Here is a 60,948-nt window from a genome sequence, read left to right as displayed (position 1 = left end):
TCCCCCTACCATCCAGCCGCCCAATTCTGATCAAGAGAGCCACTCGCCGTTTGGGGCGTACCTATAAAAAATATTAAAAATAATTTTTCGATAAAATATAATGATCAAATACCCCTTAAATCTTTTAGGGGTATTTTGGTCATTTTATTTTATTGAAAATATTTTTTTTATATTTTTCGCTAGTGTGGGTTTAATAGAGGAATGGGGATCCAAAATTTGGTGTCAAAACCGTTTATAGGGAAAAAATTTAAAAGTCCTATATGATGCAATTAGTATTGGACGCAGTAGGCTTGCAGTGCCTGAGGATAACTCCATTACATTATTTTTCGTTGCTTTGGTTTGTACAATATTGGGTAGCGTAATATCTGGCTTTATAGTATACTCATTGTACAAACATAGAACATGAAAATACTACCTTGTAGATGGTGGCTATCCTACTATGCATGGTTTGATAGGACCATATCTAAGAGTCTGTTACCAGCTGAACGAATTTACTTCAGGCCCATGAGCTCCTTAAAATCAGAAAGAGTTATTCAGCAAGCGGCTTTCGACGCTTAAAAATGTGGTGGAAAGGACATTTGGGCTTTGAAAGGCCAGATTTCTTGTACTTAAGAATCAAATGCGGTATCCTTTACGAACACATGTTGATGTAGTTATTGTATATGCAATATTGCACAACTACATCATGATGATACAAAGAGCCGATAGCAAAAAAGAGCTGTGTTTTTGAAGGAGGGTTGAGAGTGAACTGGTAATTAACAGAGATGATGGTTTCTCGCGATTGGCTCAGGGGCAAGCTGATCATGATGATGATGTTAGTTTGCGAGATGCCATGGTGATGCAGTTGTGGGAGTCCTACTTAAGTTGCTAGACGTTATTTGACTTATTTATTATCTTGCAAAGTATATTTATGTTAAACTGGGCTTTTATTGATTTTCAATTATATATGTTTAAACTATTACAGGTTATTGTCGAACTGTTGTGTTCATTCACTTGCATTTTCAAATATGTATATTTCAACTATTACAGGTTATTGTTGAACATCAATGGTGATATAAGTAGTGCTCAGGTTATTACAGGTGATTGTTGAATGGACCGATTTCTTACTACTTGCATTGTGCATGTGTGTTTAGATGGGCTGATTTCTTGTTGCTTGCATTTTCAATTACGTATGTTTAAACTATTAGAGGTTATTGTTGAAGGGGGTGGTTTTGTATATGGTTATCTATGGATGCATGGATTGTGAATGTTACTCGATTATGTATGTGTAAACTATTACATATTATCCCCATTAAGGATTTTTTTTACCAGTGCTCTAGGGTTTTGTATCAGTTACCAGGTTCTCTCAAAAACCCCCAAAATGGCAGGAAATTTGTTGATGAATGGAATATATAAGCAGTTTTTTTTTCCAAGTACTGCACATATTGGAAATGAGAGTAAGTGTTGTTTTTGGTTCATTGGTGCACTCATCCTTGGAAGAAATGGATTGCATTCAAGGCAACGTAGAGTTGCTGAATTGGTTGAAGAACTTGAAAAGAAAAAGTGCGAGTTTTTAAGTGTTACTAATTTCTAATCCAAATAATGCTTTCTAATTTGGTTTGGAATTCCTGTTAATTTATACTTGTTGAAATTCTCCACCTAATATTAGGTGGTGAATTTTGACAAATTTGGGACCAAGCATTGGAAAATGCTGTTGGATTTTCACCGAAATTAGGCGTAGAACTCAATAATGCCTGAAAATGCGATTGATGAGTGTGTATTGATGTGTAGTGATCTTGTTCTCTGTTTGGAAATCTGTTTGAACTTGAAGTTCTTTGCTATTTGCAGATACTTCGTTTCAGATTGGGATATTCTGTGTTATGCATATTGTCTGTTTGATAGTTTGACTTAGTAGAGGGACACATCTGTAAATGCATTGAAACTTAGATATTGTCTTGAAGTTGGCTGGATTTGCTCAACCAAGTTTTCTTCTTCTTCCTTCTTTTTGTCATCTCCATTAGCAATTGGTTTGAAATTAGTGGGATTCGAGTGACTTGTCTTGGTTATCTTGCTTTGGTACTTTTTTGAAGTTGGTTGTCTTGTCACCTAAGTTTATGATTTTTCATTTGTCATCACCAATGGATTTTTTTCCGCATTGTGCAATCAGATTTTGATTTCGAGTTCAAGCGGAACGACAAAGTGAGGTAGGGATTTCAAGACATTGGGATCATTATGGCCAACTTCTGATTTGGATGAGGCCTTCCCAATCGTGTGCAATGTCCATGTTTTTATCTCTTATCTCCCTCTCTGTCATCACTTTGGAATGATTGAAGAGTAAGGTCCAGCAGTTTATAGCAATGTATAGGGAAGTAAAAAACATTTTGAGACAACCAGGTTTTGGCTGGGATAAGGTTAATCGAATGGTAACTGCTGGATCGGTATATAGCTGTGAGTTGAATGAATTTGTTGTCTATTTCTTTGTGGTTTTGCAAGTTTAGGTGCAATGTTCACACAAATTCAATACATATGTGTATTCTTCTTACAGGAGTTTACTTATGTGACAAAGTACTTTGCCTATATACTTCAACGAATTGGAGAAGATATTTAACACAGATGCTTTAGATTGAAGCCATGTGGAAGGGGGAAGAAATAGGTGCTGATGTCTTCTTCAAGGGATCTCGGCATCTCAAGACTGTCTTTTTGAGAATCTAGACTTTCCTTTCATTAAAGTTCTAATTTTTGTCTAAATCTGTTTTTTTTTTTTTTTAAATGTTGGAAACATTGTGGGACAAACAACAATGTTATTTTATTGTTGAATGACAAACATCAGTGGTGAATGTATGTCTAAGTAGTGTTCAAGCTATTAAAGGTTATTATTGAATGGGCTGCTTTCTTATTGCTTGCATATGGATGCATTAATTGTGCATGTGTATTTGTATGTTGTGCTGAAGCTATTATGGCACAATCCAATAGAATACATGAAACCAAATCCATAATTGTCATGACCGCTGTATGTGTGTGTGTGCAAGTGTGTGTGAGGAGTAGCGAGAGAGCAAGAGAGTTTGTAATTGATTTAAAAATAAAATCATCGACAACCTACTTATGAAATTTAAACACCTATTCCACTTCATATTTGTAAAAAGACTCAATAAATTATATGACCACAATAGTTAATAAAATATATTGATTTCTATTTTGAGACAGTCGATTAAAAAACTAGTGATATGGTACATAATATTGAATTGAGGTTGTGCTTGACATTGTCTACAGACTTTGGAGGTTTAGAATACTTCTCTCACTCATCAATAAAACTCTCTTATAGCAACACACACTCTCTATCTCTCTCTTTCAATCCAAAGTATTTTACTTTCAATTGATATTGTATCTCAAAAAATAATATTCTACAAATTAATAAAAAATAAATAATATCTAGGTCTCAATTTTAACATTTTACATCTTGCCTATTTCAAGCTAGTCCAATACATATGCCCAGCACTTCTTTAACTTCTCAAGAGGTTATCAAACATAGAAACCACGAAGTTCTTAACTTCCCAGCAAACACATAAACCAAGAACTTCTTAACTTTATAGAAATGTTATCAAACACCTAAACCATAAACTTCTTCAAGAACTACTAATTTATAATTTTTTAGAAACTTCCAATTTCCAGTTCATCTTCTTGATTCCAGTTATCAAACGGACCCTAAAAGTAAATAGTTTCATTATATATAATACCTATTTTTCAACATATTTTATTAGGAAGTATGAATGAAATAAAACTTCACCGGGAAACATGGATTTTAAGGGGTATTTGATTAAAAAAATAAATTTGTTTACGAGAGGTATGGTTGCAAAGAAAAACAGTAGTAGGGTTATTGTATTAAAAAATATAAATTGGGGCATCAACATTTTTCACCATTAAACAAACTAAACAAAAATATTGTTCTCGACTTTAAATGTTGGAAAAATTACAAAATACATTTTAAAATGAACTATTTACGCAACTTACCTCCACCCCAATTTTTTCTCACACTTTTCTCCCTCAAAGAATCTTTCCTCGCAAAAAACCGTCCAACCCAAAAGTAACATAAAATAAAACTAAAATACCATCCTTTCTTTTCACACGGCCTTCTCTCTCCTGTTTCTTTTCACACAGCCTTCGGCTTCGGCAATAGAGGTCTGCGCTCCGACAGTCCTAATGCACACTCCGGCATCCGGCAGTGCTTTGTCTAAGCCACATCGCTTCGGCATACTGAGAACTGCACTCCGACAGTGATACTACACACTCCGACAGTCCGTTCCGACAATTTGAGAATGCACTCCAGTACTGAAAATACACGCTCCGACAGTTCGCTCCGACAATGTAGCACCGCGCTCCAGCAGTGCTTCGTGACATTCCACTCCGGTAGTAGTATACTGTGCTCCGGCACTACTTTATTTGGGATTGCGAATTGATTTGGTTTTATAAGAAGGGCATTTTTGTCTAAAAATTTTAAAAAATTTACCCTTGGGGGTTTTGAAAGGTTGTTTGGAAGAAAAAAGTGTGAGAAAAAAAAATTAAAGTGGAGGTAAGTTGCATAGATAATTTCTTTTAAAGTGTATTTTGTAATTTTCCCTTATATGTTTCCAGCCACGTCGAAAGGGGGACCACCCATTATTGATATTTAATGAATATGCACGAAATTCAGTAACAACGATGCTTGATGGCTCTCCCTCTTTGCAGGCACCCGTGAGTAAATATTAAAAAAAAAAAAAAAAAACTTCACAAATCCCATCATCTCTTTGTCCCTTCTGCAATTTACTCAAATTTTTTCACCGCCATCTCCCATTTTTAAGAGAACCCCACACTCCCCTCCAATTCAATGGCTCTATCCCTCACTCTCTCTCTCTCTCACTCTCTCTCTCTCTCTAAAGAGCCCACCCCACTCCACTCTGCAACACCTGCAGCATTTAACTCTCCTCAAACTCATTTTCCGAAGAACCATTCTCAGCAACTCTAAACTCCATTTCCAAGAAGCCCCAAATCTCTGAAACTCCAAACCATCTCAGGTTTCAGTCCCCTCTAACTCCAACTCCCAACCACATTGGCAATAAACCCCATCTCTGCCACTTTGCAACAAAGTCTATAAAGCTTCAAACTTTGCAGCTTCAAGCTCCATTTCTGAGAACCTCATCTGTGAAACTCAATCAAAGCCTCCAAAGTTTCTCTAGAGCTTCAAATCCCTTTCTGAGAACCCGAGTCTCTGTAACTCCATTGAAGTCTCCAAATCTTGCCTTACGTGCAGCTCCAAACTTCATTTTTAAGACACCCTATATCTGAGAGTCAAGGAAAGCTCCCCTCTCTAAATCATCAATACCATTTCTTACCCAGAGCTTCCTTCTCTGCAACTTCAAATACGTTTCCAACCCCTCTGTCCCTCTCTAAAGCTTCGGTTTCACAAATCCAAGCACATTTCTAAGAATCTGCATTCTTGGCAACTCGAAAGCTTCTCTCTACAAACCCATTTCCATTCTGAAAAGCCCATCTCACTAACGACACGAAAGCATCCGAAACTTGTCTCAGCAGCTCCAGATCCATTTCCAAAGAAAACCCCCCATCTCTGAAATCCCCATTCCTTACTCAATCAGTGCCTCAACAATGTCATCTCTTCACGGAAACGGCCATGGCCCTTCTCTTTTCAGCAGAGAGCAATGGAGCTCGTCATCAAAGAGGTGGAGCAGGAAAGCAGCCTCAACAGAGCAAAAAACACTGGACCACATGCACGGGCTTTTGCAACAACTGAACCAGAGGGAGCCATTGATGAGAAGAAGAGTGATGGTGGTTGTGGATTCATCAAGCTCTTCAAGGCATGCAGTTATGTGGGCTCTTACTCATATTGCTAATAAAGGTGATCTTGTCACTCTATTCCAGGTCATAGAGCCAGGACATAGAGCTGCTTCCACCGAGGTTCCTTCTGATCTTGCTCGCTCACTTGGTGCTCTATGCAAGGCCTGCAAATCTGAGGTAATAATCAAGTTTCTATTTTTATTTTCCTTTTCTTGTAGAACTTAGTAATGGAGTTCGACAGTAGATATTGAAGGAAGTGACATTGTTTCTTTGGGCAGAGATGCCTTCCTAAAAATGGTCTAGTGGGCGAGTCGTTACAGAATAACGGATCTCTCTCTCTCTCTCTCTCTCTCTCTCTTTGTGATACCATCCTAAAGTAGCATTAGTACGTGGTTTCATTACATGGTTTTGTTTTCTCTCTCATCCTAAAACAGCCTTAGTATGTGAGTTTACTTACTCCATGATTTTGTGCATTTGGAGATCGCAGTCCTGTCTCTTATGTGAGAGTTTACTTCACTTCTTGATTTTGTGTATTTGGAGATGACATACTCTCTCTCTCTCTCTACACCATCCTAAAACGGCCTTGGCGTGTGAGATTACTTCACTCCATGGTTGTGTATTTGGAGATCACAGTTCTCTCTCTCTCTCTCTCTCTCTCTCTCTCTCTCTGATCTAGTATTGGTTGCCAAGGTTGGAGAACTTGTCAATTGTTTTGCATTGTATAATCTTTTGTTGATCTTGGGTAATCAAATCCTAATCATCAAAAAGAAAAAATCTTTCACCTTCCCGGATCAAGTATCCAGTTTCAGTTTTGCTTGATTGTGTGTTGGTTTTACTTTTCACTATTGGGATACCATAAGTGGTCACTTACTTTCTTTGCATTTATTCGTTGGAGGCCAGGTTGATGTGGAGGCTCTAGTAATCCAAGGACCCAGATCCTCCACTGTGATCAGTCAGGTCAAGAAGCTTGAAGCCTCTGTTCTGGTCTTAGGCCAGAAGAAGCCCTCCCCACTAGGCTGGTAATCTCTCTCTCCCTCTCTCTCTCTCTGCCCCAAGCCCTCTGAACTTATCTCAATCAAGTCTTATTACATGTTGCAGCATGTTCAGGAACAGCCATGAAGAGTTTGTGGACCAGTGCATCAACAACACTGATTGCCTTACACTTGCTGTTAGGAAACAGAGCAAAGGCATTGGGGGTTACCTAATCACAAGCAGATGGCAAAAGAATTTCTGGCTTCTTGCTTAATCATGGACAACTCAGGCTAAGTGGTAGTTTGGCTAACTAATCATGAGTCTCTTGAATCTGGAGAATTCAGAAAGAGTTGTAACCTCAAATGGGGCCATCAATTCAGTCCAAATTAATTCAGATGAAAGAACTTCTGATATTGACCAATGTAAAAATTTCCATTCGGAATTAGAATAAGATGGGTTCCTCTCTGATCTTTATTGTGCCAGTGATATGAATATTTTTGGGTAAATTTGAAATATCGAGATATAAAATATCAGCTGATGACATGGGTGGAACATAATCACCTTCTATGCATTGTAGATGTGTCGCAAATATCAGAAATAGAAGCCTCTCTAAGCTCAAAGCACAAGATAAACTTTAAGAAGAAAGAACAAGAAAAAGAGAGCACGCCTCAAGCCAGCAGATGAGTTACGAAAATAAATAAAAAAACATAAACATATAGCACTGTGAGGTACTCCATGATAACGATAATGAAATGATTCTATAAATTATTGAAAAGCATATTTACATTGGTGTTACAGGATAACCATGACTAGACCTTTTCGTCAAGCTTATCACTTACAAGAGGCAGCATCTCTACCCTGTTTCCACCCATTCGTGGCGTCCCTAAGCGTGGGGTTCCTGGCTGTTGAGAGAGTTTGTGCCTAACATACCCATAGAATGTGCACCCTGAGAGAGTCACTGCACATCCAAAAGCATTCAAAGCTGGAATGGGATTTCTAAATACCAGCCAAGAAACCATTACAGCCACTGCAACCTGCAGATTATGGAAGGTTTTGAATTGTCTTAGCTTCTGATCACATTGAGAGAGGGAGGGAGAGGGAGGGAGAAGAATAATCACCTTGAGATTGCCTGCTACATTGAAAGTTACTGCTGTTGTGGAATGGATGACATAGAAGATTGAGAAGTTGAGACAAAAGGCGAAGACACCTGACCCAAAAATTATGAGAAGCGACGAGTCGAGTTGTTGGTGGTGGGTTTGTACCCATTGCACAACCCCAGAGCCTTCTAGTAAGAGAGCTGGCACCGCCAAGATCATGGTGGCAAATGGGGCCATGTAGTATACAGTGTTTATGCTACAGATGCGGAAAGATAGAAGTTAGTAGCAATCTAAACTTCCAAAATGGTATGATTCACTGCATTGAAAATTGCAGAGCAGATAACTGCAACTAAAAAGGCAGATGATGGCAAACTTGACCATGGACTGAACAGCAAATTCCTTGAAGTTTGATCTAAATCATATATTTCTCTAATAAATCTGTTAGAGAAATAGAATGAGAGAGAAAACAAAACAAAACCGGTAAGATCACTGCTTTGAAATCACCAGGCAGATAATTGCAACTTAGGAAGCGGATGATGGCAAATTGAACATGGACGTAACAGCAGATTCCTTCAAGTTTAATCTCAAACCATCTATTTCCCCAAAACATTTGTGTGTGTGAGAGAGAGATCCTTTGACCAAATAATTTGAAAGCTCTCTAATATCTAGTATCCAGTGAAATCGCACTGAAGTACAATTGAAATAAATGATAATCATGTTGAGTAGACAACACAGAAAACCTCAAAGGAACACTAAACAAATCATGAATAAGCATGTCATGCAGCAGGGAAGGGAAAGAGAAACTATGAGATATGCTTTCCTCCATTTTCAGGGTTATAAAAGAAACTAAATTCTTAAACATGTATGCTAGAGGATTAACCCAACACTCCTCCATTTCAGGGTTATAAAAGAAACTAAATTCTTAAACATGTATGCTAGAGGATTAACCCAACACCACATTTCACAATCCCCCTCAAGAAAAGAAATAGCATACCCAAATGAAACCCAACAGGTGGTATGTAACCAATGGTTACATGTAACCAATGGTTACATAAGCACAAACAAGGGCAATTCAAAGGAATGAAATTTACCATCTCAACCTTATACCTAGTCAAGAAAATTGTGATCAAAATTAATTGACCCAACTCGTTTCGTATATTATCCAATGGAAAACATAACTTGATCCACAAGGTAACGATAACAAAATGACCAATGTCAATTATCACTGTAAAATCAAATGAGCATGATGGGGCCTTAGTAACCCACGAATGTATCCACTTGCTCCCGGTGTAATTCCAAAATCCCTGGCTTGGTCATCAAATTAGATTGAGAAAAATCCTACGACCATGTGGACTGGGAAATCCTAGATGAAACCTTATCTAGAATGGGATTCGGGCCCCTTTGGTGGAAATGGATCCAAGGTTGTATCTCCAAACCCCAGTTCTCGGTCCTCATAAACAGCACCCCCCTGGGTTACTTTCAAGCTTTGCGAGGACTCCGACAAGGGAACCCCCTCTCACCGTTTCGATTTGCTATAGTGGTTGAGGTTTTTAGTGCCTCAATCTCTTGACCGTAGAGCGCGGGTTGCCTTTCAGGCTTCCAAGTGGCAAGGTCGAGTCCCTCGATTTCTAGCCATCAATACACCGACGATACCATCCTATTTTGCAATGCCTCCCACCAAGAAGTTAATTACTTAATGCTTTTTCTTCAATGTTTCAAGCTGGCTACAGGCTTTAGGCTGAACCTAGAGAAAACTAAGATGACTGGGATTTGCCTTGACCAGGCTTTGGTCCAAAGCTTTGCCAGCAACTGGGGGTGTGCTGTAGAGGCCTTGCCCTCCTCCTAACATGGCCTCCCATTATGCACTAGCCTTCCTCGAAGCCAACTCTGGAGCCCTGTCATAGACAAAGTCGAGAGACGGTTGGCTTCGAGGAAAGGGAGATTCCTTTCCCCTGCTGGTACTCTAGCATCCCCCTTCTCTGCATGTCCCTCTTGTTTATGCCAGCGGCAGTTGTTGCTAGATTGGAAAAGCTTCTATGGTCCAATGAAGGAGCCCACAAATTCCACCTAATCAATTGGGTCAAGGTTTGCCAACCCAAAGCTCTAGGGGGTCTTGGCATCCGGGACCTTAGGACCATCAATCTAGCCTTAATGGGGAAGTGGTGGTGGTGATTTCCTACCGAACCCAACCACCTCTGGAGAGAAGTGGTTACACGCAAGTACTGCCGAGACAGCCACAGTTGGCTCCCATCTTGTAGAATGAGAGGCAATATTTCAGTTTTCTGGAGGTCCGTGCTGCACAGTTGCCAGTTTTTCCTCAACCATATTCAATCCATACCCTGAAGAGGCCCCAGGGTCAGATTTTGGCACGATATTGGGGTAGGATCTTTGGCCCTCAAGGATATGTTTCCTTCCCTTTGCCTTCTTGCCCGCAATCCCTCCTCATCGGTGATTGAAAGTGTTGCTGGCCCACTTACTGCGAGATCATGGAACCCAAACTTCAGGAGACCATTAGCTGATCACGACCAATTTTTGGATCTCTCGGCCTTGCTTCATTCAGTATTTCTTTCACCTACAGGAGAGGACAAGATTGTTTGGTCCCCTTCTCCCTCAGGTTCATTCACAGTTGCTTCCTTTTACTGAAGCCTCTCCTCCCTGCCTTCAACTCCCGCTGCTCTCCCTCCATAGTATAGCCAAGGCTTGGTGCTCCTTCTTGCCCCCAAAATCCAGTTCTTTACTTGGATAGCTCTCCATGAAAGGGCCCTTACACTCGATCAATTACAGCGCAGGGGATTACCCTTGCCCAACAGATGCATTATGTGCTTCCAAGCCAAAGAAACAAATCAACACCTTTTCTTACACTACAAAGTGGCCTTGGCCCTTTGGACTGACCTACTCCTTCTCTTCAGTTAGCTGTGCGTCATTCCGCAGTCTGTCCATCACCATTTCTCCACGTGCTTCGAACCCCTAGGAAAAATTCAGGGAAACTCCTGTGGAGAGCCTCCATCTCAGCCACTTTATGAATCATTTGGATAGAAAAGAATAATAGAACTCTTTAAGAGGGGAGAGAGCCTCTACCCTAACCCTTATCGAAAAGAGGAGGTCACTTGTCACCTTTTGGTTTCCTTCACGGATCTTCACCACCATTGGCTGGCATTGCTTCATCTTAGGACCCAGAGGATCCCCCGTGCTTCCTTATGAGGCTGCCGGAACCAGGGTTATCAGGTTAAATTTGATGGTTGCTCTCTAGGCAACCCAGGTCCCTCCGGCATTGGAGGCAACCTGGGTCCCTCTGGCATTGGAGGCCTGTATAAGAATTATAAAGGCCTAATACTATTCTCTTTTGCTTTGCCAATTGGAGTTGCGGACTCAACTATTGGAGAGGCCAAGGCATTGCTCGAAGGCCTTAGAAGGCTAGATTACAATTGGAACACACAGGTGTTAGTAGAGGGTGACTCCAGAAACACTGTTGCTTGGGCCTCTGGTATTGCCCCTTGTCCGTGGAGACTTAAGACAACATCTTAGTTGAAATTGTTCACCTCTTGAGCAGTATTCAAGTCCCTTGGAGACACATTCATAGGCAAGCTAACACTGAGGGATATGCTCTAGCACGGGAGGGAGCTAGCCTCAAATCTCCCAAAGGGATCATAGACTATTCTTAAGCCCGCACCACATTCATTTTCTCTAATTTGTAGAGCATTTTTTGACTCCCAGGGGCTTTGTATAGGGCACCCAGTTAAGGGGAATGCCTAAATTTTGCATTTACTCTTACCATGTACCTCTTATTACTATCAATACAAATAGTCTACTTTCTAGTCTACTTTCTTTAAAAAAAATCAAATGAGTAGATCGTCATGGATGAATAGTGGGCCATATAGATGAACTATAGACAAGTTTGATGCGACCCACTCCTCCCAATACTGTTCAAACCAGTGATTTAAAACACAAAGAGTCGAAACGGACTCGCCCGGTTCGACACGGGAATCGGTCACCCTGTGTCGATTCCTTTAAAAAGCGTAGACTCGCCCCGTTCTAGAGGAGAATCGTCGATTCTGAACAGTAAATCGTTCGAATGGCGTCACAAATCGGAGTCTGACATCACAAATTGGCTATAAATCGCCGAATCACTGGATGAAAGCATTTTTGTAATTTAGTTAAAAATCGGGACAACAAAGGTCGTTTTACAAGGAAGGCCACATGTACCTCATGCTACATCACGCTACCCACTATTCTGAACACGCTAACGAGTAAGGTATTGAGGAGGTATTTATGCAACTCAAACTTCTTTTACTGCTTCGATGTGGGATTCGAACACGGTAATTCAATATATTCCATTATTATGGAAAGCAAAACACTCGGTGACATGGTGCAATTGCTTATCACTTACGATTTCGTCTTGAACGTCCCAAGTTCAAACCTAGGCACTATCCAACGTCTTGTTTGTTTTCAAAAAAAAAAAAAAGAAGAAGAAAATAATGTTGTCAAAAAAATAAAAGGAAAAAAATAAAAATTAAAAGGTAATACTTTGTTTTCAAAAAAAATAAAAAGAAGAAAATAATGTTGTCAAAAAAAATAAAAGGAAAATAATAAAAAATAAAAGGTAATACAACATTTCTTGTCAAAAAAAACAAAAAAGGTAATACATCTTCTTATTTTTCTTGTTAGAAAAAAAAAAAGGTAATATAACAAGTATTTTTTGTCAAAAAAATAAAATAAAAGGTATAAAAAAATAAAAGGTACCTTGGCAACGTCATTTTCTTATTTTTCTTGTAAAAAAAAAACAAACGGTAATACAAAAAAAAAAAAAAAAGGTAATACAACATCTTCTTATTTTCCTTGTCAAAAATAAAATAAAAAGATATACAACAAGTATCATATTTTTCTTGGATACAACAAGTATTTCTTGTCAAAAAAAATAAAAGGTATTTCTTAATCCAACAATTATTTCTTAATACAACCTAGAAAGTCTAATTATGGTTTTTTATTTTTATAACATGGTGATCTTTAACATAAATTTAGGAATATTAATTTAAAGATAGGGTTCATACAATGAGGCCATTTGAAATCTCTCTCTTTCTCTACTAACAATCTCTTCCACTAAATTTATTCAAGAAACTTAAAAAATTAAATTTTTGAAAAATAAGTGTTATTTCGAAAATTGGTACGCATTCTAATAATTACTACATTGATAACCAAATCTTTTATTTTATTTATTAATTTATTTGCATTATAAATCATGTAATGTAGTATTTTTCTTACAGTTGTCAATAATACATTTTAAATTAGATGATATTATACGATATTTTAGATTTGTTATTATTTGTATAATAAATAATTATAAAATGTAAACCAACAATTTCAATTTCAATATACAATATTATAGTTAGTTAGGTTGTAATAATTTTGGATTATAGTTAGTTAGTTAGGTTGTAATAATTTGGGTTTTTTTTAGTGGATTAGGGTTTCCACCAATTCGAGATTTTAATGGCCATTTTTTCATCGATTTAATCCATTAATTATTGTAGTCCATGTATAATTATATATTTAATTCATGATAATTCTATGATTTTTCTTTTGTGTGATGCAAATTTATTGGTTAAAATAAGTTCATACACGGAAAAAACATCTCAATATTCACAAATTGATGAAAAAAATAAAAGTTAATAATGTAGTACCCCCATTTCTTATTGGATTCCTAAAAAATAGCATTTATAATGAAATTTAATAACTTTTTTGGATTTTTTTTAAGGTTTAATCTGACCGATTCGGCCGATTCCCGATCCGAATCGCCGATTACCGATCCGAATCGCCGATTCACCGATCCGGATGGGTTTTTAGGATGCCCGATCCGGGGCACCAATCCGTTTTTTAAACCACTGGTTCAAACCATTGATAGGAAGGAGGCCTCAACCCATGAGCTAAGAGACTGTAAGAACTACAGTTATTTTTTGGGTGAAAAACACCAAAGCTTTCAAGGCCCAAGCCACCATCAACTACATGAGCAACTGGAAAGCTTTGCTTGCTGTCAGATCACACATGATCTCACGTTCTTCCCTTTGGAGGCCACCAGACCAGGGGCACATTATAACGACGCAAATTTTTTGAGCATGGTGAGCACGTGCGGCGACGAGAAGAAGAGACAAACGCCATGCATAGAAGAAATCGTTGTAGCGCATGAAGGGAGAGGGCACCGTGCATGAATTGGGCTATCGCCGGCTGAGAAGTGAGCTATCCCTGTTGAGAAATGGACTAATGCCGGTTGTGTTGTGTGTGTAGGGCCGGCTGTGTTGTGTGTGTAGCGTCGGCTGTGTTGATTGATGAGCACGTGGCCACGCACGGGTGGTGTAATGTAGTCTAGGGAGTTTCTTTTCTCTCATGTGTGTCAAGTGGTAAAGGCTTTTGTACCCACAATAATGCTTGTCTCCCATGCTTGCTGAGCCCATAATAATGATGTCCCCCATGCTTGCCCTTCTCTCTCCCCTCTTGCATACCACTTGTTATTTGTGTGATGCCACTTGTCCATTATACGCTTCCACCATATGTGATTATTTATACCCCATCACCTTTTCTCCCTTTGTCATTTGACCTTTCCAAGCCTTGTCCCTTAAGCTTGGACCTTAGCCATTGGAGCTGGGCAGTCAAGGTGAAGTTGGAGAAAGACTTTGGAGTTTCATTTACAGTAGGTAAATGGATCTAGCTTCCATGTTTTCCTACTTTTGTTCGATGCAAGCTATTTAGATCATCAAAGTGTGAAGCCCAAACATGAATATGGATGTGATCGTAAATATGTGTGTGAATGTATGACATTGAGATCTGGCCGGAATGTGCTCTGTATTATCCAAAACTGTGACTCTTATTCGTGTGATAGGTAGAGTAATGAAAATATCTATGATAGTTATGAAATTTAGTGAGAAAGAACCCCTGTGAATCTATTTTAAGATGGAAAAGACCTTGTTTTAATATTTATTTTAGTTTGGATGTTATTAGTCATTTTCTGAAATATGCCAAAACTGTGAAATGGAATACCAAGGAATTTACATACTTTTGTGATGAACTTTTGACTAAGCAAATGATATCCAATTGGCCTCAAATCACCACCATTTGAAAGGTCTATGAGTCTATTTTGAGTTTGGTGTTTATGACTAGCTGAAATTCTTGATAGTTTTGAAGATATGGCTCATTCTATGAACGTATGTCACTGTTAGCAAACTGTGATAATTTCCAGGAATGTTACTTTTGTTGTACTGAGAGTTTGACTAAGCAATTGGAGTCCAAATGACACAAAATCACTGCCATTGGAAAGATTTATGAGTCTATTTTAATGTTCATGTTCACATCTTGCTCTAGTTCTTTATTTATGTAAAGTTATACTTCGAAACATGCCAGTAGATCACTGTAGACAGTTTTGGTACAAAAAAAAAACACAAAACTGATGCCTCTGATGTCAAAGGTTTTGACTGACCAAATAAGGTCCGCTTTCTTCCAAACCACTACCGTTTGAAAGATTTTGGAGTAAGCTTGAGATCACATGTATAGCACTTTTCGAAATTCTCCCTAATTTGAGAGTTATATGATTAATTATAACAATATGTCACTGTGGACAACTTTTATAAAACTCAGAATTTATGCCTCTGTCGCCATGGATTTTGACTGACCAAAAGGGGTCCATTTTCTTCCAAACCGCTGCCTTTTTAACGGTCCATGAGTAAGCTTAAATTCACATGTTAAGCACTTTTTGGAATTTCTTCTGGCTTGTAAGTTATGGAGTAAATTTTAACGACACGTCACTGCCTTCACTACACAACAGATTTCAGATGAAATATCTCCATTCTTTTGAACTTTTGAAGGGCCAAACAAGGTCCAATTGTTTTCAAACCACCCCGATTTGAAGGATAGGTGCGTTTAGTACAAAAAACATGGTTTGGAACCATCTTCAAACTCTAAATGGTCCAAGGGTTACGACCCTAATGGTAAGCGCACATCATTGCCCTTGATGGCAGGAACTGAGCGGTAAGGCTTACCTAAAATGATGTTAATGTTATTATGGTATTGTCATTGTGATACTGTTCAAATGTGATGTGCCTACCAAAATGTGATATTGCTGCAACCATGATGAGATACTGATATCATCCTAATGTGCTGCTTATGTGTTATGTGAATGGGTACCTACTGTGTGAATGATGGTACCGTGCTGCTTATGTGTTATGAGAATGGGTACCTATTGTGTGAATGATCGTACCGTACCGCTTATGTGTTATGTGAATGGGTACATACTGTGTGAATGATGCTACCGTGCTGCTTATGTGTTATGTGAATGGGTACCTACTGTGTGAATGATGGTACCACGTTGCTTATGTGTTATGTGAATGGGTACCTACTGTGTGAATGATGATACGGTGTTGTTTATGTGTTATGTGAATGGGTACCTACTGTGTGAATGATGGTACCATGCTGCTTATGTGATATGTGAATGGGCACCTACTGTGTGAATGATGGTGTTAGCAACTAAGATCTTTCCCTAACTCCCCATGATAGGACGGGAGTCAGGATGTGAATGTGAATATTTGGGAACGTCACCCCCCCCTAGATCTATATGAGCACTACGCAATGGGTCACCCTTTGGTAGTCCGATATTGTGATACTGTGACTGTTATGTGATTTACTTGACATGCTTTGAGCGTATCGCATGGCCATGACTGACACCAGTGAGGTGCGCACTAGGTGATACGTGACTTTCCCGGCAATGCCTTGTGCAAATTGCATCGTCCGAGATGGGTAATCGCCTGAGTTATGTAATTGACTCGAGCTGTGTGATTGACCTGAGTTATGAAATTGACCTGAGATATATGATTTACCTAAATTATATGATCGATTTGCGAGATATGGGATTGGCCTGATGAATAGGGCTAAAAAGTGGGTTGTGTCTGTTGATTTTGTTATGCTCTCTTGTTTGTGTGGATCTGTTGAAATCTGATACATTGCTAGTGTATATGATATCTGACATCTTATATTGTGCCTGCTCTACCATGAAAAGCATCATGCTATAATTGTGATGCATGACTCATGTTCTATGAGCATGGCTTAGAACCTTGATTCGTGTTGTGTGATAATAATCATAAGAAGGGGAAGCATGATACTGTGATCTACTTACTGGGCTTTTTAGCTCATTCCTTTGCTTCCATTCTTGCAGTTTGTCTGCTGCAGGTCAAAGAAGGCGGGAGGTGATCGTGTTTGGTGGACTGAAAGCCCGCGCTCGACGAGTGGATCTCTGTCCTGGTGTAAGTGTTTGTTAGTCGTCGGCCACGCAATGGTTGTTTTATGAAGTTATGTATTTTGTGGTCAGGTATGTAGTGCCTTGGATGAATTGTAATATTTTGGTTATCGTAATTATGATTTTTGGATAATGCATATTGATATGAATGGTTTTAATTTATCCAGCTTTTGTTGTTGTTTCTTGTGGGAGTTTGTGCTTTTTCTCGTGGTTTGTTTTGATTCCGAATTTATAACACGTGTTGATGCCACTCCCACCGGAGTGACGTACGTGACCTCCGGTCGTGATCCCGCACTCTATCGCCCTCCGGTTGGGTATGGTAGGGGGGGGGGCAGGGTCGTGACATGCATCAATCTCAAAAACTTTAACTGGACCTCCCAAGGCAACCCTGGCCCAACAAGTTCAGGGACGTGTTCCACGACCACCAAGGGAACGCCCTCCTCTTTTTCTCAGTTTCTCAGCGTTACTGATTGCACTAAACCATTGCCCCCCTCCTTGAGGGCAGCAAAAGATTTAACCCAACCTTGGGTCCCTCTCTAATGGTAGAGGGTGACTCTGGAAACGTTATTTCCTGGGCCCTAAGGTCCTCCCCTTGCCCATGGCTGCTCAGGCATTTATTTGATCATATATTTAAATTGTGCAGGCCTAGCCATATCTCCTATCAGCATACTTGGTGGAAGCCAATGCCGTAGTTGATGCACTCGGTATACATGGTGTGAATGCAAATACCTGTTTAGAAACTGTTTGCGCAATGGTCCCACTCTTTTTTGGTTTTCTTATTTTGTATTACTATTTTTTGGTTCATTTGCGGTTCCTCACCACTACTCTTGGATGTATAGAGGACCCGAGTGCCATTTTTGTTTTACCGTTCACGTTTGCTCACAAATCTATGAAATTTAACCTACACTAAAAAAGATAACATCTAAAGTCACGTAGTTATTAGGGGCATATGGATCATGTCATATGGGTCCTTCTTCAGAAGCTATACTTACACCCACTGTAAGTGGCCCAAACAGGAAGGGATCAACATTTATATGTAGAACTTTCTCGTGGAGCCAGAAAGCAAATACTGAAAAACCAAGTTCCATAATAATGGTGTACTCACAGATTTTGATTTCAATTTCAAAATCTAGTACTCTTTGTACCAGTGTACAAAAACTGGAACTCAGTGGCCAACTGGGTCACAATCAAAACCAAGTCAATTTGTTATGTCTTCCAAAAACAAATTTTTCACACTTCTGTTTCAAGAATTTCAAACGAGCAAAAATACATATAAAGGGAACTGAACCCTAGGTCATTATCTAAGCATTCCACAATGTCACAGCATGAGAAAAAGATAATTGAATCTGAAAAAGAGCTTACATAAAAAGGAAAAAATGAATCACAACAAGTTTTTCATTTAAAAAATTCACCCCCAAGTCTGAAATGGGCAAAGGGTAGGCTCAAAAGGATGTGGTTGGAATTAGTCTGAAAAGATATGGGGACTTATGGCTTCATCGAGGATATGCCTTTAATAGAGCAGAATGGAGAACTAGAATTCATGTAGCCAACCCCAATTAATTGGGAAAAAGCTAAAATGATGATGATGATGATGACCCCCAAGTCTAGTAGAGTTGATTTAAATAGGTTTTAAAATTGCTTCATACAGTGACTATCTTTACCAGATTGACTATTGATGCGTTCAGCTTTCCAACAACACAATTCACCAGGATGTCCATTTAGAGTGGTCCGAAGCTCAAATTAGAAATAACTTTAAGTGAGATCTATGAACTTTTAAATCTACATATTTCCAAATTCTGGCATGTTGAGGTCCAAATTATCGAACCTGCTCGTAAAATCAATTATTAACTCTAGCATTAGTTATATTTAGATTTAAATTAATTAGGAAAGTTGAGTCCTCTTCAATTTTTAGCAACATGTCAGTCTTTCCAACTTGCAATCAGAAGATAGTTTCCTTCTATGCAAGTCTAGAAACATTCTTGCCTTGTTTGTAAGGGTCAAGTTTCCAAAAACTAGGAAGGAACTAGTTACCTCATAATTGTTGGAAATGACTCTGAATCCAAATTGTTTTAGGAATCAGAATCCCGGAATCACGGGGGGCTAGAAGATTCATGTTTTTGGAAACGACCGTATGAGAGGAATCGTTGGAAAAAGAGATTCCTATTTTATAAGAATTGAGACTCGACCAAATTGGAATCGACCATACCAAATTTGGAATCGACCAATATGGAATCAAGATTCCTAGGCATTTCGAATCGAGATTCAACACAGATTGGAATTGAGATTCATAGCAAACAAGAATGAAGCAAAACACATGGATAGATAGTGATAGATTTAAAAATTAGTAGGAGATTATATATTGCATGAATTAAAAAAATAACACATGTATACAGATTATAGAGATTTTGACATTAAATGCTAGCTGAAGATTGCATATTGTGTGTAATTATAGAATAAAAGATACAATACCTTTGATACACTACTTTCATTAGACACTTCTGGAAATATTGCACAGAGAGAGAAGGGGTGCCCCGGGAGGGGGGGTGGTTGTTGCTACAGTTTCTTACTTTTTCCACCCCTCGGGCTGCCATGAAGAGTTTCTATGTGACAACAGAAGATGATGAAGACACTCTAGGGGTGGGTCCAGGTGAAGGCTAGCTTGGTTCGCGTGTAAAAAGTGGAGACACTCTAGACTTTTACATTTAAATGTTGTGGAACCAAAATTTCAGCACTGCATTCATCGGATTATTGTTCGGAGCACATATAAACTATGGAAGATGATCATCTCCAGTTCCGGTTTCCAAATAACTGAAATCAAAATCCATAAACATTTAAAACAATTTATAAGTCACATATTCATGCACTTACAATATTAATATTTGATTTTGTGGTATTACAATTTAAAAAAAAAAAAAAAAAGATCAAGGTCTTATGAGGGTGGAAACAAAATTTGATGTTCGTTGTATCATGCATCTACGAAACACGGTAGGAATCTAGATTTGCAAGCAATCGAATCAAGTATCGTTATATGTGGAAACCAGTTTCAACAAGTGTAGGATCGAGATTCACCAATTGCGAAATCGAGAACTAGTAAATATAGGAAACGAAATTCTATAAGCTTTGGAATTCATCATCATCATCCAAGCCTTAAACCAATTATTTGGGGTTGGCTACATGAAACCTATTCCTCCATTCTTCTCTATCAAGGGCCATACCCTCAGTAAGACTATCTATATAAGTGTTAGAATTGAGATTCTTAAAATAAGGAATCGAGACTCCAAACTTCACAGAAACGTGTTCCGTGAAGATTCCTTGTCAAACTCTTCGAATAGGGGCTCCAAATTGGAATCGTGACCTTTGGTAAGAGATTTGGGTAACCATGAGTTACCTATCAAAAAGAATGCAGAAGATTAGAAAGTATACGAAAATAGAGAAAGCATGCGTCCCAAGCTAAGTCAAATAAGGATCCAAGCCTCTATAAATACCCATGTAGGCCTAAGGCAAAAATAATTCAAGTTTGAGTAATAAAAATTGGGTTTCAATTGCATTAGAAGCCACCTTTAGAGGAGAGATTCCTCAACTCTTCCAGGTCGTGGAGTTTTCTACAACTAGCATAGGATTGGGAGAGTACCCGCTCAAAGGTTAGAGCTCCTTTTCTGTTTTTGATGGAGTCTAGAGATATTCACAAAACAACCTAGATTGTGCTTTAGAGATTCTTCCCACATAAGTAAGGCTCCTTCTCCTTTCCCTCTAGTGTGATGCTTCCCCATACCAAATTCGTCACCTTAAATTCCCAGGTCCTATTTGAACTAGGAGACCTTTAAACTCCAAAAACCCTGCTGCCCCACACACGTGTACACTTCTGCAGAAGCCAAGCCCAACTTGGTCCAACATTTTGGTATCAGAGCTTCAGGTATATCAATCTGAATAGGTCATACATATGGCTCTCATCTCTCTTAAAACCAAAGGAATGAGCTGCTAATGCAACTAGTGGATCCAATGAACACCATGTGAGAAAGTCTCAACGTATTGGTTGGAGAAAGAGCCACTAAAAAGCAACCGACAACGAATCCCAGTACACAAGGAAGCAATAGAATGAGCTTCAAAACAACCAGATTGATGATTATCCTCCCCCCCAAAGGTACGAGTAGCCTTTCCTAAGGAGTTGACTCAAGTGCTCGAACATCTTCAAGGTGGCAATGAAAGTGCTCCAAAGTCAGAACAATAAGTGAATTTTGATGCCCAACCTCAAAAGATGTAAAAGATACTTTCTGGCTTCTCAGATTTTGCTTCCTAATGAACATCATGATGCATTGCCAAGTATTGACAAGGATGAAAATCTGAGAGTGTCCTATGAAATAATTAGTAAACTTCATTGAGGACAAAGGTTTTCCAGAACTCAGCAATCCAATTCATCATAAATATCATGACTAGGATATAGACCACACAATAATAGGACCTAGAAGTGGGTGAATTCCTAATCCATCAAAAGGCGCTAACACCGCACCACCATGACAAGCTGAGCAGAATTGGTACAGCGAAGTGTTCATACTCATTCCTCATGTGTACAAAGAATATCCTTTACTGAAGGGGCATTCAAATGAGTTACAACTCTTTCGCTTGAAGAGGTGGTTCAACAACATGAAAGTGACAATGTTATTGAGGTTTATCGATCTAAAAGAGAACTAAGCCGAGTATTGGACAACAAAACTAATTGCCAACAATGTCCTTGAAGAAGCTGATCGATACTTTGAGTTCCAACAATCCTCTAATGAAGACCAAATGCTACTTAAGCTACTTACAATGCTTCAATCAATTTAACAAGCCAACAATGCCCACAGAAATCAATGCAATTTCATTGTTAAGTAGAAAGGGCAACAAAAAGCAAGCATGGACAAGAAACTCATAACCACCAAACTCAAATCGGTCGAGTTCTTTTAACAGTGGGATAATGATACAACACTTTTGAAGTATGTAATTCATCTCAATGTCCATTTATGGTGATCAAAAACTGAAATCGAAAATCCATTCAAGATCTATGAAATTCATCTCTACATATTTTTTCTAATTCCAGCATTTTGGGTCTAAATCATGGCTGATAGCATATTGAGAAATTTAGTTACTAATTGTAGCATCAATTAGGTTGAGGCCTAATTAGGAAAAGTTATGTCTGCAATTAGAAAATAGTTTGTTGTTTTTTTTAAGAGTCTAGAAAGATTATTTCCTTATTAAATCATATTAGTAAACAAAGATTTAAAAGATAAAGTAGTTGAAGTCAAGACTCAAGAGAGTAGGTGATAGGCTGCTATTAATTAAATATATATTAGGGGAAGAGATAATTTACGTAATTAGTGCTTATGCGAAACAAGTAGGACTAGAGGATAGAATTAAGAGACAATTTTTTGAGAGGACATAGATGGACTTGTCCAAGACATACCACATGGAGAGAGGACCTTTTTAGGAGGTGACTTAATGGATATGTAGGAGAGGATAGTAGACGATATGAAGGGGTATATGGGGGATATGAGTTTGGTGAAAGAAATGAGATGGGTGAAGCAATACAAGATTTTGCTATGGCCTACGAACTAACAATAGCAAACACTTACTTTACAAAGTGAAATGAACATTTAATAACCTAAAAATGTGGATCACATAAAAACCAAATGGATTTCTTCGTAGTTAAGAAGGTAAATCGACCATCATGTAAAAACTGTAAAGTTATCCCAGAAGAGAGTTTGACTGCCCAACATAGGCTCGTGCTTATGGATGTTTGCATAAAGACATGAATCAGAATGGGTGAAATAAAGAGGTGTCTAAGAACTAGGTGGTGGAATTTAAAAAATGAGAAAATAGACTTATTTTAAGGATAAATTAGTTAAAGAAGGAAAATGGAATTCTAAAAATGAGGTCAATATTATGTGGAATGAGATGGTTGACTGCGTTAAGAAAGTGGCAAAAGACGTTTTAGGAGATTATAGAGGGAAAAGAAATTCTGATAAGGAAATTTGGTGGAGTGATGAGGTTCAAAAAGCCATTAGCGAAAACGATCATGTTATAAAACTTGGCAATGTAATAGAAACGATCGAAACTTAGAAAAACATAAAAATGCTAAGAAAAACGTTAAATAAATAGTAAGTAAGGCTAAACTTAAAGCATATCACATCTATGCAATAAACTAAGAACAATAAAAGGTGAAAAAGATGTCCTCAAATTAGCGAAAACGAGAAAGAAAAAGTATAGGGATCTAGACCATATTAAATACATCAAGAGTAAGAATCAAAGGGTCTTGGTGACGGATGAAGAGGTCAACGAGAGGTGGAGAGTTTATTTTTAAAATTATTAAATGACGAATACAATGGGAACATAGTGGTAGAAGGAACTGCTGGCATAAATGAGGGCACAGGTCATAGATAAATTCGTAGGATTAGGCTATTGGAAGTGAAAAAGCTTTGAGGAGGATGAACATAGAGAAGGCTTTAGAACTATATGGTATCCCAATAGAGGTTTGGAAGTGCATGGGGGAGATTGGCATGACTGGCTAACCAAGTTGTTCAACAAGGTGTAGAGAACAAAAAAAATGCCAGATGAATCGAGGAAAAGAACTGTTGTGCTTATTTACAAGAACTAAGGAGAAATAATTGTGCGAACTACCAAGGGATCAAACTTATGAGCCACTATGAAGTGGTGGGAGAGAGTGATTGAGCAACGACTAAGGCATAAAACGAGTGTATCAAAAAACCAATTCAGTTTCATGCCAGGGAGGTCAACAACTAAAGTATTTTCTTACTTAGGCAACTGATTGAGAAATTTAGGGCGAAGGGAAAAGACCTCCACATAGTTTTCATTGATCTAGAGAAAGCTAATGAAAGAGTACCTCAAGATTTGATTCGATGGGTGTTGAAAAAAGGAGCCTCCAGACACAACATCGACTTGGTGAGAGATACATATGAGAGAGTGCTAACTAGTGTACAAACAACTGGTAAAAAGATGAATGAGTTCCCAGTGGCAACAGGTCTGCATCAAGGGTCAACATTAGGCCCATACCTCTTTGCCTTAGTAATGGACGACTTCACTAGGGACCTACAAGATGAGATACCGTGATGCTATTCGTGGACGACATAATTTTGATTGATAAGATCCAAAATGGCATCAACACAAAGTTAAAACTTTGAAGGGATGCTCTAGAATCTAAATGTTTTAAAATTAGCCGAACTAAGATAAAGTATATGAAATGCAAGTTTAGTAATAATAGGAATAGAGTCGAGAAAGCAGTTAAGATTGACCTACAAGAAATATAAAAAAGAGCGCACTTTCGATATCTTGATTCGCTAATCTAGGAAAATGGAGAGATTGAGGAAGACGTCTTACATAGAATTAAAGCTGGATGGGCAGTGGAGATGTGCAACTGAAGTTTTATGAGATCACCAAATACCAATGAAGCTCAACGGCAAGTTCTATAGAATGGTTGTGAGACCAGCTTTGCTTTATGGGGCGAAATGTTGAGCGGTCAAGAAACAACATACCCATAGAATGAGTATAGCTAAGATGGGGATGTTGAGATGGATGAATGGCAAGACAAGAAGGAGAAAAATCGGAATGAACACATTCGGGAGAATTTAGGTGTGGTACCAATAAACGATAAGATGAGAGAAAGTGGACTTAGGTAGGCTGGCCATGTGTTGCGCAGACCCAATATAACACCTACTAGAGGTGCGAATTAATTAAGTGGAAGGCTTAAAAAGGACATAGTTGGAAGTAGTGAGAAAAGATAAGGCAAATTATAGCCTCACTGAAGGTATGGCCTTTATTAGAGTAGAATGGCGGACCATGATTCGTGTAGCTGACTCCCATTAATTGGGAAAAGGCTCTAACGATGATGATGATGATGAAAGGAAGCATTGGAATGAGCTTCAAAAAAAAAGCAACAGATGATTCTCCTCCTTTTCCCAAAGATATGAGTAGCCTTTTTGTATAGAGTTGATTCAACTGCTAAGCATCTTCAAGGTAGCAATAGAAGTGTTCCAAGCTTTGAGCACTAAGTGAATTTTGTTTCCCAACATCAAGAGATGCAAATATACTTTTCAGCTTCTCAGATTTGCTTCCTAATGACCATGATGAATTGCTTAGTACTGACAAGGATGAAAATCCTAGAGTGTTCTCCGAAATGATTGGTAAAGTTGATCAAGGACTAAGGTTTTCCAGAACTCAGCAATCCAATTCATCATAAATATCATGATGAGGATGAATACCAGACAATAATAGACCTAGAAGTGGGTGAATTCCTAATCCATCAAAAGGTGTTGACAACACACCACCATGACAAGTAGAGTAGAATTCACACGACAAAGTGTTTATACTCAATTCTCATATGTTCAAAGAAGATCCTTTTCCTAAGGGTCTTTCAAATGCGTTACAACTCTTGCTCTTGAAGGAGGTGGTTCAACAACATGAGAGTTGAATGATATTGAGGTTCATAGATCTAAGAGAGAGCAATAACATTCTCAAAAACAAAAAGAAGAAATAGAGAACTAAGCCAAGTACTGAACAACAAAACTACTTGCCAAAGAAGTCCTTGAAGAAGCCAACCAATAATTTGAGTCCCAACAATCCTCTAATAAAGACCAAGTGCTACTTAAACTCCTTACAATGATTCAATCAATCTCACAAGCTAATGATGCCCAAGGAAATCAATCCAAATTCCTTATCAAGTAGAACGAGCAACCAGAAGCAAGCATGGACAAGAAGTTGTTCTGTTAAAGGTGGGAGAATGATAAAATTGAAGGACGTAATTCACATCGATGTTTGTTTATGGTAATCTAAAGCTCAAATCGAAAGTAACCTCAAGATCTATGATAATCTAAAGCTCAGATCGAACGTAACCTCAAATCCAGCATTTTGGGGTCTAAATCATGGTTCAAAGCCTAATGAGAAATTTAGCTACAAATTTTACTATTAATTAGATTTAGGATTAATTAAGAAAGTTAGGTCCTTTTTAATTTTTAAGTAACCAAATTTGCAACTGAAAAATAGTTTTTTAAGAGTCTAGAAAGGTTAGTTCCTGGCTTTGTAAGGGTCAGGTTTCTAAAGCTAGAAAGGAACTAGTTGCCTAATTTTGAAACCCTCTAACAGATTAAGAAGTTAAGGAAAGCAGATACAGCTGGAGTTCCAAGCTAACTCAAAAAAACATGGATTCAAACCTCTACAAGTACCCATATAGGCCTGCCTAAGACAAAAACCAATTCAATTTGACTAATAAATTTTGGATTTCAATGTGGTTGGAGACCACCTTTAGAGAGGATATTCCACAAGTCTTTATGCAGACAGTGTGATTGTACAACTCCAGCCTAGGATTGGGAGAGTCTCCCTGAAAAGGTTAGAGCCCATTTTCTATGTTTGGGTGGGTAGTTTCCCCAAGACCTTAGCTTGTGCTTTGAAGGTTCTACCCATGTAAGCTTCAGCACCTTCTTCTATACCTCTCACATGACACTTCCCCATCCAAGAATCCCTTAACTGAATTTATTACCCTTTTATACCAAATCAAATCACCCCTTTCCCAAGCCCTAATAACATACTCCTTCGTAAATGCATCACCCAAATTCCTAAGCCCTTCAAATCTAATTAAGCCCCAATCTCACCTCTTCCTTCAAATGCAGCCATAACCTTTACTGGACCTGCAATTTTCCAGTAACTTCAACCCCCTCAACTCCATCTAAACCTAACCTTAATTGTTGCCCTAATTATACCTAACCCTCCCTATCACCTCACCTTTAATCCTACCTTAACCTTAGATTCCCAATCCTATGCAAAGTTGGAGACAACGACAATTTCCAAAACCCTGCTGTCCCATTTTCTTAAGCCACCTCGCATGTTTCACTCATATAGGAGCCAAGTCCCCTTCGTTAATTATCAAGTAAAGCTTGAAGATGCCAAGTACTTCAATGACTCTTCTTAAGAAGATCCATAGCTTTATAAAGTTAGAACAGTTTCTTCATTAGAGAACAGAGAAGGGAAGGAGTACCATAAGATTTCTCAAATAATGGTTTGAAGTCACTGGCCTCATATTGCAGCCCTACACACATGAAGAGCTAAGTCAGCATGTCACTAGCTACTGCTCCATAGTAGTGTACCGTAGGCTTCTCTACCTAGAGGATGCAAATCAACAGCACTCATGTCTTTAATCCAACATAAGAACGAATATGGCAAGCTAGCATCATCACATCATCATCACCACCATCATGATGATGATGATCATCATCATCATCATTATCATTATCATTATTGTTGGTGTTGTCATTATTATTATTAATTTATTTTTATAATTAGTTCCAATGACCGACAAGTTGTGAATGTTCCTCAACTCTCAAAGAGCATCCCACCTTTGATATGGTTTATAAGGGAGTTGCAAGATAAGGAAGATACTGAGGACAAAGGGTGCGTGAGAGGGTGTTTCCTAAAAATTCATGTTGTAGCCACGACACGCAAGGAAAGTTGCTTGTTTCAATGTGCTAACATTTCTAAAACAAGCATTGTGCCCAATACTGCATATTTCTCCCGATGAAAGGGTCAATCTCCACTAGGTAAAAGTAGTAGTTCTACTCAATGTGCTAACATGCAATTGAAAGTTGGCAGCCCCTGAATCAATGTGCTTACATTTCTAAAACAAGAACTATGCCCAATACTGCATATTTTCCCAATTAAACGGCAAACAAGCTCCACCATATAAGATGGAGCAGCCCAAGATATAAGCAGTACTTCTACCTCCACTTGATGTTTTAAAGCTTCTCAATGTCCTCGGAGAGGTCACTCTTAGTGAAACTATAAGTTCGAAGGAGTGAACCTCATCAGTCAGCAATCATCAACCATGCACACTACAAGTGAAGAACAAGATACCAGGGAGTGATCTCAGCTATTCTCAACTGAGTCACCACTCTTCTCGTGTCAATCTTGGATCAAATTATTGCAAGATATGAAATATCACTTTTTATAAGTTTATGTCAGAGACATATCATTTGTATAAACAGCAACGGCGACACTTCATTAACAACAGAAAACCCACCACCATCCCCTTACAATATATATTCAGATGCTTGGGAACCCACTCCCACAGCATTGACTTATCTGTACGTTTGGGGACCCCATCGATATGAACAACAAGGAAAAGCATGTAAATACATCTGATTAATTTCACCACAATCCTGCCATGTGATACATTTAGATCCAACAAAAATAACTCACTGCTAGCGAGAATGAAAAACTAAAAGAGGATATGATTTACATCACATCCATGCAATGGTCCCACTGCAGTTATATTCCAAAATCCAACAAATGTACTTCAGCTTTGAACTACGAAAAGAAAACAACTTTAATGAAAAATACCTATCAAATTTGTAGCCATGAAGTAATGACTCAGCAAGAATTGTCTTTGTAGATGTGGCCAAACACCCAAGCAAGGCAGCAAAAAATCCAAATATATTAAAACTGAGCTCTGTCACAGAGGTAAGAAGAATGCCCCCCACAATGGGTACTAGAGCAGTCCAAATGCGCCAATCAAAATACTTTCTCCATACGAGCCATTGTAGGAAGACTGCATTGAAAGGGTCAAGTATTGGGGAGCTGAAGATTACAATACCATAAATTTTATGATTCATGTAAAAGATAAAAGAGTGCAGAGAATGATCTCATGGGAGAATTTAACTAACCTGTTGTGGCTGGAGTGAAAGACTTTATAGTCTGCATGAAAGAAACTGGAATATACCGCAAGCTCACATTTCCCAAGACTATGTTGATACAGAACACAAATGACATGGGAAATATCCTTCTCCAACGATCTTCAGGATCTACCTCAATAAGTGGTTTTAGCTTCAGCACCTTGATTGCCAAATATGCTCCAATAGCAGAGCATATAAAGTGAATGCAAGAGACCGTCAAAGGAAACTTGAAATCCAACTTCTGTGCATGTCAATGTCAGAAAAACATCCATATAATTTCTAATCATGATAGTACAAAACAATGTACTCTAAATATATTTCACTTCTAATTCAATTTCTTCAAAAGCAAACGAGAAAGCCATAAAATAGCAACAGAAAATTCAATGCTAATCGTCATCAGTACAAGTGCAAGCAGAGAATGGAATTCCTTACAAACATAACTTATGTAGATTGCATTTTGAGAATGCCCTTTGACGCCAACCAGCCAAACAATCATATAACATAACAAATTGCAGAAAAAAAGAGCAACCACCTCTCACATCACAAATCACGGTGTAAGGATAAAAACCCAAAGCCATTCAACCTACCTAGAGAACCCCAAAAGCCTAGAGCAATCAAATCCTATTTTACATATAGAAAGCGACAACATCTCTCTCATAGTAAACTCTAAGGGTAGAAGGGAAAAGCAAAATCACAAGACCAGTTGTCTATTTGGAAAATTTCAGAATTCCAGAGGTATCTTTAAGAGTTGAATTTCACTCATAATTTGGGAGCAGTTTCCATACCATTTGCCTTCCTGCACCCATAAGTAATTATAGAATAGGCGAAGAGATAAAGAAAATGGGTTAGACTCAGCCACTCGCTTTCAATTATTCACCCACTAATTTCTATTTTAAACATAAATTCCTTCAAAAAGTCAGCCTTCTCATCCTGGATCTCCTTGCGACCTTGGGATGTGGATCACCATAAAAGGAGTCATCAAATGACACATTGATTGGTCAAAAGGCTCATGGGAGCCTTCTTGACTAGTCAAAGGACTGCCCGGTGCATTATTCTCCCCCTGTTTGGAAGAACTCGACCTCGAGTTCGGCTCTTATTGCTACCTCAGGTCTGTGACTCAAAAAGATCAGCAACATTGAACACATTCAAGGTCTCAATCTCAGCTGGACGGTCAATCTTATAGGCATTACTCCCTATCTTCTTCAGCACTCAAAACAGTCCAATCTTCCTATCATTCAGCTTGTGGTATTTGCCCACAGGATGCCTATCTTTGTGTATATAACAATCACCAAATGGCCCACCTGAAACTCTTTGAATCACCTATGTTTATCTATAGCTTCCTTGTACTTGGCAGTGGCAATCTCCAAATTAACTCCAACCTGGTTATGCACATCCTTCATGTGCTCAATCATACTGCTAGCATCTAGGTGTCCTTCCCCATTTGGTAGAGAAGCCAAATCCAACATATGGACAGGATTACACCCATACAAGACCCCAAATAGGCTCTTACCACTTGACCTACTAAAGGCAGTGTTACATACACACTTCACTCTCCCATTTATGTCGCGTGTCAACATGTTGACACTCAAAGACATGTGTCGACCGCCTAGACACGGATTCGACATGTTGATTATATATGTCGAGCTGTTTCGTGGTTATCAGTACGTATCGACACTTTTTATAAAGTGTCGTCATATTTTTTGCACTTAAGGCCCAGTTTGGATGTCAAAGAAAAAAACATTCACATTGAACAAAAAAGCAATATTTTCCCTCCTCAATTGAGAAACATTATCGGTTTATTTTATTATGTTAGTAGACTGTTTGGATTATAGTTGTTGGAAACATCTATGATTCCAAATCGTTTCTGAAATCAGAATCTCGTGTATCAGAAGTTTCAAAATCTAGGAATCGTTGTCCGTACAATTCGGATTTGAGAAAAATGATTCTCATTATTGCGGAATCGCAATTCAAAAAACTAGGAATCGTGTTCCCTATTTGCAAGAATCGATGTCCCTTCATGCTGGAATCGTGTTTCATACCTATATCGAATCACACATGACCCCACTTGTTTCGGTGGTTGTTGGAATCGTGATTCCTAAAAATATGGAATCGTGATTTCTAAAAATAAAGAATCATGACTCCTAAAATTTTGGAATTGTTGTCCCCATCAACTTCAAATCAACATTCTCACCATTCCGAAATCATGATTCTCCCCATATTGGAATCGAGAACCTCCCCTTACTACAATTGCGAACCAATTCCCTCCGATATATGAGAGAAGTATTCAAAAAATATATAAATTTATCCATTACTACAAGATCGCATTTTGGTCTGTATATACTCAATCCAAGACTACAAATACTAATGTCAACCTTTATGATATCTTTGTGGACAATCCCATACAATAGACTCAGTCTACCGATAACCCTAATATGCCTACAAGATCTGAAGCTAGTCTACAACATACAAGGAGTGGAAACAAGGGCAAGCTCCCTTTATCTCCTTTCCTTGAATTATAAAATATGTTCATAACATAATAATTCTTCTTTGTTAAATGTAGTTTTGAGTCTTTTTTACTTTTGAAAATTGAGTTATTCAATTTTTAGTCAATTTCTCTGATATTTAATGATTACTTTAACCTAAAACATCACACAAGGCACTTCGCTCATATCCTTATTATCTTCTTATTTTACTTAAAAAAACGAATTTTTATCCTCTTATTCAACTTGAAGAAATGATGATATCGATCATATATTAAACATTATTACATTAGTAGTTTAGTACCCACACCATTTACCAAACATTATCAAATTTGAAGTAGAGTTCTTAAAAAGTAACAAGGAATGAAGGATGGAAATTAGTAAATAAGAAAATAAAAAATTTAACATATTAGTTATATTTTAAAATTTGATTTTATTGCCGTGTGCAACAACTTCAAATTCTCTCACACTATCATACATGTCGCGCTCACTCATGATTGAGCACACATCAAAGGGTTTCTGCTCACATATAACTCATATTTTAAATTTTGATTTTATTGCCATGTGCAACAACTTCAAATTCTCTCACGCTCTAATACATGTCGCGTTCACTCATGATTGAGCACACATCGAAAGGTTTCTGCTCTCCCTATGCTCACATTGCTTTCTGACAACATGGATTCACAATTCCTTAATACTTTGAATCAACGTTTAGCATAAGTAGAATCGCATTGTTGTGTAGCAAGGAATCACGATGTCTGATTCCAAACAACATGGATTCGCAATTCCAAAAAATTTGGAATCAACGTTTCTCACAAGTAGAATCGCATTTCATGTGTAGCTAAGAATCATAAAGTCCTCGATATGGAATCTTGATTCCGGTAATCCAGGGATCGAGATTCCTAAACTAGGTGGAATCGCGTTCCACAAAAAATGGAAACATGATTCCTTTCTTTTAGAATCGACTTTCGCCAGGAGAAACGACGAACTGAGATTCTAAAACAGAATCGCTACCCTCATAGGCGATTCAAGTAACTATAGTTTGGATGTCTATTAAAATATGAGAAGAAAATTTTATTTGCTAGATATATCTATTTGAATGCATTGCAATAAATTCTAAATTTGTATTTTTTCTTTATTTTTCTCATTACATAAAAAAGTTTTGACCAATGATCTCCCTAGAGCAGTCGAAAATGGCAGAAAAAAAACTCAAAATATGAAATTTTAAAGAAATCCCAAACTCAATTTACACAATTTCATAATTTAATTATATTGATTCCTCTCTCTCTCTCTCTCTCTAAATCTACAATTTATTCCTATAAATATACAAACAGAGAGAATGAGAGGAACCAGAAAGCAGGAGCAGGGAGAAGTTCAATATTATTATTAGAGAGAGAGTAACTTGATGGATGGGCAAAAAATGTACCTTCCTCTGCAAATGTTTTGAGGTTACAAAAAATCTTCCTATGCATACTCAGAAAACAACTTCATTAAATTTAGATAGAGAAACTCTATGTTATAGAGAAAAACTCCACCCCGAAGAATCATGGCTCCTAGAGATATCGAGCAAAACCCTGAATTTCTAGAGAGAGTAAGAGAAGGCATTTGTAAATGCGACTCAGGAAGGTTTGGGGGAAAGGCGCGAAGAAGTAAGCGAAAAAAAATCTCCATAGTTGAAGATGAGAGAAGAAAGAGCTGTGAGACCTGCTTGAGAGTGGGAGAGAGGCTTTTGTAAGTGTGACTCAAGGTTTGGGGGAAAGAGTGGGAGAGAGACTTTTGTAAGTGCGACTCAGAGCTGGAAGGTTTGGGGAAAGCCGCGAAGAGAGAAGCGAAAAAAAAATTGACCAAAAAATATTTGAGCCTAACTCAATGCTCACGTTTTAGGGCAAATTTGGCTTAGTGACATAATCTGTTTTGTTGGGGAATAAAATCTAATGGGTTATCCAAACGGTTCCCAGGTGCTATCTCAATCTTTTTTTCTTGTCATTGGAAAATATTGCAATTTTGGGTACATCCAAACTTGCCCTAAATTTTAAATTTAAAATAATATATAAAAAATTTGACATTTCCTCCTTGTCAATAACTAAGGGGTTTTTGCCAATTAAATAAGACTCCTATTAATAATTACCATATAATTAATTATTTGGTGGCATTGTACACATAAACTTGCATGGCATGGTAGCTTTTACTACCCATTAGCCACATAACATTGGTTCCATTTCTCTCCTTCACTCAATATTTTAGAAAAGCATACTACAAAGCCCATTTTGATTTTCAAAAAACCAAATTAAACCCAATTCAAATTTTGAATAGTATGGGTGGCTTTAAATAGAAAAAAAGCTTTCAATTTTTGAAAATGCATGAGTTAAAACCAATTCAAATTTCCAAAACAATGGGCATCAAATTTAAATCCCATTTTCAATTTTCAAAACAGATAGGAATGGATATGGGGTTCTTTGGACCAAAACGTTAAGGTTTATTTGTGGCCAGATTCTTTTAGGGCCAGTTTGGATGTACCCAAAATTGCAATATTTTCCAATGAGAAGAAAAAACGATATGAGTTAACAACTGCTAACTGTTCGGATAACCCATTAGCCCCTTTTCCCCAAACCTTCCTGCTCTGAGTCGCACTTACAAAAGCCTCTCTCCCACTCTCAAGCAGGTCTCACAACTCTTCCTCCTCTCACCTTCAAGCAGATCCCATCTCCCTGTTTGGATAACCCATTAGCCCCTTTTCCCCAAACCTTCTCGCTCTAAGTCGCACTTACAAAAGCCTCTCTCCAACTCTCAAGCAGGTCTCACAGCTCTTTCCTTCTCTCATCTTCAAGCAGATCCCATCTCCCAGTACTAGTTCAACTTTTGCTCTCTCTAAAAGATGGACCTTCCCATCTTTCTCTCTCTAGAAAGCCGTGCCCCTAACTCTTTCCTTCTCTCATCTTCAAGCAGATCCCATCTCCCAATACTAGTTCGACTTTTTCTCTCTCTAAAAAATTAACCTTCCCATCTTTCTCTCTCTAGAAAGCCCGCCCCTAATTTCACAGAGCTCTCCCTCCTAGATTCCCTTCTCTTATTCTCTCTAGAAATTCAGGGTTTTGCTCGATATCTCTAAGAACCGTGATTCTTCGAGTCTTGAGAGTGGAGTTTTTCTCTGTACATAGAGTTTATCTATCTAAATTTAATGGAGTGGTTTTCTGAGTATGCAGAGGGAGATTTTTTACAACCTTAAAACATTTGCAGAGGAAGGTTTGTAAAGGTCTCACCTTTTTTGCCCATCCATCAAGTTACTCTCTCTCTAATAATAATATTGAACTTCTCCCTGCTCTTGCTTTTTGGTTCTTCTCAGGGTTCTTCTCATTCTCTCTGTCTTGTACATTTACAGGAATAAATTGTAGATCTAGAGAGAAGAATCAATATAATTAAATTATGAAATTGAGTAAATTGAGATTGGGATTTCTTGTCGATTTCTGTAAAATTTCATATTTCGAGTTATTTTCTGCCATTTTCGACTACTCTATGGAGATCATTGGTCAACTTTTTTATGTAATGAGAAAAATAAAGAAAAAATACGAATTTAGAATTTATTGCAACGCATCCAAACAGACATATCTGGCAAATAAAACTTTCTTCGCATATTTTAATAGACATCCAAAGAGTCTACCATAATAAAATAAAACGATAATGTTTCTCAATTGAGGAGGAAAAAAATTGCATTTTTTTTCAACGTGAATATTTTTTTCTTTGACGTTCAAACTGGGCCTTATATATATTTTGAAATGTTAATTATACTTTGTTGAATTTGAGCTTGGTTCATTCTAGGAAAATATTAATAGTCTACAAGCATAATTATGAAAAATATTAAACAAAATATTATATGTATTACTAATAAGGCTTTAAAAAAAGCATCATTCTAAAACAAAAAATAGAAATGTCTTTTATATTTTTCTACATAAAATAAATTTATAGTTGTACAGACGTGTCGAGGCCGTACTGGGTTTTTTGGTCAAAGTACTAGCCACTCAAGACATGTACTAGACACCACACCCATATCGGTGTCTATGCAACACTAACTACGGGAATTGCTGTAAGCGAACTAGGGTTGTTGCAAAGCCAAATCCCACGGTCCCTTCTTGTCACCCACTATGCTCCGAAGTAGGTTACCAAAGGTTCGGTTAACCACCTCAGTATGACCATCACTTTGCGAATGATAAGCATTGCTAAACTGTAGCTTGGTAATCATCTTGTGCCATAAAGTTTCCCAAAAGTGGCTAAGAAACTGGTATCCCCATACGATGCAATCGTTTTGGGAATCCCATGAAGTCTCACCACCTCACAAAAATAAAAGTTGGTCACATGAGTTGCATCTAGAGTCTTCTTGAAAGCAATGATGTGGACCATCTTTGAAAACCTGTTAACCACAATAAATATAGAGTCCATTCCTTGTTGAGTCCACAGAAGTCCCAACACGAAGTCCATGCTAACATCTTCCCATGGTACATTGGGAATGGGAATTGGAGAATATAAACCTATGTTCTGATGCTGCTTCTTTGCAACTTGACACACTCTATACCTCTCCACATGCCCAACCACATTTCGCCTAAGTTTGGGCCAATAGTACCTCGACTCCACCAACATAATAGTTTTGTCTCACCCAAAGTGTCCTCCAAGGCACCCACCATGTAGCCTTGAAATAAGGACCTCTTTAAGAGAATCGACGGGAATAAACAATGATTCCCTTTGAACAGAAACCATCTTGTACCACATGCCTCCTACAACTCCACCTTGGTGCTACGCCCAAATCTCTCCAAAATCATCATCATGTAGACTATCAAACCTTGTCACCATAGCTGCCATAGTGGTCAAAAGTGAGGCTCTGCGACTCAAGGCACCCCGACACCATAGCTGCCAGCCTTGTGATGAATCACAATGGTAAACTCCAGCAAATATGCCACCGACCTAGCATGCCGGCAGGTCAGCTTATGTTGCTCATTAATATACGTAGCGCCTCATGATCTGAAAATAAAAGAAGCTCCCGCTAAACAAGAAAATGAGGTCAGTGTCTCAAAGCCCGAATGATTGCATAAAATTCCACCGCATATTTGGAGTACTGTCAGCACATATCATTCAGCTTCTTGCTAAAATATGCGATTGGTCTACCCTCCTGGCTCAAAACAGCCCTAATGCCAACATGCAATGCATCACACTCTAGCTTATCAAAATCTAGCAATGCTAACACGGGTGCCTCAGCCACGGCTGGCTTAATCCTCTCAAAACTCTTTTCTGCTTGTGGTCTATTCGAAAGAACCCTTCTTCAAATAGTCAGTGAGTGGTACTATGATGGTGCTCAATCCTTTAATGAACCGTTGATAAAAAATTGGCCAGGCCATGGAAACTACGCAGATCATGGATGTAAGGGTGGGCCATTCTCTTATCGTTGCCACCTTTCTCTCATCCACCTTGATTCCCTTAGCGAAAACCACGAAATCCAAGAAAATTAAATTGCTGGTCATGAATTCACACTTCTTCATATTTGCATACAGCTGCTCCCCTCATAACAACTCCAACACAGGCTTTAGAGGGTCCATGTGTTGCCTTTCACTAGTGTTGTGTATGACGATATCATCAAAGTATACCAAACTTTTCTATATATGGCTAATGGACTTGGTTCATGAGCTCCATAAAGGTGCTAGATGCATTTGATAACCCGAATCGCATAACCAGCCACTCATACAATCCCTCTCATGTCTTAAACAACCTCTTCCATTCATCACCCGACCTGATTGTGATTTGATGGTAACCACTTCTCAAATCTATTTTAGAGAAAATCGTAGCCCCTACCAACATGTCCAACATATCATCCAAGCGCAATATCGAAAGGTGGTATTTTATGATGCTTTTATTAATTACCCTGCTGTCGACACACATGCGCCAAAAACCATCTTTCTTGGGTGTCAACAATGCTGGCACTGTGCATGGGCTCATGCTCTCCCTGATAAATCCCTTTTTTAGCAACTCTGAAACTTGCTTCTGTAACTCCTCATGCTCCTTGGGACTTATTCTATAGGCTGCTTTATTTGGGAGGCTAGAACCAGGGATGAGGTTGATGTGATGTTGGATGTCTCGCATAGGACGCAATCCCTCTGGTAGATCATCCATTATGACATCATTGACCTCCCTCATCAATTGCTCTAGCTTAGGAGGAACGGAACTAATGGGCTTTTCTTCAACTAGCACTACAACATACAACACACACGACTCACGCAAATCCCCCATGAACTCTGTCAAAGATAAGGGATTAGTGTTGTCCTCTTCTGATTTTGAAGAACTTTCCATCTTAGAGAGTTCCAGAATCACTTTAACTCCAACCTTCACAAAGGAGTAAGACTTTTGAAACCATCATGAGTGGTATGCCTATCATACTGCCATGGTCTCCCCAACAACAAATGGCAGGCGTCCATAGGCACTACATCTCCCCATATTTCATCTTTGTATTTTTCCAATTGAAAAAGAAACAAGACATCGTTTAGAAACAACTACCTCAACACCCTCCTTGAAGCATGCAATTTTATAAGGCTTTGGATGGTTTTTTGTCTTGAGCTTAAGCTTGTCAACCATCTCCTGAGAAACTATGTTTCTGTAATTCCCTCCAATGACTAGATTACACACATTCCAATATACAATAGAACGTGTATGACAAATGTTTGTGCGCAACCAGTCATTTTCCGCCACGACCCAAGGCATAGTCATGCTGCACCAGATCACTAATGCCTCCTCATGATCACTATAAGCCACTTTTAGGTCCTCTTCATCAACAAGCTCATCATAAATGGGATCACCTTCAAAAGAATGCTTCCTATCCTCATCATAAAACTCCTTAAAAATGTTAACAAACTTGCGATTTGGGCACTATGATGAGACGTGCACAATCCCCAAACACTTGTCGCACTTGATGTTGCTACTGACACCCCTTTCAGGTTGCCCTACTCCTGAACAACCCCTTTTTAGTCCAAGGCACCTTGCTGGTTGGCTGTTCCAGTATGCGCGATGTCGAACCAGCACCAGTAATGCTACCTTTTCTTCCAAAATCACCACCACAGGGAGTTGCCCTATTTCCCCCATCACACGCACTTGCGCCCCACCTGTTCGAGGGTTGTTTTTGCTGAGTTTCAACCCTCTTTGCAAGGTCATAGACCTCATCAAAGGTCCAATTCTGCTGTAAAACTACCATATCTTTAATTGATTGGTGTAATTCATTCAAATACCTGCCAATGGACTCCTCCTCCCACTCAATCACATCACTACGGGCAGTCAAAAGGTGAAACTCATCTGTGCATTCATCTACCAACCTATCTCCTAAGCACAACACATGCATCTTTCGATACAAAGACTGCAAATGATTTTTAGGTACATATGTTTCCTTGAATTTCTTTTTCATCTTCTCCCAAGTATTAATTTTGGGTTTTCCCATTCTCTCTCGTCTTGCTTTCAGTTGTTCCCACCACACCAAAGCACCTTTATTCAATTTAATGGCAATAATCCTCTCTTGTTTTTTTATTTTTTTGAGAAAAATAATCTTCACTTGTTTATTTTCTGGCACATCCTTGTAATCAAAGACCCTCTCTATTGTGTTTAATCAATATATAAAGTCATAGTCTATAAAGTAATCTGGCTGTGACTTTCCTTAAAAATCAGGAATGTCTACTATTAGATCTATGGATTTTGAGTGTTGTCTATACCTCCAAAGAAACTCTTCTTCACTCGACTCATCCCACTAAGCAGGATCATGAACGGGGTTGTACTCAACATCGTCTTGGACAACAAAACTTCATCTATCTCACAATCGATGCCTACAAGCTGCCTTGTAAGTTCTTGAACTTGTTGTCTCAGATACCATCTCCTGACCCTGCTCATCACGAGGTGGATCCATATGAATATCCCCGCCTCGACCTCGTCTTGCTGCTGCTATAGGTCCATCAAAATCACAATCCCTAGGAAGAGAACCAACAAGTTCTAGGCTGATTAAGCAAAACTTAGCCTAAAATCAGCTAACCCTACACTTGGCTATATATTCTCATCTTTGTTACTGAAGAAAACCTAGGCTCTGAATCCAATTGATGAAGAAAAATAGGGAAAAGAGGCAAAAAACAGTTCAATAACCATCACAACATGCCAAATTTGAGTGGAACTAGCTTTCCTAGCACAAAAAAGTGACTCCAAAACCCTGGATAGGGTTTGCTGGCAGTATTCACAGTTTGTTCTTAAAATTCACACCACAAAAGTATTATTAAAAACCCTAACGCCCTAGGTCCTTTTATTACGTTATGATAAAAAAAAAATCCAAAACTACCCCTCTTAAGTTAAAACATTATAAAATGCCCCATAAGTCCCTTCACTTAAATTTAATATAAAAGATCCCTAAGTGGCCCCTACTTTAATTAAAACACTATAAATAACTAGAAAATTGTAAAAACAACAATAAATGAATAATAAATTCCTTCAAAAAGTTGGCCTTCTCATCTTGGATCTCCTTGAGACCTTAGTATGTGGATCATCATAAATGGGGTCATCAAAGGATGGATTGATTCGGTCAAAAGGCTCATGGAAACCTTCCTGACTGGTCGAAGGACTGCTCAGTGCGTCATAATTTATGATGGTTTAGTTTTATAATGTTATGAAGGAAAAAGGAATACATAATTGAACATTAAAGAACACAGGACTTCAAAAGATCAAATATATTCCTTATTTTGCTGGTTTATGTGCAAAATAATATCAGAGGACCTAACTTGGTCCTGTTGATGGGAGTGATATTACAATATGCTAGACTAGTGAAGCAAGAAAGGCTTGATCTGTCCAACCCATCCACATCAGGCTTGCAATGGCCACAATCAATCTAACTTCAAAAGAACTACACACACAAATTATGCCGCTACCATTGAAACAACTGATCATCCACTCGGCTTTGATGCTATTTCTGAAATGGATGATATAAACTATATAAATTCAAATTTCTTGCTAATTTCCCTCCAAATAATAGTGACAACTCAATGAAAAAGGAAAAAAGAAAAAGAAAAATCAAGAGCATGAATTCATTGTACTAACATGATCATTCAACCCATCTAAAAGTATTCCCATTTTCTGATGGGTAAAAAGTTGCCATTTTCCAAGTAAAAAGACCCAAATTGGATTAAAAACTTCAAATTCAAAAAATCCGAGATATAACAGGTAAAAAGAAACAAGAGTTTAAAAACAAATTTTGCAGACGGATTTCAAAAAAAAAATCCCATTTATCAACAGGATTTCACAAATAAAAATCATTAACCAACGAACACCAATGCAAGAACAACCACTAGAGAATAAAAAAACCCAATCCACAGCAAACCCATAAAAATCCCCACTCAACAAAAAAATTAAATGTAAATTCACAATGATTTATCAGGAATTAAGCAAGATATAAATAAAAGAATTAACCAAATACAAAACTAAAAGATATTAATAAATAGAAAAACCTCAATTTACCTGAAAGATCCATTTGTTCATGATGATCACTGTAACATTGAAACCCCACCACTGTAGTATCGCCAAAACGGCTCGAACAAGAGCCCACTGCGCCACCATTTTCTCCTCCATATCTAGACCAAAAAGGAAAAGAACCTCCTATCCCTGCAACTCAACGGACGAAGAAAACCAACAGGCCCAATCCCATGCCAAAACTTTTCAAAATTGGGGTATCCACACCACGGCAAAAGCTCAAAAAAGGCCCAGTTAAAAAGAAGAAAAATTAGGGTTTTGTGGCTGAGTTTCAGAAAAATGTCCAAATGCAATGAAAGTAACGGGCGATGGAAGGCATGAATGATGATGGGATTTTGCAGAGAAAACTTATAGACATGTGCATGCGAATAAGGAATGTGTGCTTTGAATCTTTGAGCAAGCATAGAGTCACATGTGACACATGTCCGTGGACCCAGGTTGTGTGTTTGATCAAAGATCTATCGCGGCCGTTGAACGACTGCTCCCATTTAGACATGGGAAAGTAGAACATGCGCATCTTGTGTATGGTAATACCATTTAACTTTCTTTTGCCTCTTATATGATTTAAATTACCTAAAACATGTCACTTTTTTGCTGTTTGAGAATTGGAATTTTTTTCTTTTTTTGATAATTCAGTGGAGAAGACAACCCCTACCCGGTTTTTCAAAGTAGGCTACAATCGCTTATAGAAAATTATGCTATACTGCAAAGTTCAATATTTTTATCTTGGGCGGGTACCATATTTATACTGCAAAGTTCAATATTTTTATCTTGGGCGGGTACCATATTTATCTTGAGCGGGTATGGCATCCACATGTTTACGCTCAAAAGGTGCAGAAACACCTTTTAATACCTCAAATTGAACCATCCTCATCTAAGGATTAGAAATAAATTCTGTTTTTATTTTTATTTTTATTAAAATAATATTAAATTAAAATTTGAATTTTCACCTCATTTTTATAATTATAAATAAATAAAAATATTTTGAATAAAAGTATTAAATAAAATAAATTTATGGGAAGTTTGGTTATTTTTTATATAACATACTTTTTAATCAAATTTATTTAAACCTACACCCTAAAATTCAGATGAATATTTTATTTAAATAAAAATAAAATATGAAATCAATTATCAGCTATTAGATACGGCCTTGTGAAATCTCAATCATTGGAAGTCCACCCGTCCACATCATGTGGATGAGGTATTTTTGCATTTATATTTTAGATTTCGAGTGCAAACAAAAGCTTACACTCAACTAGCTAAGTTCAAACTAGCAACGAAAGGTGATTGTGACTTTATTGTACCAATACTAATTTTTTATATAATTGTTATAACAAATTTGACTTTTTTGGCAAAAATAGATGTGACCATCTTGTACTAAAAGTAAACGTCTTCAAAATAATTTACATATGTGGAATACCATAATTCATGTGCATTACCAGCTACACAAAAGTGAGGCATCAAATGCCGTTTGTTGACATGATACACGATCAGATGAATACTAAAGTTTCAAGACAAATTATGATTTTATCTTCTTGTATGTAGTACCATCGATGAGAATTGTATTTTTTTTTTTGGCTAAGCTGAGAATGAGAATGGTATTATTTCCCTTTCGATAAAATCATCTTTCACTAACCATGAAATGAAATTAACGGTTGATCAAGTTTAAAACGAAATCAAATTCTTGTTAACAAAGAGTGAGTTAATAATAAGGCAGCATCCTTGTTCGTGGAAAGATCCCTTTAAGAACCTGCCAGGAACCTCAAATTACTTAATTACTTAAATTCCTTAAACCTACCATTGGCTCCATTGAATGGATATAAACATAGGATTGTTCCTAAAAAACTATTTATCATTAGTATAAGGAGGTCACAAGCACTCTTAGTTATTAGAGACCAAATTGGATATCTTGAGATGTGTCCCAAAATTCGATATTTTTTTTATTTTTTTGACAAATAGTAACAAATTTTATTGCTCAAAGGTAATCAACTCGTATATTATTACAATCATTAACAACTTATCAAAAAACAAAAAATAACAAACCCACGACAGTAGAAATTACATGAAATTAAAAACAACAGTCTACCATCTATATTACATCACAACGAAACCATCAGTATTAACCTCTTCTTTTGCTAAGCCAGCCGCCTCCATGTTAGACATGTTCAAAAGAGCATACCATATCAACACAACAGTCCATAATCTCCCTAATCAAACTATGCAGCTTTTAAGGATACTCCACCTCTTGTTTAACCCATTTTATAGCATTTAAAGAGTACCCCTCAATTACTATAGGTTTATTGAACTTTTTGCCAATCGAATCCCGTCCAACATAGCTTGTATTTCAGCTTCATTTGCGGTGATAGTTCCTAATCGACCAAGGAATTTTAATAGTACAATACCTTGATAATCACGAATTAAACCTCCCATACCTGCACTTTGACAAAATTTGAAAAATTTTCTTTTGAACTTTGAGTCTAGTCAATGGCACGCTTACGATCACCTAATTTAAAATCTGATGGACATTTTAATTGCGACCTCATTTTACTAAAAGTAAATAGTCTCTTTGTAAACTTTTCCTATAAATAAATAAATATATAAAAAATAGGGGAATCTTCAAAAATTATATAAAAAAAATTTTACATGAAAAAATACCCCCTAAAAGTTTTGGGGGTATTTTGGTTAATTTTGTTTTGCAGATACTTTTTTTTATATTTTTATTAGATGCGTCTCAGTAAGATGTACATACCCTCCAAATTTTTAGTCATTCCGATTAATAAAAAAAAATGAAAAATAAAAAACTACCGGACAATCGTGACTGCGCGATGAAATTTAGACGGTAACGAGAGTAAGCGAAATCACTATTCATTTTCACCTATAGGCATTGGAAAGAATTTTCCATATATATATATATATATATATATATATATATATATATATATATATATATATATATATATATATATATATATATATATATATATGAGTAATGATCATATAAGATCCTCCCCCACCCATGTGTGTAGGATCCCAATAGATCATCATTAAAGTTGGCATGGATATTTATAAAAGTTATCACATGGATGTGGGACTTGACTTTTCTATAGATCTGTGTCCTATTTAATAATGATCCTTTGGGGCCTCTACACACATAGGTGGGAGAGGGTTCTATAGGATCATTTCTCATATAGATATATATATATAGAAAAACACTGCGCAACGCTTATAGGCGAAAATGAACAGTGATTTCGCCTATCCCTATCACCGTCCAAAGTTCATCACGTTGTCACGATTGTCAGGTAGTGTTTTATTTTTCATTTGTTTCTCCAAATAGGAATGACCTAAAATTTAGAGCATGTATTCATCAAAAATAGGGGAATGTTCTAAAAAATATATAAAAAAATATTTTACATGAAAAATATTGATCAAAATACCCCTGAAAAGTTTTGGGGGGTATTTTGGTCACTTTATTTTCACGGATAATTTGTTTTATATTTTTATTAGATGCGTCTCAGTAAGATGTTAATACTTCCAAAATTTAGATCATTCCGATTTGTAGAAAAAAAATGAAAAATAAAACAGTACCAGACAATCGTGATCGAGCGATGAAATTTGGACCGTGATGAGGGGTAAGCAAAATCACTATTCATTTTCGCTTATAGAATGGGAAGACTTTTATATATATATATATATATATATATATATATATATATATATATATATATATATATATATATATATATATATATATATATATATATATATATATATATATATAATTTAGATTTTGTTAGGTAAGAAATTTCGATAGAAAATTAACCAATAGTGAAATTCTTCCATCCACAAACATTAGGCAAAATGGATTTTCGGAGTTGTATAAAGTCTAACATTAATTATCACCATGACGTGTCCCCCCATTAAGTGAGCATTTCAATGTCAAAGAATCATTCTCCCTCTGTATTTATCACATCTTTGAATTTGAGATCACAAAAAATATGTGGCCAACCCCTATTAGAAATTAGAGAAAACTATTTAGTTATCTTAGAGATGAACTGCAGCCGCTTCATGAAGCGGTCGCATTTTACAGCCCGTATTCAAATATGCTCCAAGTTGCTCAAATGGTGTCATAGAGAGCCCAACTGCTCCTTTCCAACATGCGCACTACACCTACAGGTATAAAAAAGAGGACAAAATTCGAAATTACAATAATATCTTTAAGCACGTTGAGGTGGTCGCCATGAGAGCATATTTTACACTTACGGGTGAAAGATTTGCTTGGGAGTAAAATCTTGTCGAAAATTTTGAGATCCACTTAAAAGTTAATATGTCAGTATTTCCCAACACAAGAAATAAATTTTTGGAAATTTATAGATATAATGGAAAACATTTACATTATGATCTATATTTTGGGGTGATCTATGATCAGATCCAAACTTGCTCTGATCTTTTTTTTTTTTTTTTTTTTTCAAGCTTTGCCTTTTCGTCCGATGTTTTCAACATTTTACCATTTTTTTATTTTTTATTTGCTTCAAATGTAGGGCTAACTTAGGGGTTGGTCCGATTTTGCAAATATTATACCGTCAAAATGTGGTTTGATGTTTGGGCATCAAACCAAGTTTTTCTCAATGGCATAGCCACATGCCATTCAGCCTGATGTTGTAGACATCAAATTACTCACTAGGTTGAGTCCAATACACAGTCTGATGTCTGGAACATGGGACAACATCATAACAGTACCAAGTCAAGAGTTTTTTTAATAAAATGAAAAATATTGAGTCTTGAAGGTATTTATAAACTTGAGAGAATGGTCATTTATCTATTCACTAGTTTTAAATACCCATATGTCTTGACCCAGGTTTTTATTAAACCAATTATGTGACCTGATTGTTGGTTATTTAGAATCCTCGATTACCTAAGATCATGAACCATAGAAAATATTATAAGAAGGCCATCTTGGTAGGCCTCCTTGATACATGCTGTGTGGATAAAATAATTTAATTTACTACCAAAATGACTTAGTGTGGTTGAACTTTTGTGGTTCAAGAACGTTTTGCATATTGCAAAACCAATGCGCATTAAGTTATTTATTTTTTGCATAAGACTTGTTATATGCTACCTCATGATATAGGCATGAGAATGCTCAGAAAGTATATGTTATATGTGCTATAATTGAGTGGGAGCTACACAATCCCACTTTTTTTTGAGCTGCTTGGATATTCAGATATACAGGTGTTCGATTATGAAAGATCCAGATATCTTAACATTCCAATGAGAGTACTTGCTTGTGTTTGGTCACCCAATTAAAACAACATAGTATAATGTTGTTCATCCATTGAACCTGGTTATGTGGTGCTGGTTCTATGACTATAGAAGGGAGCAGCTTGATTGAAAAACTCTCTTGAGCTGCTGAGATATGCCCCCATACGATGAGGGTATGTGATGATATTCAACGACAACGAGTCCATGATTCGCGATGCACATGAAAGATGGACTATGACCACATTCAAAATGTGATCCGAGTAGCAAAGTGAAAGAGGCTTCATGACTACCACTAAAGCTGCATCCCATAAATCCTTTGTGAAAGGATTAATGATGAAAGAGTTCGTCAGGGTTAATATAATGAGAGGGAATAAGTGAGAAATGCTTGAGAGAGCGATTGTAATTGGGGGGATAAGAATATGAGGAAGAGAGAATGTAAGGCCTTCAAAGGCCATGTGAGAAATATTGGGTTTCTGTGGCCATTAAAGACCTTTATGAAAGCATGTAATCAATATCAAATATAGTGGATCAAAGCCCTCAAGTGGGAGTATGGTCTTGAGGGACCAACATATTGTGGTCCAAGGGACCAAGAGATTATGCTCCAAAAGGACTAAGATAGCCAAATGCTATTTGCCGATACTCGGACTTAGCTTGACGAGCTAGGCCAGTCGAGTTAGAAAAACCCTAAATACCTTGGCACAGAATAAAACTGAGTAGGGTTTATAGGTTATTCTTTGATGTGTTTGGAGTTGCTCAGGGGAGTGAGCCAATGGGCTATGTGACCCTTGTGTATGATGGTGGAGCCTCTAAAGACGAGGGCTAAGGCCTCATCACAAAACCATCACACGGCATGTGTATATAATAGTTGTATCGGGAAAGCAAGACATCATTGAACATGTAGAGTACACGTATGCGAGAGATTACCCTTATGCACCATAGAGTTGTGGTTGCATCTAATCATGGTGATTATGGGTTCATCTTTAGGGGAGAACATGTAATATATAGATTAAATTATATCCATATGCCTATTGGCTGACTTTGGTAGCCCAATCATGAAACCCTGCAGTTGTCTGTGGATTATGAGAACTACTAAGACAGTTTTGAGAAAACAAGTGTGGATTACAATCCACAGTAGAAGATGGAGTACTTTAGAAATATTAATTCTTAAACCTAGAAGAATAATCTTCCCAACAAATTTATTTGGTTTTATCTATCTTGATGTTAATTTATTTTTAGGATGATTATTTAAATTTTTGTGAGTCTCATGATATTTTAGTTTTGTAAAATGAATTTATAAAAAATATTTAATTTTCAATATTTAAATAATCAAAGAAAAATAAAGTTTATGTCCCAAATATTAAAAATTATTTTTCTCATATTAAAAATTAATAAAATAGATGAGGCCCCATGGAAGCCCATCAGGACCTCATTATGGGAGCCCTAGTTGGTATGTCCTACTTAAAGTGGGGAATTTTCTACAATTTTGAGATCCACTTATTTAAGATCTATTGATTTGGATCATGTCTTGTTGACCAAGTTAATTAAGAATAAGATATGCTTTGTAAGTTCTAAAGAGATTAGGATTTCTAAGAGAGATATGCTTTAAGAAGTTCAACTTCTAAAATGATTATAATTAAGTAAATATATGATATTTTACTTGTCTTTTATTTGATGGGATACATGCTTAGGAAATTAAAGGATAATATTCTGAATCATAATTTGAATCATGATGACTGATCTAAAGCATGAATGACTCAGATCTCTCACCCCACAAGTCTCCTAAAATCAATAGGACTGGATCAATCTATAGAATGACTATCCTCAAAGAAACTCTATCCCCCCTGAAAATTCTATAAATAGAGGAATCCTCACCTCTCATTCTCTATACCAAAACTCTCTCTTTCTCTCTCTAAACTTTCTAGGGTGAAACCATCAAGGATATTCGTCTCCCTCTCTATCTCTCCAAGGTCTCATCTCCTAATAAGAGAGATAGGGGTACACCCCCCCTAAGGGACCAAAAAGGTGGGCACGCTCCACTCATGAAATATTGCCTAAGGCATTGAGGCATAGGTTTGACCTTTATAGTTTCTTGCTTTCATATTTTTTGAAGGGGGTTTAGCCAAAGTTTTTCTATATTTAGAAGATCCGAGAAAGTCCATTGATTCAATGAGCTATTCGATGAAAGGAATCCAGTGTGGGGTGTTTTAAGCCCAATTGAGGTAATCATCCGTCATCTTTTATTTTATATTTTTGCAGTCCATATATTTCTTATAATTTCTTTTTCTAAAATGTATATTATCTTTTATCATTCAAAAAAAGAAAATTGTAATTAGAGGCAACAAGTGAGAATCGATTTATTTATTTACTCTTTTCTTTTGAGTTGAATTTATTCTAACTAGACCATTATAAGTGTTCTAGACGGTATAAGAAATAAAAATTTAAAATTATATACACCGATCTAGATTACATTGTCCTACTTTCAAACTGATAGTTACATTCCTCCACCGACGACGCCATCTCAGTCTCATAGGCTAGCATCTTGGGGTTGGGAATGTTATCGCATTTCCGTTAGGATTGGTGGACCCACGGGAACTCCTAAGGCCGAAATCAACGACGAGTCTCATCAATTGCTTTCTCGCTGTTTTGCTCCTGTATTTGGTTAGACTGACACCCACGCTATTGCATTTTGATATCCGTGGACCTTCTTTTGTTGTTTTACTTGTTACACATATTTTTGGTTTGGTTGTTATGTGTATGGTTTTTGTGGTTGTTTGGAAATACTTTCATGCACATGCACAAAACAAAAACTATGAAAATAATGCATGTTTCCTGGAAAGTAGGAGAGAGGGCAACATGGGTGGTCAGGCCTTGCTTGCGTCCTAGATTTGAACAAGGAATGGAAAGGCCCTACGGATCATAAATGGTGCGTCGTCAACATGTAGTTAGCAGTTTAGACTAATGTCACCTAGAGTTAAAAAGGTCAATTTTATAACACGACATGCTTTGGAGGCCAGTTTCATAACTGCCCATAGGCTATAGGCTAGAACAAGTCACAATGAGTTTTACCGCATCAGCTCTTAGAGGACGGTTAAGGAAAGTCTTGAAAATTCATTTCGAAATATTGTTTAAAGTATGGGCCTGGCGTATTTTGAAAGTTTTTTTTGTTTTTTAATAGTTAACGGTAATTTCATTGAGAGAACTTTTGAAAGATTACATATTCTTTTTGAGCTGGACTTTTTATTTTACCACTTGTGACCCCTTTGGATGGTCACAGTTGTGGTGAATTTCTCGGGTCTTCTTCGGCATGTTTTGTTAGAGCATGGGACTGGTTTCTTTAGAGCTTCCAATTGTCTCCTTGATCTTTCCCTCTCAGTCTGCTTCAAAGTTTGAAAGCGTGAGATCCTTTAGATCTTACTCATGTTGGTTATGTTCTATGGTGGGAAGGGCTAGTGGCTGGAAATAGGAAGCTTGAGAACCTTTCTAATTTTCCACTCAAGTATCAGGCTAGGAACCATTTAAGCTTTTATATAAGGTTGCAACTTTAAATGTAGAATTACGGATGCACCACAAAAATCTATTGGAAAAAGTTGTTTTAATACTGAAAAACCCTCTAGTCGATCATCTTGACAGCGATATGCATGGATATGAAAAAAAAAGGAAGATTTTGAGTGCTAAAAATAGTGCATCTTGCAACAAATTATCTCGACTGTCTATTTTCAAGATTTTCATGTGTTTATAGATCTTCTTGATTTTAACCATTTTTGGAGTTTAAAATTTTATAATTAGATATAAAAATAGATTTTGAGATTATCCTAATAATTTTTTACACAAAAATTACATATTATGATAAAATTTGGAGGTGCGTCTTAATTGGATTGTTTAAAGTTGCAACCTTATAGAAACCACACCCTTTTTACTATGCTTGTTTTATTGACATTTTCACCCGTGGGTCCTCTTAGGCTTCACTATATTCATCTTTCTCTACTCTAATCAAGAATGAGGTTTGGGTGGTGGTGGTAGCACCATGTGAGCTTCAACTAATGGTTTTAGCTTCCATTCCCATTGATACATTTTGAAATGTACTTACTATTTCTAAAAATTATGTACTTACTATTTCTAAAAATTTTGAAATCCACTTACTATTTCTAAAAATAAGCAAAGGATTTAGCTTCCATTCCCATTGATACATTTTGAAATGTACTTACTATTTCTAAAAATTTTGAAATCCACTTACTATTTCTAAAAATAAGCAAAGGATGTAATCCCTAGTGATCTACCCCAATAAAAAACCAAAAAAAAAAAAAAATTCATTTTATTTCTTCTTAATCATGTCTATATACATCCCCTACTGATCTATCCCAATAAAAAAACAAAAAAAAATATTTCATTTTATTTCTTCTTAATCATGTCTATTGAAGTAGAACACGTCTGGTTGATTCATAAAATTCTAGACGAAAAAATAGAGAAAATACAATTACATTATTGAACTATAATTGATGTAATATATTCTCTTACTTTGTTGTATACTAATGCTATTCTCATTGACTTGACCCCTCGTTGCTTGATCCATTTTTTTTCTTCACTTTCTATTTGCTTCATATCCCCATGGGGCTGGAATATCTTGGTATTTATGGGAGTTTGTTGAATAGTGGAACATAAATTCAGTGGGAGTATGATCCTGTTAGACTAAGATTAGGCAAATCCTATTTGCCGATACTCAGACTTGGCTTGACGTGCTAGGCCAGTCAAGTTGGAAAACCCATATTGCTTAGGCATGAAGGAAAAGTTAATGATGAATTGAAAGGTCATCCTTTGATGAGGTCAGAATTGCCTGGGAAAGTGAGCCAAAAAACTGTATAACCCTAGTGTGTGATGGTTGGCCTATAGAGACGAAGGTCAAAGCCGCTTTACCGACTATTACACAACATGTACATATGATAGCCATACCGAGAAAGTAAGTCACCGTTGATGGAGAAGCATGTACATGAGCGACACATTACCTTTATGCACCATGGAGCTGTAGTTGCATCAGGTCTGTGTGACATTGGACTCGTCTCTTGGGGAGAACATATAATACATAGATTGAGATTGTGTTCCTTTGTCTATTAGTTAACTTTGGTTGCCTGATCATGAACCCTTGCAGTCGTCTGTAGGTCATGGGAATTATTGCGTCAGTTTGAGAAAGAAAGTATAAATTATAGTCCACAGTATAAGATGAAGTGCTTCAGCAATATTATAATTCCTAGACCTAGTTCGATCTGATTTTTACAAAAAATGACCTTTAGATTGATTATTTGAATTTTTATGAGTCTATTGATATTTTAGTTTTGTAAAATAGATTTACTTCAATTTTCAGTATTTTAAATATGAGAGAAAAAAAAAATATATTTTTAAAAATTCATTTTCTTTGTTTTAAAATTAGTATTACACATGGGGGCCCAATGTACTCCATGGACCCCACTAAAATAAAGGGTGTGGGACCAGTGTTCGCAAAATTGAATCGGAACGGTTAACCGGACATGGGGCCAAAGGCGGTTTAACCGGCCTAACTGATAAACTGGCCGATTCAACAGCTCTAACCGAGCAAGTCCCAAGCGGTCAAAAAAGTGTTGAAAAAATATAAAAAAGAAATCTATTAAAATATGAAAAACATATAAATAATGATTAAAACCAGTGGTTTAAAAATCATCGATCCGATCCGAAATTAGGTGATCTGGATTAGGGATCAGTGATACCGCTCCAAATCCACTAATAAAACAAGATCGAGGAGGTTCCTTTGTTTTTTGGCTTTTCTGAAAAAATATTTACGGTACGACAACTTTTTGTGTTCCTTTTTTAATGTGCCAAGTGGCCTTGTACCATGCACTATTTTGTCTTTTATGCCCTTTGTACCATGTGGCCTTGTACCATGCGTTATGTATGATGACTCACGCCAGAGGCCTTGTGCCTTGAATATGGTAAGCTGCTCCCACATCTTTTTAATGTGGGGAAAATATTTTTTTGTCTATTGTACCCTAGCGTTAATGAAGTCCATAAATAAACAATATGGGAACCTTCACCTGCGTGTAAATAAACAAAGCTTTCAACTATGTTTTTTTGTTATAAAAATAACCCCCTTATTAGATATTAGGCATTAGTCTATTGGTTAATAGAAATTAAAAAGAAAAAAATAGTACTAGCTCGTAGGATATTAAAACAACAAAAAATAATATTAATATTAGTTTATTGACCATTAAAAAAATTCCTAATTTATGGGGGATATTTTAAGAAAAAAATAACACTAGCCCAAACCACTTTAAAATGTATTTTAAAGTTGCTTTGTAAATTATCCCACATTATAAGTATAATATTTATTTATTTTTCTAATTTTATTATAATATAATTACAAATTTATGTTTCTAAATTCTATACTTTTGTAGTTTATTTATTTGTAAAGGTCACATATATGTTTTTTAATCATGTTTATTACAATATTATAATTAATAAGTATACATTGATAATCAAATCTTGTATTTTATCTGTTTAGAAATTTACCTTATAAATTATATAATGTATTATTTTTATTATAGCTGTAAATAAGTTTTTTTAAAATTAGATAATATATAAGACAAATTTTAAATTTATTCATAAAGAACATCTCAATATTCATTGATGCAAAAAAATGAAAGTTCTTAATGTAGTACTCTCATTTCTTATTGGATTCCTAAAATGTAATAGTTGTAATGATTTTTAATCTTTTTTTTTTTTGGATTTTTTAAGGCCGAATCTAACTTATTCGACTGATTCCCGATCTGAAACGCCTATTCACCGATCCAGATGGGTTTTTGGGGTGCTCGATCTGGGGCACCGATCCGTTTTTTAAACCATTGATTAAAACTAAACACATTCAAATGAAGTTGAAAATTAATGAAAAATAGATGTTAACGAATCGATTTTTTAATTAAAGTGAGTATTAATAACAAAAGCAATTTTTAAACTTTACCATAATGTAAAGAATATTAAAATATGCATTACAAACTAAATTCCTTATTTTTGGGAACATTTTTTTGAATTTGTTTTTAAAATACCGGTTGATTACCAAAACTGCCCAAAATCATTCCGATCTAACCCTAAGATTAGCGGTTAGATCGCCCAGTTTTCTTAACAATGTGTGGGACCCACTTGACGTTCCATAGGGAGAATGCCTCACATATAGGGCTGCCAATGGACTTGGCCCAGCCTGGCCCGGCCTAAGGCCCTAAAAAGCCCGAATTATTTCAAGCCGGCCCAAGAAGGCCCAAAAATTGTACAAAAGCCCAGTCCGGCCTAGAAAGGCCCGGTAGTCCCCTACTGGAAAAAAAACCCTTGATTTCTTCTGCAACTTCATGCCATTGGGGTCCTTTCTCCTCTCCCTCTCTCTCTATCTCTTATCTTTTATCTGTCAAAATAAAAAAGATGAATGTTTGTGTTCACTCACAATGGTTGTGCCTCTCGTTGGGCAAAATGAAAAACCTTGATCTTCATAGATAGATAAGTGAAAAACGAAATAAACCTTAGAAAGGTCACATTACAAACCCAAAAAATAAAATCTAAAGAGAGAGAAAAACCCTAAAATTCAAATTCAAGCTATACATTCAGGAGCTGGTGAAGTGGGTAACAACCTTGGTATCCTTTGAAACTGCATTCTTGACAAGCTCACCAGGAAGAACCAAATGAGCATAGGTCTGGATCTCCCTCACAGTGATGGTGGGCTTCTTGTTATAGCAAGCAAGCTTCAAGGCCTCTTGAGCAAGCATCTCGATAATGTTATTGACGAAGCTTTAAATGTGTTGGACTTTTGATGGAAGAGATGGACCCAATAACTATCAAGAATTGATGGCAGTGTCGTGAGACTAGGGATCATAAAGACTAGGCTTTACCAAAACAATAAGAACTCTATGATTTACTGTGTTCCTCTCTATGGCCACCCTTCTTAAAGAGGGATGGGAGGAGGCTGTTCTCCAATGTTCGGCTTCCTCCTGGAATCTCTGAGAAATGTGACCCTCTAATCTTGGGAGGTGGGTAGTTATTTTCTACCCGTTGGATAATGACTAAGTGGGTAGTTACCACTTAGTGGGTTTAACATTTATGAACATATCTTTGTCATGAGGCTTTTCACGCTACTGCAGTTATACATCTCATAACCAAAAATATCCAAAGTCATGTCATGGGGTTTTTCACACTAATGCGGTCTTTCTTCTTATGACCAAGATATCAAAGAAAAAATATATCATTTCGGAGTTCCTGACTTATTTGCAGATGGCAAATAACTTATAGCTATTTCATTCTTTCCAATAATATCATAAATATAATGATAATCAATTTCAATGTGCTTACCTTTTGAACTATAAGCTCCATTTCTGAAATTTAAAATTTTAAAAAAAATTTAACCATTTTTCAAATTTAAAATTTTATAATTAGATATAAAAATAGATTTTGAGATACTCCCAAGAACATTTTACATCAAAATTATATACCTTGATAAAATTTGAAGGTGCAACTTACCTCTATAGTTACGGATGCATTCGTATGCCAACTGCATCCTTATTTTCGTGCCCAATACATATGAGGCTTCTCCTATATCCTTCATCTCAAAATGAGAATTTAGCCATGATTTGGTATGGTTAATCATATCAATATTATTACCGGCTATCAAAATATCATCTACATACAGTGATAATATAACAAAATTGCTCCCACTATTCCAAACATATACACAATGGTCTAACCTATGGGCTATATAACCAATTTTAGTGATTGCATTATGAAAAGCAAAGTACCAATGCCTAGATGACTGCTTTGGATCATATAAAGGTTTCTTAAATTTATATACTTTGTCTTCTCGGCCTTTAATTACATATCTTTCTGGTTATTCCATGTATATATATTCTTTTAATTCTTCATTTAGAAAAGCTGTTTTGACATCCATTTGAAATAATTCTAGATCATAATATGCAACTAATGCTAGGATGATTCTAATAGATGAAAAATTTTGCTACTGGAGAATAAATTTCTACATAATCTATGCCCTCCCTTTGGATGAATCCTTTTGCTACCAACTTAGCTTTATATTTATCAATGGATCCATTTGCATTAAGCTTTTTATTTATACTCCATTTGCAACCAATGACTTTTCTATCTTTAGGGAGGTCAAACAACTCCCAATCTTGATTTTAATAGAATCAAGTTCATCATCCATGGCTTACGTTCACTTAGTTGAGTCATCTGAGCTAATAGCTTCACTGTAGCTTCGAGGTTCAGTTATTGAATCCTTATGCATTAAAAAATAATTATATTAATTCATAAATACATAAAATTCTTCTAAAGTCGTAGATGTGGCTTTAATAGGGTTTGGAGACCTTTATCTTTATCAATTTCATGTAAGTCAATAGGTTTACTTAAATTATGTTCACCATCTACATTTTTTAAGAAATAAGCATCACGACTCTTTACTAAGGATCTAGTCTCATGTTTATAGAATATATAGCCCTTAGAATTTTCTGAATAACCCATAAATGAGCATTTTATAGTTTTAGTTTGTAATTTGTCTATATTTTGTGATGGTATAAGTACATGTACCCAAAAACCCAAAACTTTCAAGATAGTAAGGTCAGATTTCCTACTTGTCCATAATTCATATGGGGTCAAGTCTATATATTTAGTTGGAACGCGACTAATAATATATATTGCAGTGTTGAGAGCCTCACTCCAAAAAATGGGTGGTAAGTTTGAATAGCTCATCATGAACCCAACCATATCCATTAAAGTTTTATTTCTTTTTTCAGCTACACTATTTTGTTGTGGTGTATATGGCATGATTGTTTGGTGAATTATATCATGCTCTTTACAAAATTCGATAAATAAGGTGGAGCAATATTCACGTCCCCTATTTGTTCAAAGAATTTTAACAAATATACTTAACTGATTTTCTATCTCAGCTTTATACTTTTAAAATGTTTCTAAAACATCTAATTTTTTACTAATTAGGTATACATATCTATAACGTGAATAATTTGTTATGAAATATTCCATACCTCTATGTGTTTTTACATTTAATGGACCACATATATCGAAGTGAATAATACTAAGTAGTTCACTAGACCTTTGCCCTTTAGGGAAAGGCTTCTTAGTTAATTTATCAGAAATACATGGCTCGCATGTTTTAAACACAATTTCTCCTGAACTAGGAAGTGTGTCTCTTTTAACCATTTGATTCATTTTATCTTTATTTATATGTTATAATCTTAAGTGCCATAAATATGAATCATCCATACATGCAAAGAATTATATTTTTCTAATAACAATTGTACATAGGTTTCAGAAGTGGTCCCAAAATTTTCAAATATGGCACCCATCATATTTTGAGCTATAGTGTGGTCTTCAAAAACTCTAATTAAATCATCTTCCATAAAACTCAACGTAGTAGTCCAAGCTACTTTGTCATCTTCTAACAATTTCAAGTCGCCTTTTGGCTTGACCATAGACATTAGGCTCTAAAACTGGTGGTTCTATATCTAGGACATTATCTACCTTATCTTGGAAGAGAATATATCTAAGTTTTCTTTTCTACATAGAAAAAATGGTTCCATTGAGTTTTTCAAGTTTTGATAGTTTTGACATAACTAGCCTAGATGCCATTTTAAATTTTTGGATAATGTCTAAAAGCTCAAACAGTGTTGTCTGCTAGTCAAATCAATACATTGCTATTTTGTATGGGCAGTGACTTCAATGAAGAATTCTCTCAATTATTTTCACATTGCTGTGTTGAAAGAAAATAATAAAGGTAAGGCAACAATCTGCTTTATGTAATTCTTGCACCAGACTAATTTTCATAAATATATGAACATGTTTTAGCTGTAAAGAGAGAGACAGAGAGAGAGTCTATAATGATATTTAATATTTTCAACAAAATTATGGCGTAACATAATCACAAAAAATGAAATAACAAAATCCACATCATGAAATTTTCTTACTTAAAGAGACGAAAGCATATGACAATTATGCAATGATATGACAATTATTATGCAAATAAAATATATAGAAAATTCGTAACTTATAAGCCACAAAAAAATGCATACAATTGATATGTCGACCTTTACTCCAATAGAATTGTTGTGTGCATAATAATTTTCAAAAAATATATATATATGCACTAATTTTCAGCAACAAGAGGTAGAAGAAAGAAGATATGCAAGTGGACTGATTTTCAACAGTCCATGATCAGTAGAGAGTTACATCAACGGATGGCAAAACACATAAGAAGAAACACGCATAAATAATGATAAAGGCTTGCTAGTTATTTAGATTCTTGCTACCGAATAAAATCAAGCATTGGGCCTCAATTATTAATAGGTCAATTTCGAATGATTAACAAGATGCGTGAAAATAAGATGTAACCAGAAAAAGACAAAAAATAATGAAGCCAACTAAAAATGTGGATTAAAACAGGGTCAATAATGAACCCCAAAACAAAAGAAACAAAAAGAGAGTCTTACTTTATATATGTGCAAAAAACAATGAGGAGAGAGAAATAATTCCACTGTTGAGGTAACGTTTGTACTTCAAAACATTTAATAATCCCTGTACTTGAGAAAAAGTATTTGGACGATGCTTATGTAAAAGAAAGGTATAACAAAATATTACTTTTACTATCCTTTATGATTCAGCAAGATATAGATCGGCCAAGAAGAGAAGAGAAGAGTTAGCGTTAAAATATAAAGATTGATGATTTATCTCTTATCGTTTAGAAGCCAAGAGATAGGATAATAGCTATAGCTAAATAAAACATGTATATCCGTGTGGTTGAAGCCACCGATATATTCAAAAAAAAAATTACAGTGGATGAATAAAAACAAATACCACGATCAAAATAATAGATATATATATATATATATATATATTATTTGTCTTGATGACGAGCAAGAAGTAAAAGCAGAGAGAAAGAACAATTCGGTGATTTATTCTCTTTGTCTTTGCGTAATTAGGTTCAAAAGTCTAATCAAAAGAAATAGGATAACCGATGAGCACAAATTAAACATGAAAATAATATCAAGAGAGCAATGTTAAAAAATAAATAAATAAATCAGTAATGGGACCTTATTGCTCTGATACCAATGTTGGACTTTTGATGGAAGAGATGGACCTACCAAACTCCCAGAAATTGATGGCAGTGTCATGAAACTAGGGATTATAGAGATCAGGCTTTACCAGAACAATGAGAACTCTGTGATTTTTTGTGTTCCTCTCCATAGCCATGAAACCCTACTAAAGAGGGATGAGAGGAGGCCATTTTCTAACGTTCGGCTTTCTCATGGAATCTGTAAGAAATGTGGCCCTCTAATCCTGGGAGGTGGGTAGTTGTTTTTTACCTGTTGGATAATGACATCTTCTCTCTCTAAGAAGGTCATTTTTTTGATAAATATTAAATTATATGATGAAAATAAAGAGAGAGAAATATGATACATTGAAAGGCTCATGGCCACCCACACGTACCAACAAATGTAGATCTTGTAATAATAGAGAGGCGATAGAGAAAGTTAGATTTGGAAAGTTAGGTTTAGAGAGAGAAAGAGGGGTTTAGAGAGAGAAAGTTACTTTATTTAGGTAAAAGTAAAGTTAGAGAGAGCATGAAGGCTTTGTTTATTTGGGTGGTAAAGGAGAGAGAGAGACACGATTGGAATTAACCGGGCATTTTTGGGTTAAAATATTTTTTAGAGAAAAAGAGAGATTGGATTTTTTGAGAGAGAGAGAGAGAGGGAATGGATTTTTAGATAAAGATAAAGAGAGAGAGAAAGAGATTGGGTTTCTAGATAGAGAGGGAATGAGTTTTTTGAGAGAGGAAGAATGAATTTTAGAAAGAGAGAGAGATTGGATTTCTAAAGCGGGAGAGAGGATTTTAAATCTAAAAAATATTTTAGCATGTATTATTATAATTATTTGGCATACTACAAATAAAAAAAGGTTGAAGAGTGAAGATTAAATAAAAACATTAAATGGGCCGGGCTGGTCCTTATTGGGCCAAGCCTTATTGGGCCAACCTAAGGCATTTTTGGGCTATTGGGCCAAGCCTTATTGGGCCAACCTAAGGCATTTTTGGGCTATTGGGCCAGTCATGCCTACTAAGCAAAATTTCTGAGCCTTTTTCTGAGACGGCCCGCAACATTGTCTATAGTGGCCCATTCGTTAGAGGCCCGAAGCCTGTAAGCTGGCTTGTTAGCGGCTTGAAACCAAGCCTTGCTTGGAAGCCCGAGGTCCAACCCTATCCATTGACAGCCCTACTCACATAAGAGAGAACTTTCATTTTCTAGTGGCTTGTGAAAGAAGGCATGCATTTTTTACTAAAATTCATGGAAAGTGTTTTGCAAAGATTTTGATTGAAAGTTTTGAAAATTAAGAGATCTGATTTTCAAGTTAAAGTATGTATAAGAAGATTATGGAAGAGAAATGCAAGTATAATATAATTTCCATATTAATTTTATTTTGTGGGATTAGGTTAAGGAAGTTGAAGTATAAGATTCTAGCACATTCTTTTTAAACATGATGACTGATTTAAGGATTGTGTAGCTCAAATCTCTCACCCCATAGGTCTCTTATAATCAATGCTCTATATCTAATCTCCATAAGGATGGTTAACCCTAAAACACCCTAACCCTAGACAAAGTCTATAAAAGGGAGATCAAATCTCTACAATCTCTATACCTCTGTTCTCTCTCTCTCTCTCTCTCTCTCTCTCTCTCTCTCCCATCTCTCTAAGAACTCTATCCTCTCTCCCTTAAAAACATTGAGGAAGAAATAGGGGCTCAAGCCTTTGGTGCCAAGAGGTGGCACGCCCCATGCACAAGGTATTGAGACCTTGAAGTATCCACATTATTCTATTGCTCTCATATTTGTAAGGGTAGTAGCTAAGGCTTTCTCATACTTTATAGATCTGAGGTAGATCATTGATCATGAGCGTCAATGGAGGATGAGACCTGGTGTAGGGTGTACTAAATCCTGTTGAGGTAATCTTCTGACATCTATATTTTGTGATTTGCAGTATTTTATTTCTTACGTTTTCTTGTTCCCATAAGCACTGTGTTGGTTTTATTCATTGAATAAAAGAAGTAATTAGTGGCAGCAAGTAAGAACCATTTTTTAATTATTTATTTGTTTATTTCAAACCATTTTTTAATTATTTATTTGTTTATTTCAAACCATTTTTTTATTATTTATTTGTTTATTTCAATTGATTTTTATTGTACTTGGACCTTTGTAAGTATTCTAGTCGATGAGAAAAAGAAAAATTAAAAATTACATACACGGTACTAGATCACCTTGTCCAATTTTCATGGGTATTAGAGCTAGATCATTTGCTATCATACTTTTTTATTTCACTCTTTTAGTTAGTTTTAGAATCATATATTAGAAAGCCAATGGCTTTTATGGTTGAGTGATGCATCTCCAGAAGAATTATTTGCACGTTCAAACACCAAGATGTATTATGCAGTTTAAGGTTTTCTATGCTAGTTGTGGAGCACTGAAATGAACAAGAAGATAAGGTATTTTTCTAATGTATACTTTAGTGATATTTTGTGTTTTTGAGAGTATGATATTTTTGCAAAATTTCAGTGGGAGATCATGGGGAAATTGAGAGTTACTGACTCATTATTGAGGGTTGCTAGTGCTGACCCTGCAAAATTCAGGAACTATATATTAAGTTCTATGAATTTTTTCATCATGCAAATACTTTTATTTCTACGAAATATTTGACTATAGCTCATCAAATTGAGTCCACTTTTAAACAAAATGTTTTCATAGAGAAATCTTTTGTGGTT

General features: G+C 36.5%; 2 protein-coding genes and 1 long non-coding RNA gene across 4 annotated transcripts; 2 read left to right on the top strand and 1 right to left on the bottom strand.

The window, feature by feature from the left end:
* Positions 1 to 1,167: 1,167 nt before the first annotated feature.
* On the top strand, positions 1,168 to 2,857 carry LOC110008544 (uncharacterized). Its single transcript, XR_002283508.2, has 2 exons — positions 1,168 to 2,427; positions 2,525 to 2,857. It is a non-coding gene; the product is annotated as an uncharacterized LOC110008544 (long non-coding RNA).
* A 1,043-nt stretch (positions 2,858 to 3,900) lies between these two features.
* LOC18449092 (Adenine nucleotide alpha hydrolases-like superfamily protein) lies at positions 3,901 to 7,247 on the top strand. The gene is made up of 3 exons (XM_011630572.3): positions 3,901 to 5,982; positions 6,706 to 6,824; positions 6,904 to 7,247. Exons 1-3 carry the CDS (start codon positions 5,617 to 5,619, stop codon positions 7,049 to 7,051), a joined length of 633 nt encoding a protein of 210 aa, XP_011628874.1. The 5' UTR covers positions 3,901 to 5,616; the 3' UTR covers positions 7,052 to 7,247.
* A 269-nt stretch (positions 7,248 to 7,516) lies between these two features.
* Positions 7,517 to 41,020, bottom strand: LOC18449091 (GDP-mannose transporter GONST5). 2 transcript variants are annotated; one of them, XM_006859140.4, is made up of 5 exons: positions 40,847 to 41,020; positions 28,845 to 29,094; positions 28,522 to 28,729; positions 7,896 to 8,130; positions 7,517 to 7,811 (listed from the first exon to the last, which is right to left on the bottom strand). In XM_006859140.4, exons 1-5 carry the CDS (start codon positions 40,955 to 40,957, stop codon positions 7,587 to 7,589), a joined length of 1,029 nt encoding a protein of 342 aa, XP_006859202.1. In that variant the 5' UTR covers positions 40,958 to 41,020; the 3' UTR covers positions 7,517 to 7,586. The 2 variants fall into 2 exon arrangements, with proteins under 2 accessions (XP_006859202.1, XP_088707800.1); XM_088851674.1 differs by lacking the exons at positions 7,517 to 7,811; positions 7,896 to 8,130 and adding an exon at positions 13,604 to 19,953.
* Positions 41,021 to 60,948: the final 19,928 nt, after the last annotated feature.

This window comes from Amborella trichopoda, chromosome 11 (genome assembly GCF_054954075.1).
Source record: "Amborella trichopoda isolate Santa Cruz 75 chromosome 11, AtrichopodaSantaCruz75HAP2 v2.0, whole genome shotgun sequence".
Taxonomy (NCBI): Eukaryota; Viridiplantae; Streptophyta; class Magnoliopsida; order Amborellales; family Amborellaceae; genus Amborella; species Amborella trichopoda.
Note: the sequence above shows the minus strand (reverse complement) of the source record. Positions and strands in the feature narration are given on the sequence as shown.

Coding starts and splice junctions, on each gene's coding strand:
- LOC18449092 (XM_011630572.3), top strand. CDS start 5,617: ATGTCATCTCTTCACGGAAACGGCCATGGCCCTTCTCTTTTCAGCAGA. Junction 5,983..6,705: donor GCAAGGCCTGCAAATCTGAG/GTAATAATCAAG, acceptor GTTGGAGGCCAG/GTTGATGTGGAGGCTCTAGT. Junction 6,825..6,903: donor AAGCCCTCCCCACTAGGCTG/GTAATCTCTCTC, acceptor TACATGTTGCAG/CATGTTCAGGAACAGCCATG.
- LOC18449091 (XM_006859140.4), bottom strand. CDS start 40,957: ATGGAGGAGAAAATGGTGGCGCAGTGGGCTCTTGTTCGAGCCGTTTTG. Junction 28,730..28,844: donor TTTCACTCCAGCCACAACAG/GTTAGTTAAATT, acceptor CTTTCAATGCAG/TCTTCCTACAATGGCTCGTA. Junction 8,131..28,521: donor CATGGCTACAAATTTGATAG/GTATTTTTCATT, acceptor CCGCATCTGTAG/CATAAACACTGTATACTACA.